The sequence below is a fragment of the Camelus dromedarius genome, chromosome 12 (assembly GCF_036321535.1).
Source record: "Camelus dromedarius isolate mCamDro1 chromosome 12, mCamDro1.pat, whole genome shotgun sequence".
Lineage (NCBI taxonomy): Eukaryota > Metazoa > Chordata > Mammalia > Artiodactyla > Camelidae > Camelus > Camelus dromedarius.
In genome coordinates, this window is record NC_087447.1 from 914633 (window position 1) to 972867 (window position 58235).

The 58235-nt window shown below is 61.0% G+C and overlaps 2 protein-coding genes across 2 annotated transcripts in view; one reads left to right on the plus strand and one right to left on the minus strand.

Moving 5' to 3' along the window:
• The first annotated feature begins 17466 nt into the window (after positions 1 to 17466).
• On the plus strand, positions 17467 to 48271 carry MUC5B (mucin 5B, oligomeric mucus/gel-forming). The gene is made up of 48 exons (XM_064491811.1): positions 17467 to 17579; positions 19396 to 19467; positions 19991 to 20041; positions 20328 to 20589; positions 20688 to 20802; positions 20924 to 21014; positions 21229 to 21335; positions 22014 to 22215; positions 22659 to 22784; positions 22923 to 23040; positions 23136 to 23274; positions 23547 to 23657; positions 23815 to 23884; positions 24247 to 24384; positions 24713 to 24877; positions 25220 to 25314; positions 26304 to 26430; positions 26685 to 26940; positions 27243 to 27295; positions 27384 to 27484; positions 27631 to 27782; positions 28264 to 28402; positions 28485 to 28598; positions 29494 to 29673; positions 30210 to 30449; positions 31324 to 31480; positions 31788 to 31916; positions 32117 to 32261; positions 32420 to 32463; positions 32538 to 40208; positions 40359 to 40540; positions 40837 to 41008; positions 41773 to 42020; positions 42407 to 42593; positions 42898 to 43099; positions 43186 to 43352; positions 43427 to 43496; positions 43721 to 43821; positions 44141 to 44172; positions 44440 to 44620; positions 44962 to 45066; positions 45150 to 45187; positions 45495 to 45611; positions 46022 to 46108; positions 46223 to 46345; positions 46479 to 46524; positions 46705 to 46813; positions 47511 to 48271. The coding sequence occupies exons 1-48, from the start codon at positions 17510 to 17512 to the stop codon at positions 47695 to 47697; spliced, it is 13794 nt and encodes a 4597-aa protein (XP_064347881.1). The 5' UTR covers positions 17467 to 17509; the 3' UTR covers positions 47698 to 48271.
• Positions 48272 to 57326: 9055 nt separating this feature from the next.
• Positions 57327 to 58235, minus strand: part of TOLLIP (toll interacting protein) — a 16164-nt gene continuing 15255 nt past the window's right edge. The window contains exon 6 of the mRNA XM_031448070.2: positions 57327 to 58235. This exon is cut by the window's right edge and continues 1175 nt beyond it. The gene's annotated coding sequence lies outside the window, so the exon portion shown is untranslated.

The window sequence follows — 58235 nt, forward strand, 5'->3', positions numbered from 1 at the left end:
GCCACCGGGGTCGTCCTGGGGCTCAGGGTCCTGCCAGTCCTCCCATCACCCCACACATCCCAGTGCCCTTCTCCTGGGCCAGAGGGGGCTTCGAGGATCTGTGGACACCGGGCAGGGGCTGGAGTGGCCGGGCAGGGGCAGATGCAGGGCCGGGGCGGATGCCTCACCTCCTGTCCTCCTTGACAACGAGAGGGAGACGGGCTGCCGGCCGTCCTCTTGCTGACCCCTCATCTCACAGAGGGAGGCCGGGGCCTGTGCGGGCAGCTTGCGGGCGCTCAGTGGTGGGGACAGCGGAAGCTGGACTTGCGTCCTTTGTCTCCTGCCCCAGCTCCTGGAACTAGGTGCCCTCTGAGTCCACCTCACGCTGCCTTGGTTACTCAGACCCAGGCTGAGCTGCGACTGGGGGCCGGTGGGTTTGGGGATGGTGGCACCAAATTTCCCTCCAGGCCCTGGCTGCAGTCCCTGTGGCCGTCACAAGGTGGCAGCACAGTGGTCCCGGCGCCTCCAGCTGGGACCAGGGGCTCAGGAAGAGGAGTCGGGGGCACAGGGGCCCCGGGAGGCAGCTGATGTCCTCCGAGGCTGGGCGGTCCCCCAAGGCCAGCGGGGCCGCGAGGACCCCGCACTGGGGTGAGGGCCACCCCTTACAGTCTGTGCAGCGCGCCCGCCTGGCCAGCACTGCCCCCCGCCCACTGTCTGCCCTGTCCTGCCGGGCGAGGCCTGAGCACGATGTCCAGTTGCCCGGCCGCCCGCCTGACCCCGCTGTCTGCTCTGGCCGCCTGGGGAGTGGCACTGACAGCGCGGCCGGTCAGAGACCAAGTGGGTGCCCAGGGGCCCCCGGCCGTGACACCACGACCCCTTGGGCCCAGGGGACCCCGAGTGAGAGGGGAGACATCCTTCTTGGGAGCAGGAAATTCTTAGCCCTTCGGCTCCGGAATCCCCTGCCCCAGTGACCAGCTGACCCCACAGCCACAGCCCGCACCTGACCAGCACCACTGTCCACACCCCCAGGGGAGCGGGTGTCGCAGCAGCCACCACTTCCTCTCCAGGGGAACGGACGGACGCCTCCCCCATGCTCCATGACTGATCCCTCACCCCCCGGGGAGCGCGCGCCCCGCCCCGCCCGGAGCCGAGGCCGGCCAGCAGGAGTAACCGGATAGCGGGCCCTTGCTGCCACCCCAGGCCCGCAGCCCTGGCTGGGTTACGCAAGTCATCGTTTCCCCGAAAGAGCGGCGAAGCTGGATGTGGCCCACCGAGGCCACCATGGCCCAGCCCGCAGGGTGGCTCCTCCAGGCTGCGCTCGGGCCCCCGCCCCTCCTGGATGCTGGGAGGGGAGGGGGAGTGGCTCGTCCCCCTGGGGCCTGTGAGCCAGGGCTGGCCTGGACAGGTTGCGACCCCCTCCTCAGCTCCCCGCGGAGTCTGGCCTTGGCAGGGCCATCCGTTCAGGGGCTGCATGATGTGTTCACGGTTCTGGGTCCTGCTCCGGTCAGATGGCGAAGGCATGTCCCACCCTCATGCTGGGGGTTCCTGGAGATGGGGGATAAGAGGGACAGGGACACAGACACAGGACACCAGGGAGCCTGTGACGTGGGGGTGGGTCGGGACACACCCACCTCCTGACCTTGGCCCCCAGCACGCCCAGCCCGCCCAGGGACACTTGGAACCCTGGCCCAGATCCACTGGAGAAGGCTGCTTGGTCTGAGGCCAGAGCCAGGTGTCAGCGGCTGGCCGGGTCCCGGGCACACGTAGGCCACAGCTCTGACCTCTTCCGCCACAGACCTGGCCCTTGGCAGGGGGTTGGCTTTTCACAACTGACCCAGCGGGGACACGTGGAACACGGAAAGGGGCAGGGCGCAGCGGGGAGGGTGTGGTACACAGGCACCTCCGTCCTCAGAGGATGCCGGCACGGTCATGGCCAAATCTGCATGGACGGGAGAGGTCCTCCGACGTCCGGACAAAGAAGATCAGAGGGCACTGCCTGGCCAGTGCAGGAGGGGCCAGGGCTGCACTGGATGTTGTGCCACATGGCAGCTCTTGGATCAGAGGAGCCGATGGCCCCGAGGAGAGCCCTGCTTAGGGGCCTGTCCTGTGGGGAGCCGCATGCAAGCCTGGTGCTGGGGAGGGGAGGGGACAGACCACTGGGAATAAGAACATGCGTGACCACCCCGGGGCAACAAAGCAGAGATTGGGGTTGGACAGCCACTCAGAGGCCAGCTTGGGAGGGAGGGCAGGATGGAGCCTGGCAGGCGCCTGGCAGGACCAGGGTCAGAGGTGGGGGACGCGAGAGTGCCCGAGGTGGGTGGAAGAGGGGCTGGAAGGTGGCTGGGCCGGGCCCACTGGGACCTCGGGTCAGTCAGAACCAAGCCTTGGCCGTGGGTGAGGGGCGCCAGGGGACCGGGCAGCAGTGGCCGAGGTCCACCTTGTCTGTCAGGTGCCCACTGCTGGGTGAGGGCGGGTAGAGGGGGTGAGGGAAGAGCAGGAGACCACTGGGGCTCGGCGGGGGGGGGGCTCCAAGGTACAGGGGACAGGCCGGTCGATGGACCAGGGGTGGGAGGCGGTGATGGGTGGAGAGACAGGACCCCTCCCTCAGGGGGAAGGTAGCTGAGGGAGGGGCTGGGCCACACTGCGTTTGACCGCTCGACGCCTGGCGGGGATGTTGGGGGGCCGGTGGACGGTGGACGTGTGGTTCAGGGGCTGGGCAGGAGGCTGGGAGGCGGGCAGGGGTGAGAATGCGAGGAGGCGGAGCTTCGGCTCCTCAGGTGAGGGGACTGTCAAGGCAGTGGGTGCAGATTGAAAAGAAAGGGGGGAAGGTGGGTCTCCTCCGCCCTGGGCTCCAGGAGACTCAGGCCCTCGGGAGGGAGGACCTCGCCGCCGTGGGGAAGACTTGGGAGGCTGGCTCTGTGGCGGGAGGCGGGGAGGCAGCCCTTCCTCGGGGCGCTGGCAACGGCCGGGCTCTGATGACACCGACTCTGGGCTGCTGTTCGCCGGCCTGAGGGCAGGACGGCCGACCTGGGCTCTCTCCCGCTCATAAAACCCACCTCGAAGGGCACACCCAGGTTTCCTTCTCCTTCCAGAACAGAATAAAAATAAAACGTCAGGCTGTTAGAGTGTAAAGCCCGTGTGTGTCCAGGGTTCAGGAGGAAAATGTGTTTATGACTGAGGTTCCAAAGAGCAAACGTGTTTATGACTCAGGTTCCCAGAGCCAGGCTGGGACGGGCAGTGGGACGTGGGTGGTGCCGGAAGCTGCAAACCAAAACCAAAGACCGAAAATCAGCCCAGAGCTCGGATGTGCAGGATGACGCGTGCTTCCAACGGGGAGCACGGGCTCTGTGTGACCAGTGATCAGCCTGTGACTCAAGACCCCCGCCTGGCCCAGCGCCCGCCCCAGGGGAACTGGGGCCAAGCAGGGAGCTGTCTGGGCAGGGCGGGCAGGAGGGGCCCCCGGGCAGATCCGAGGTGACTCTGCTGGACGCGAACCACCCCTCCTCCAAGACAAGTGGTCTGGGTGGCCCCCCATGGGGTCAGGGACTTGGTGCCCCCACTGCCCAGTGGACAGGCCCTGAGGGGTCCTCTTGCACCCACACCAAGGTCAGGGCCACCCTGTCCTGTGACTGCCACCACCCCCACCCCCATGCAGTGAAGGAGCAGGTGGGATGCACTCAGGGCACAGCCTGTCAGCAAGTGCCGTCCGTTTGAGGGGACCCAGCACACTGGAGGCCATGAAGGGCCGGAAATCCCCAGGGGCATGGGTGTCCCGCCCCTGCCTGGGGCTCCCCCCGGCCCTTCCTGCTCCCCGCAGAGAAGCCAGTCCCAGGAGCACCCCGTGTGCACACAGCAGACTGGGTGTCTGGACACTATCCCGCAGGTGAGAGCGGTGGCCTAGGCCTCACGGCCCCTAGACTCAGGCTCGCCTGCCCCAGGCTGAGCCCCCGGGGTGGAGGGGCGTCAGCCCCGTCTCAGATCCAGCCCCTTCCTGCACGCCCTCCACCCAGCCCTCAGCCTCCAGCCCCGACGGGGCCTCAGCAGAGAGTGGGGCTGGGGCTCCACCTCTGGGGTGGGGTCTCTGCTTCCTGCTGGCCGCATCCTGGACAAGTTTCCTCTCGCCCTTGGCTGATGGCCCCTGAGTGTCCACAGTCCCACAAGGGGACCGTTCAGTGTCTTGTGGGACCAAGAACCCAGGTCCTGCGAGAGCAGTGGGAGCAGGCCTGCTGCTCCAGGCCACGCCGAGCTCTCAGTGGGCCTGGGCCTCCCACCCGGGGCTCCCACCGCCCCGCCTCTCCTCCCGGGGCGGCCAGGCTACCTTGGCACCTGCCTCTCCGGAGAAGCGAGCGTACCCGCCCACACTGCACCTGGGGGCGTTCCTCACACAGTCCCCGGCCTGATGTGCAGACACGGACACGGTGGGGCCAGGGCACCGGGGACCTGGGAGCGGAGGGCGGGGGCTGCTCTGCTCAGCAGAATTCCCTCCTCCAGAGGCCAGGCAGCTTCCTCGGCAGGGGTCTGGGGCAGTGGGCAGCAGGAGAGAGAATGTGGTCACTGCTGCTCCCTGGCCGGTCCCACCATCCTGCTGGCCAGTAAGGTGGATCCTGAGTGGCCCCAAGTTCTGAGGGGTCCCTGCCCAGCTCGGCTGCTCTGCAGGGCAGATGTGGGCGTGGGGCGGGCGTGGGCAAGGCGGCCCCCGTGTTTCCTCCCGCGGGCTGACCCCCACACGAGTCCGACTCACTAGGCACGCCTCTCCAGGCCTTGCTTGGCCACCAGGACCCCCGCCATGCACAACCCTCTCCCGTTACAGTTCAGATTTCAAGTTCACCAATCGCTGGGGTGCCCCCCCTCTGCCAGCTCACCTCATCGTCCACACCCCAGACGTTGGGGTGAGGCGGGGGCCCTGGTAGGACAGAAACAAGATAGCCAGGTGTGAGGGCACCCTTGAGCCTCCCCAAGAAAATGCCGCAGGGTGAAGTCAGGGACCTCGGAGACGACAGAGCCCGCTGGAGCCCGTGACCCCCAAGAGGGACGGGCCCTGGGGGCGCACCGTGCCCTGCCGCTCTGCCTCCCCCGCCCCGGGGCCTGCGCTCAGACGGGGGCGGCGTGGCCCAGGACGGTGCTGGGTCACCGGTCACTGCCGGGCCCTGAGGCCGGTGGGGGAGGACAGCAGGGGGACCTGGGTTTGGATGCCCGGCCACCTCGGCCTCAGTAGCGGACGCCTGTCTCAGCACTGGCCAAGGTGAGAAGGTGGCCCCGGACCGTGCAGGGCTGCGTTGGGGCCCCTCTGCCAACCCTGCGGTGCTGGGTCAACACCGGGGTTCCTGGAGGAGAGGGAGGGCCCGTTTGCCCGTGGACACCTGGAAATCTCTGCTGGCGACCAGGACACGCCGCCTGCTACTGTTTATTCTCCCTCACGCTCTTCTAATCCTGAGCAAACGCTGGCCCCGGGGCCTGCCTCTGACCTTCGCTTCTGTCCACACCTTTTCTGCCCACCGTGGGGCTGCTCGGGGCCACGCCTGCCCCTCACCCAGGTTCTGCTCCCCTCAAGGGGGACCCCCATGACCCCCCAAGACCCTGGCCCTGTACTGGCGGGCTGGGGAGATGGAGGAGGGGGAGGGAGTGGAGAAGGTAGCAGGGAGAAGGGAGGGGAGGCATCTCCTGCACCTGCCTTGGGACCTGCCAAGTCATTGTGGGCCCCTGCTCGGGCGGCTCTGCCAGACCATAGGGTGGCTATCCCTCCCCACTCCCCCCACTGCTTCCCTCCTCCCCCCTCTGTCCCCGTTCCCCGTTGCCCTCCCCCGCCACCCACCACTGTGACCCTGCCATGCCAGCTGCACTGGCCCCTGTTGGTCTCCCTGCCCTCTGTTCCCCCGATCACAGCCAGCATGGAGCATTCTGGAGAGCTCTACTTGGATATGGTTTCTAGTCTATGGATAATTTGCAGAAATCGTATGAGGAGCTCCCATCCACCTGTAGCCACATTCACGCATGTTTGAGTTTTGCCCCCTTTGCTGTGCTGTTTGCTCTTGTGTGCTCGAGCCCTCTCTTCTCTCTGTATCGATGTGTTTTTTTTTTTCTACACTACTGGAGCCTAGGAAGCTTGCCCATTTACCCTGAGTACACGGGTGTTCTAGAAACAGTGTGGGGACTGATGATGGCGCAGACCTGGCCTCTGACCCTGTGCTGTCCTGCTGGTGTCCATCTCCCCCAGCCCGGACTTGACCCAGGACTGCTCATCAGTGGACTGCAGTCCTCTTGGTCACCTGCAACTTGGAGCCTGTGCCCAGCCTTTCTCTGCACCTCTCGACCATGGACTTTCTGAGGAGTAGGGGCCAGCTGTGGTGCATGGCACCCCCCAACCTGGGTCTGTCTGCAGCTTCCTTGTCCTGCGGTTGGGGCGCACACATTATCAGGAGTGAGCAGAGTGACGCTTTGTCCTTCTCGATGCCTCACACCCGGGGGCACAGGATGTCGAGAGGACCCACAACCAAGATGTTCATGTGGGCTCAGGGTGTGTCTGTCAGGTTCTTCCACTGAGAAATCACCATTTAGGGTAAAGGCACAAGCTTCTTAAACACAAGTGGCACAGAAAAAAATAGCGCCGATACAGGGAGAGGAGAGGGCAGGTGCCGGAACACGAGAGCAAGCAGCACGGCAACGGGGGCAGAATTCACACTAACAAGGGTCTCGTGGGGGACGCTCAGGGACCACGTAGGGTCCCCCACCCCCAGCCTGCCACACTAGTGTCAGCATCCACTGACCCATTTCTAGTCATTTCCACTCTTCCAATGTGCATTCTGCTGTGCAAAGAGCCTTCTCTTCTCTCCCGTGTATGTGCTTTTCATGTATTCATTTATGTGAGTTTGGCCTCACAGACTTACACTGTCAGAATGACTCTGTGGTGGGCCGGGAAGCTCTAAGATTTTGTTTTCCACAGAAACACTGAAAAACACAAGGAGAAAGTGTCTGGACTAACTTTACCAGAGCCCTAGAAGACAGTTAAAAGTTTGCAGCATCGAACACCTAGAATTGCCAAAGCATTACTGAAGAGAAAGAAAGAGGCTGGAGGAATAACTCTCCCAGACTTCAGACAATACTATAGAGCTACAGTCATCAAGACAGCATGGTATTGGAACCAAAACAGACATATGGACCAATGGAACAGAATAGAGAGCCCAGAAATGAACCCACAAACTTTTGGTCAACTCATCTTCAACCAAGGAGGCAAGAATATACAATGGAATAAAGACAGTCTCTTCAGCAAATGGTGCTGGGAAAACTGGGCAGCAGCATGTAAAGCAATGAAGCCAGAACACTCCCTTACACCATACACAAAAATCAACTCAAATGGATTAAAGACTTAAACATAAGACGAGATACAATAAACCTCCTAGAGGAAAACATAGGCAAAACATTATCTGACATACATCTCAAAAATTTTCTCCTAGAAGAAATAAAAGCAAGAATAAACAAATGGGACCTAATGAAACTTACAAGCTTCTGCACAGCAAAGGAAACCAGAGGTAAAACAAGAAGAAAACCTACGGAATGGGAGAAAATTTTTGCAAGTGAAACCAACAAAGGCTTGATCTCCAGAATATATAAGCAGCTCATATGACTCAATAAGAAAAAAATAAACAACCCAATCCAAAAATGGGCAGAAGACCTAAACAGGCAATTCTCCAAGGAAGACATACAAATGATCAAAAAGCACATGAAAAAATGCTCAATATCACTAATTATCAGAGAAATGCAAATCAAAACTACAGTGAGGTATCACCTCACACCAGTCAGAATGGCCGTCATTCAAAAATCCACAAATGACAAATGCTGGAGAGGCTGTGGAGAAAGAGGAACCCTCCTACACTGCTGGTGGGAATGCAGTTTGGTGCAGCCACTGTGGAAAACAGTGTGGAGATTCCTCAAAAGACTAGGAATAGACTTACCATATGACCCAGGAATCCCACTCCTGGGCTTGTATCCAGAAGGAAATCTACTTCAGGATGACACCTGCACCCCAATGTTCACAGCAGCACTATTTACAACAGCCAAAACATGGAAACAGCCTAAATGTCCATCAACAGGTGACTGGATAAAGAAGATGTGGTGTATTTATACAATGGAATACTACTCAGCCATAAAAACCGACAACATAATGCCATTTGCAGCAACATGGATGCTCCTGGAGAATGTCATTCTAAGTGAAGTAAGCCAGAAAGAGAAAGAAAAATACCATGTGAGATCGCTCATATGTGGAATCTAAAAAACAGAAACAAAAACAAACAAACAAAAACAAAGCGTAAATACAGGACAGAAATAGACTCACAGACAGAGAATACAGACTCGTGGTTACCAGGGGGATGGAGGGTGGGAAGGGATAGACTGGGATTTCAAAACTGTAGAATAGATAAACCAGATTACACTGTATAGCACAGGGAAATATACACAAAATGTTATGATAACTCACATAGAAAAAAATGTGACAATGAGTGTGTATATGTCCATGAATGACTGAAAAATTGTGCTGAACACTGGAATTTGACACAACATTGTAAAATGATTATAAATCAATAAAAAATGTTAAAAAAAAAAAGTTTGCAGCAACCAGGCTAAGGTCCAATCCAGAAAAAGCCACCTTCAGAAGGGTAGCAAAGTTTCATGGCATTTGTACTCACTCTTCTTGCCCATCCTCAGTGCAGTGGCAGTTTTGGTCTTGAACTGCCAGCCCAGTTCCATTCTCCTCTCCTACTGCAAACCAGAAGGAGCAGAGAATATCACATTTTCCAATTGCTGTGTACTCCTGCATATACACAAAGGGCTGGTGCAAGGCGCACGTCTCTGTTTTGTTCAATCTGGAACTTGAATGGTAAAAGGGGAAGTCACAGCTCATAAAAGCTGCAAGATAACTAACTACAGACCCACAGACTCCTGGGGCAAGAGATGACAGCTGGAGCCATATAATGGACCATTTAAGGTTTGTGGAAGCTGAAGGACTCTTTGGGAAATTAGGCTATCCAAAAGCAGTGGTGCCTATGCAAGAATTTAGACAGCCACACTCAGGTCCAGCAAGATTTCATCTTGGGTTGGTCCTCAGGCTCAGAGCAAGTCTACCTCAGTACTGAGGGAGGGACAGAGACAGGCTGTGAAGACTGGAAAACCCCCTGCTATTCAAGGAAACTCAGCCCAAACACTAGCTGAACACAAGCTAAAGGAGCAGAGTCAGTGATCACAAACAGCAAGGAACACTCTTTGGAAAAGTTGTTTGGTAAAGTCTCAAAACAAATGGACCACGACAGCCTTCAACAATAACAACAACAATAAAAGAGAGAGACAGAGAGAGAATAAAAAGAATAGCAAACACTAGGAAAGGGGAATCTGATTTCCAGGGCTGCCATATTATAATAGTCAACTCCCCAGTTTTCAACAACAACAACAACAACAACAACAAATCACAAGGCTTACAAAGAAACAAGAAAATATGGCCCATTCAAAGGAGCAAAATAAATTTACAGAAATCATCGATGAGGAAATCCAGGTATCAACCTTGTTAGACAAAGACCTTAAAACTACTGTCTTAAGTGTGCTCAAAGACCTAGGGTGAAACATGGACAAAAGCCAAAGGAAACCAGGGAAATGCTGCACATACAAAATGAGAATATTAACAAAAAGATATAAATTATTTTAAAAAACACTAGGAATTCCGGAGCTGAAAAGTACAGTGACTGAAGTGGAAAATTCACCAGAAGGGATCAATAGCAGACTTGATCAGGCAGAAGAAAGACTGAGTGAACCTGAAGACGGGACAATTGAATTTATCTAGTTTGAAGAGCAGGGAAATAAAAAAATGAAGAAAAGTGAATCGTCATCAAGCAGGTCAACACATGCATGATAAGAGTCTAAGCAGACGAACGCAAGGGGCAAAAGTATTGTGTGAAGACATAATGGCTGAACACCTCCAGGAGGCTCAACCAGCTCCAGGTAGGATAAACTCAGAGCTCCACCTCGACCTACATGGCAGCCCTTATTACACACATACAAACATTATTTCAATCATGTGGAAAGACAAAGAGAAATATCAAAAGCACCAAGAGAAAAGAGACTTGCCACAGCCAAGGCACCCTCGGTAAAGCCATCAGCTGCTTTATCATCGCAAACCTTGGAAGCCGTCAAGGTAGCGGGCAACAGGTTTGAAATGGTGAAAAGAAAAACAGCCGACCGAGAATTCTGTCTGGCAAAGCTGTCCTTCAAAACTGAGAGAAAGGCCCAGACATTTCCAGGTAAAGAAAAGCTGAGGGAGTTCATCACCACTAAACCTGCTCTATAAGCAACACTAGAAGAAGCCCTTCAGGTTGAAATGAAAAGACACTAGGCAGTAAGTCAGAGCTCTACAGGAAAAGACAGATCTCCGATAAAGCTGAATATGTGGGCAAATATAAAAGCCAGTATTATTGTAGTCTTTGTTTGTAACTACTTTTTATTTGCTGTGATTTAAAAGATAAAAGCATAAAAATAACTATGAGTCTATGTTATTAGCACATAAGACATAGAGATCTAATTTGTTACAACAATAACTTAAGGAGGGTGTGGAGCTATATAGGAGTAGAGTTTTGTATGCAATTGAAGCTAAGTGCGTATCAATTCAAATCAGACTGTTATAACTTTAGGGTGATATATGTAATCCCATGATAACCACAAAGAAAAGATCTACATAATATATGCAAAAGGACAAAAGAATCAAAATTTATTGCTACAAAAAAATCAATGCAACACAAAAGAAAGCAGTAATGGAGGAAATGAGGGACAAAAAAGGTAGAAGATATACAGAAAACAAATAGCAAGATGGCAGGTCTGAGTCCACCTTTATCAATAGTTACTTTAAATGTAAATGGATTTAAACTCTCCATTCAAGAGGCAGAGATGGGCAGAACTGATTAAAAAAACAAAACAAAACAAAACAGGAATCCAACTATATGCTGCCCTTAAGAGATTCACTTTAGAACTAAAGACACAAATAGGTTGAAACTGAAAGGACGGAAAAAGATATTCCACACAAATGGTAACCAAAAGACAGCTAGGGGTGGCTCCACTAATATTAGATAAAATAGACCTTAAGTTTTAAAAAGGTTATAAGAGACAAAGAAGGATCTTATTTCTTGCTTTAAAAAAATCAATAAAAATACAGCAATTGTAAAGATACGTGCACCAAGCAATATAGTCTCAAAATACACGAGGCAAACGCTGCAGACCTGAAGGAGGGGACGGGTAGTAAAACGTCTACTGGTGAGAGCTGGAGGCCTCAGGACCACGTTTCCAAGAGTGTACAGAAAAACAAGGTCAAAGGTCAATAATAGAATAGAGACCTTGAACAATACTATAAGCCAATCGGACCTAATAGACACACACAGAATACCCCACCACCGACAGCAGAACACACATTTCTCAAGTGCACATGGGATACGCTCCAGAACAAACTAATTGCTGTGCTCTAAAACAGGTTTTAGTACATTTTCAAAGATTAATATCATGCAAACTATCTTTTTCCATCCACAAAGGAATAAACCTACAAATCGATAATAGAAGGAAAATGGTAAAATTCACAAATACGTGAAAAGTAAACAACACACTCAAACAATCAGTAAGTCAAAGGAGAAATGGGGAAATCCTTAGAAATGAGTGAACACAAAAGCATGCCACACCAATACTTACGAGATCCAGCAAAGGCAGCACCAAGACAGCACAGCTGTAAGACCTGCATTAAGAAAGTAAAAGATCTCGAATCAGTGATCTCGCTTTACACCTCAAAGAACTAGGAAAAGAAGAGCAAACTGAGCTCAAAGCTAGCAGAAGGGAGGAAACATCGGTGGTTAGATCAGAGACAAATAAAATGGAGCACAGAACAACAAAGAGAACCAACAAAACCTAAGGCTGACTCTCTGGAGAGGTCAACAATATTGACAAACCGTTAGCTAGACGGACTAAGAAAAAAAGAAAGAAGAATCAAGTTTTAAAATCAAAATGAAAGGGACATTACTATTGATTTTATAGAAATAAGTGATTAAAGGTTTGCTGTAACATGGGTGGGCTTGGAGGGTCTTATGCTAAGTGAAATAAGCCAGACAAAGAAAGACACGTACTGTGTGATGTACACGGAACCCAAAATACGACAATCTAGTGAATATAACAACAACAAACACCAGGCTCACAGATACAGGACAGAGACTCGTGGTTGCCAGTGGGGAGAGGGAACTGGGGGAGCAAGACGGGGTAGGGGGTCCAGAGGCACAAACTATTGTGCATAAAATAAGCTACAAGGATACACTGTCCCGCACAGGGAATACAGCCAATGTTATAACACCTAAAAATGAAGTATAAATTAAAAAAATTGTGAATCGCTATGTGGTATACTTGTAACTCGTACGACATTGCTTATCAACTGTACTTCAATTTAAACAATGTAAAATACAGTGCTGTGTATGGTATCAAATTGTCATCATCATTACTGGCATTAGTCACGTCGTTTTATGACTATGAATGTCTAGCAAGGGCAACAGAGAACACTCAAAGCTGAAGTCACGAATGCTTAGACTCACAGAAAAATAAATAAATACAAATAATACTTTAAAAAATTATGATGAAAGGCAATAGTATGAACAGTCGCATGCCAAGAAATCTGATAAGTCAGAAGAAATGGACACAATCTTAGGAACACACAATCTAACAAAACTTACTCATGAAGAAATAGACCAACTAAATAGGCCTACAGCTCGTACGGAGATCAAATCGGGAACCAAAACTCCTCAACAGAGAAAAGCCCAGGACCAGAGGAGAATTCTTTTAAAACATTTAAAGAAGAATTAACCCAATCCTTCTCAAACTCCTCCAAAAAGAACTATAGAGGAAGGAATACTTACTAACTCATTCTATGAGGCCGTAACTGCCCTGACGTCAAAGCCAGACAAAGACACTACAAGAAAAGAAAGCTAGAGACCTTACGAATAGGGATGCAGAAATTCTCAACAAAATACTAGCAAAAACATCCAGAAGCGCGTTAAAAGGACTCCACACCATGACCAGGCGGGTTTTATTCCTGGGACGCAAGGATGTTTCACCTGCAAAAATCAACCAATCACCACACTAATAGACTGAAGAAAGAAAAAGAAAAACACATCTCAACTGATACACATACAGAATTTGCCGATACCCTTCCATGATAAAGAAGAAAAAAAAACTCAACAAACTAGGAATGGAAGGAAACTCTCTCAATACAGTCGAGGCCGTATGTGAAGGGCCCACAGCCGACAGCGCGCTCAAGGGCGAGAGGTGACAGCGTCTCCTGTGAGACCAGGAATGAGACGACGATGCTCACACGAGTTCACCACTCCTATTCACCACAGGGCTAGGTCCAACCAGGGCAATTAGGCAAGAAAAAGAAATAAAAAGGCACCCAGATTGGAAAATAAAGAAACTATCCATGGTCACAAACGACACGAGCTGATGTGCAGAAGTCGCCAAACGCGCCACCAAACACGATCCCGGCTTGCTGCGGTGTGACCGCTTCCCTCCAAAGTCCTCGCGCTGGTGCCCAAACCCCCAGGGGTGGTGGTACTAGGATGTGGGACCTTCTGGAGGTGCTTAAGGCGTGAGATTGGAGCCCTCGAGAATGGGATTAGCGCCTTGTAAAAGCGGTTCCAGAGAGATCCTTGGCCCCTGCTGACTTGGCAACGAGTTGGTCGTCTGAAACCTGGAAGCGGGATTGCACCAGGACCGACCGTGCTGGCTGAATTTCAGCCTCCAGACTGTGAGAAATAAATTTCTGTTGTGGTACGGGTTGCACAACACTGCGAATGTGCTTAATGCCACTTAAAACGGTAAATATTACATCATGCGCATTTTACTATACACACACACAAATCCCCAATGGCTCCCCTGCTTTAAATGCTCCGGGAACCCCCACCTGCCAAACTCAGAGTACACCCAGACCCCTCCCTCATCCGACCTTGCGCACCTCACGTCCAGCGCCCCGCCTTGCCCTGCCCTGGTACCAGCACACCAGGTGTCCTCAGACCCTCCAAGGGGCCACGTTCACCCTTGCCCCAGGGCCCTGGCATCTGCTACCCCCTCTGTGGGGGGGGGGGTCGTTCCCTAATTTGCAGAAGGCTGCCTCCCTCCTTCCTCCAGCTGGACGCTCACCCTGCCCCTCACCGAGCTGCCCTTCTCTCCATTCCTTCAGAGTTCTTATTGCTTCCCTAGATGACCAGGTGTGCTGGAAAGCCCAAAGGGGACCTATGTTCCCTTGTCCGTGTCAAGTCCCCAAGGCCCAGGGCAGCACCCCTTGGGGCTCAGCAGAATTTGCTAGAATGAAGAAAGGAAGGAGGGAAGGAGGGTGAGAGGGAGGGAGGAAACAGGCAAGGGGAGGGGTTTGCATGAAGATCAGGAGAAAGCAGAAGGCCTTGGGGCGGTCTGTCTTCACACAGGGCAGGGGGCTTTCTGGTGGAGGGTCTCTGCATCCTTTCAGCCCTGGGGCAGGGTTAGGGGAGTGGGCACAGCCCTTCTCACAGTGAGGACAGCTCTGGGGCCAGGACGGCCAGGTGGAGTGTGATCCGCCCACCCCCCCTCCACGTCTCCCGGGCATCAGCCAGGGCTGCCCAGACCCCGACCCCAGAAGTGGAGGGTCCCCCTCCCCGCAGATGCTGGTGCCCTGAGGAACAGGAGGCCCGTGTCCCTGGACAGCCTGGAGGTGGGCTCTGAGCCGGCCTAGAGTCAGCCATGCCTTGGATCCCCAGGGCCGCGCCCTGATCATCCTGGACCCTCCCTGGCGTGTGGTGCGGAGCTGGGCATACAGCCAGCACTCGATAAATGCCTGAGGCGTGATGCATCCTGGTGCTCGGGGCCCTGTTACGGTGGAAGGGGGGTGGTGGGGAGGGGTGCACTAGAAGGGGTGCCTTGGCCTCAGCGGACGACCCCGTGCAGCGCCAACCCCCCACGGACTCCCGTCAGGCCTGATGAATGGGCCTGCAGTGCCCCAGCTCCGGGCTCTGTGCAGTGGGCATCTCTATCCACCGGTGGGATCACGTCCACCTGTGGGCTGAGTGAGGGACAGGGCGTGCTCCAGGCCACGCCGCTTCCTGGCACGTCCGTGGGCCCCCCCGAGCCCCGGGAGGCCTGGCCGCGGCCCTCCTTCCCGGCAGCCCTCCGCCCGTGCTTCCTCCTCCTTCTGTTCTCAGCTCTCTCAACTGTGAAGGGGTAAACTCTCTGAGCAAACAGGCTGGGCTCCCCGGGCCACATCCGGGATGTCCCAATCCCGCGACCCTGTCAGGCCCTCACCGCCAGCTCTGCCCGGGGGACGGCACTCCAGGAAGGAGGGGCGGCGTTGGACCACAGCGGTGGCTGCCCTCTCCCTCACTCTTCCGTGCATTTGTTGAGTGCCTACTGTGTGCCAGCAGTGAACAGATGGCCCCGCCCCCCCCCCACCTGGAGAGCCCCTCTAGGTGGGCGGGCAGGATGGACAATACCCCCAAAGTGTGGAGGGATAACAGAGTCCAGGCCGGGGCGCCCAGGCTGCTCTCGTGGCAGGGGGCTCGGGGCTGCGCTGGGTGGGCACTGGGGCTGGCGGGGCCCCTCCGATGGCTGCGGGGTGAGGATGTGCCAGCCGGGAGGGCGACGGGACACAGACTGAGAGTCAGGCCTTCGGAGGAGGCGAGAGGAAGCCAGGCCACGAGGGCTCAGGCTGAGAGGCCGAGATTCCCTGCCTCCTTTCTTCCTTCGGGGGCAGCCTGGGGTCCAAGCCGTGTGTACTCCCCACCCCCGGGAGGGACTAGGTGCCATCACATTACAGAGCACCTGCTGTTTGCTTGGAGCGAGGGCAGGGAGGCCAGGTCCAGCTGTAGCCCGAGTACACAGGAGGGCGGGGGCCCCAGGCCCCTAGTGCACCCCCTGGGCCTGTCCTGAGAGGCCCCCCAGCCCTCACCCAGCGTCCCCTCCAGCGGCGCCCTCTGCATCAGGGACAACTGGGCTGGCTACGAAAGGGAACTCTGGAGACGCCCAACACCCCAGCTTCAGGAGCCATCAGCCTTGGAAGTGACAGGGAGGCTGGGGGAGGAGGAGCCGAGGGCAGCCTGCGCGCCGGCCCTGGGGTCCCAGAAGCGGGCAGGTAGTGGGGTCTGGGCCTGAGCTGTGACGCAGGGCCCAGGCCTGCAGGGACCCGGGCCGGGAGGCGCGGGCCAGCACGGTGCAGGCACACCTGCTGTGAGGACACCAGGAGCCAGAGGGGAGAGCAGAGCCGCGGGCCCTCAGCCGGGCTGGGCGCGACGCCGGCAAAACACAGCTAAAGCTTTCACCACAGGTTTCCCTTTGCCCCAGAAATTTCACTTTTGTGGACTTTTCTTCAGGGAGACCAAGGCTGGTGGGGGCGGGGCTCTCAGCTGTTAATCACACAGCCCTGGAACCCACTCTCCTCTGCGGGCCGGTCAGAGCCCGGCAGCCCGCGCGTCCCCGCCCGGGTCACGCCGCCGACAGCGCTCAGGCACACCAGGTGTGGGGGGAGGACGCCCAGGAGCTGGCAGAGCCGGAGGAGGAGCGTGCTCGCACGGGGAGAGGGGCGTGCAGCTGCGGTGCTGCAGGAAGGGCGCTGGGGGACGAGCCACCGACGAGGGGAACGGTCACCATGTGACCCCGAAACCCTACCACCCCAGCTGTGGGGCTGGGCCTCCATGACCCGACCTGGGGCAGGCCCTGGGGTTCAGAGACCCCGGCCCCGCAGGCGCCCCCCGTCAGCACACCTGGGAGCCCGGGGGGACATCGCTGTGCACACACAGTCCCCACACAATCTGTGTGGCCAGGGTGTCCGTCCCCAGAGCCTTGGTTTCCCCTTGAGCTTGAAGTTGGTGACACAGGCGCCCAGAGACCTGCAAGGGCACTGCTGGCATGGCCAGAGCTCCGGGACCCCCGCAAGCCTGTGGACTGGCACCTGCCCTCCACAGAAGGCAGCCACACCCCTAGCTGAGCCGGCGCCCCCACTAGCCAGACACAGCAGGGACCTGCAGCCCCTCCCGACCCCTCAGGGACCGAGGCTGCCTCCCCTCCAATCCCTCCTCACAGCCTCAGCCAGGCTCCCTGCAGGGGCTGACGCGGGGGCTGAGTGTGAGCCACGGGGCCACGGCGAGGGGCACCCCGGCGGCCCGAGGCGGCCCCGCTTGGCGGTGGCTTTGCCTGCGCCACCCTCCCGGCCCCGGGACACCAGCCTACCCACCCTCTCCCTCTGCTTCTCAGAGGCTGCTGGGGGCGGGGGTCCGGGTTTCTGGAGCTCAGAGCCACAAACCCTTCCTCCTCTGGGCGCTTTCATGCCACGGCCCCTCCCCAAGAGCAAACACACGTGGCTGACGTGGGGAGAGGACTGCGCCCTGCGTGGCCCAGGAGCCAGGCGCAGGGCCAAGGCTTCCTGCTACATAAGCCCCAGCGCCCTCAGGGGAGCGAGCGCCGGGCCCCACTCCCGCCTCGCCGCCCGCCCACCGCCGTGCCAGCCCCTAGGATGGGCGCCCCGAGTGGGTGCCAAGCACCAGTGTGGGCCCTCGTGGCCCTGCTCTTGGTGCAGAAGGCAGGTAAGGTGCAAGCCCCTCACTCCACCTCTGCAGTGGGGGTGGCCTCCACAGACCACCCACCTAGGTTTCTCCTGCCCATGATGGACGCGGGCCCCCCTTGGGGACATCCCGGACACCCAGCCCCTGGGTGCTCAGCCTGTGCTGAGTTCCCCTGGGGCAACCAAGGGTCTTGGCCTCGGTTGGGACGGGGCAGGCACTGGGTGAGGAGCCTGGGCTGGGGGTCTCTCTGGTCCCCGAGAGGAAGCCACAGCAGAGTGGGCAGGGACAGCACAGTCGCCTGACCAGCCGGGGGCTGCACCTTCTGCTCTCGGCCCTCTGAGGCCGGCCTGGGGTAACAGCCATCAGGGCGGCTCTGAAATGCCTCCTTGGAGTAAGGCTGGAATGGGGCAGACAGCGACGGGCCCCGCCCAGGAGCAGGGACCATCTGAAAACACTCTGTTCCTGGGGCCACACCTGGCCCGCGGCCTTTCTCACCCGCCTACCTCGCCTGCCGTCCCGCTGGCCCGCGGCACCCCGCGGCCCGGGGAAGCACCTTGAGCCCTAACGCTTACTGTCAACACGCAAGGTGCTGTCCCTGGGCTGCCGCCCACACCCGGGGAGCTGGCCTGGAGCCCGGGCCTTCAGAGGCCACCCTCCCATCCTGGCCCCACAGTCCGCTCCTGCAGGCCCTCCAGGCGCCTCACCCGAGCTGAGTTCTGGGCAGGTGGGCGCCAGCCTGAGGCTCCCTTTACCTGTGAAAGTGAGGGGGTGAAGGGGGAGAGCTGTCTCCCAAAACCCCTGCCCCAGGCCCCCTTTCCCGGGGGAGTGAGCAGGGCTGGTGGGGGCTTTCCCCAGCAGCTCTGGCTGGGGGTCCCTGCACTGAGGCAGTCCCCGTGGAAGCAGGGCCCTTCGGGAGAGGAGACCCTGCCCGCCTGAAACCCCGTGGTTTCTCGACCGTGGGGTGGGGCCAGCAGCTGCGGGGCAGCTGTGCTTCTGGGAGCTGCAGGCGAGCAGGGCCCTGGGGAGGGGAGACAAACGCGGTTGGCCCCGTGGTTTCCAAGTGTCGGCGTCCCGGCTGGAAAAGTTGAAGAGAGCAGAGCCCGGTGTGACCGCTACAGAGATGGGCGCAGCGCCCATCTCCTGCCCCACCAGGGACACAGGCACCTCTGGGGCTTCACCTCCCGCTCCCCACTAAGCACGGGCTTGGGCTGAGCGCGGAGATAAGCCCCCACTGCAGACGTGAGGAAAGAATTCTGAGACCATGTGAACGGGGGCACCCCAGGCTTAGCCTGGTGGAGAGGGGCCTGGAGAGGGGCTCAGGCCTGTCCACTGAGGCAGCGGGACACTGGAGAGGTGCGCCTGGTGGATGAGGCCCTGCCAGGAGGTGGGGGGGCACACAGGTGGCCTCTGGGGACCGTGCCAGCATGAGGGCCTCCAGGCCTCCCGCGTGCCTTGGGGTGGTTCTAGGCGGAGCTGCTTTGTCTTGGGTTTCTGCTAAGTCACTCTGGGGATCCTCCCCAACTGTGTGTGTCTTTGTCCCCAACAAAGTGAGCCTTTGTCCTTTTCCGAGGGCTGTGTGGGAAGGGGCCGAACATTCTCCCTGGGGTGGCCTGGGTCAACGAGACCAACAGCGTTTCCCAATTTCAGTCCCCTGCTCTGAGCCACAGTGAGATGGGGTGTAGATGGGGAGGGTGGGGTCAGCTCCCCACGGGACCTGACATCCCGACAGCAGGGTCCACGTGGCTGCCATCCTGCGGGCCACGGACACCCCTCAGCCACTGAGGGAGGGGTGGCCAACGTCTGGCTGCTCACGGCCTCCCACTCCCTGTTCCCGCAGAGACCCAGCGCAGCCCAGAGCAGAGCGCAGACAGAGCCGAGCCTGCCGCGTACAGCCCTCGGGTGCACGGGGGTATGGCCCAGGCTGGGGGAGGAAGGGCCCTGGGAGCCGAGCAGGGGCGGGGGGCAGACCCCTTCGCATGTCAGCTACACAGGGACCCCCCCTGGATCCCACGGGAGGGGACAGTGGACGGGGCCAAAGAACACAAAGGCACAGAGCGAAGAGGCTCAAATGCTCACACGCGCTCACGCACGTGAACACACACACACTTGTGCTTGTGTTCGTCCATCACTCTCTCTCGCATGTGCGCACTCACACATTCAGGAACACACTCACACAGGGCCCCAGTCACACGTATGCACACACACACACACAATCAGGGTAACACGGACCTGGGAAGGGCTGTGTCAAGGGGGGACAGGAAGGGCCCCGGAGGGGACAGTGTTAGCCCTGGGGCTCCTGGGCAGGGCCAGGGCTGGCCTGCAGCTCCCTGCGGCACCAGGGTGGCCAGTGAGGACAGGGGTCCGGGGAAGGGGTGTCCCGGCTGGTCCCTGCCTGGCCACGTCCCTGGTGTGACCGGGCCCTCACTCCGCAGCCCAGCGCGTGACCTTCCTCGTACCCATCTCCGTCTTCCCCACCATGAGCTGTAAGTGGACTCCAGGGCAGGGGTGCTCACAGCCCGGGGGGGTAAAGCTGGCATGGGGGTGGGGCAGCCAGCAGCTGGACGGCTCTGAGCATGGCTGGGAGCCTTCTCGGTGGGTAGCTCTCCTGGTGGCCGACCCCAGGTGCTGTGGCAGGGGGCAGGGCTGTTGGGGTCTCGGGAAGAATTAGGAACAGGGGGAGCGAGGAGGGGCGCAGGGGCTCCCCGCTCCCAACCCGGGGGGCCTCGTCCCAGGGAAGGCTGCCCTCTCCTGACCCTGCGCTCCCCGCAGCCCTGAATGCGGCGCACAGTGGGCGGGTGTGCAGCACCTGGGGCGACTCCCACTACAAGACCTTCGACGGCCACCTCTTCCGCTTCCCCGGCCTGTGCAACTACGTCTTCTCCGCGCACTGCGGGGCCGCCTACGAGGACTTCAACATCCAGCTCCGCCGCGGCCTCGTGGACTCCAGGCCCATCATCACTCACATCGTCCTCAGGATGCAGGGGCTGGTGCTGGAGATAGCCAACGGCTCTGTCCTCATCGACGGGCGGCGGTGAGCCCAGCCCCGGGGCGCAGAGGGGCCTGGGCTCCAGGTGGCTCGGGGCGGGGCGGGCGCTAGACCTGAGGGAGGACCGGAACTCTCTGCCCCAGGGAGGAGCTGCCCTACAGCCGCCCAGGCCTCCTGGTGGAGGGGAGTCACGCAGATGTGAAGATCAGCGTCCGGCTGGGGCTGACCTTCCTGTGGAACGGAGAAGACAGCGCCCTGGTGAGGGTGCCGCCCATGCCTTCCCCTCCCGGTTGGGGGAGCTCCGCAGGGGCGGGGTCGGAGGGGGCTGGGGGCCCTGCCAGGCCGTCAGAGGCTGGAGCTGCCCCTCCCCTGCCCCCAGCTGGAGCTGGACCCCAAGTATGCCAACAAGACATGTGGCCTGTGCGGGGACTTCAACGGGCTCCCAACCGTCGGCGAGTTCCACACCCACAGTGAGTGCGCCGCACACAGCAGTCTGCCCTGGGCCAGAGTGGCCCAGGAGGCCGGGGGGTGCAGGCTGGGGGCCTCGTGCTGGGCAGTGGACAGGGGACAAGTAGGGGGGTGGCAATACTCAATCCAGCGATGCCCTGGGGGATGTTTCGGGGGCCCTGTGCACGGGCAGGGAGCCCCTCGGTGCCCCCTGCATGGAGTGCCTCCTCTCTGCAGACACTAGGCTGACCCCGCTACAGTTTGGGAACCTGCAGAAGCTGGATGGGCCCACGGAGCAGTGCCAGGACCCCCTGCCCTCCCCGGCGGACAACTGCACTGATGAAGTGAGTGCCTCTTCAGGGGCCCTGCCTGCCTGAAGCCCCTGCAAGCTCAGGCCAACCCCCACACAGTCCCACCAAGAGTGGGGCACTCAGCAAGCCTGGGGCAGAAGCCTTCCCGATGAGCGGGGAGGATCCCACCTTTAGAAGTGGACTTGAACTCCAGGATCCCCGAAACCACCAGAACCCACAAGCTTAAACGAGGACGTGGAGCCGGTCGGGGCGGGGGCTAAAGGGCACTGGCTGAGCCCGGAGGACACCTCTGCCTCCCCCTCCTCCGAGCTGCCTCCAAGGGCGAGGTCTGCTCCTTTTCTGGGTGCTCACACAATGGGCAGGTGTGTCCTGGAGCCCTGGCGGGGTGTGGGGAGTCCAGGGCTGTGGTCACTCCTCAGAGCCAAGCAGAGCTCTGAACCCAGCAGTGGTGAGTTCACGGTGGTTGAGGAGAAGGATGGGTGGACGGCTGGCTGGCTGGCTGGCTGGAGGGACGGGTGGATGGATATATGGATGGACAGAGGGATGGAAGGGTAGGTGGTGGATAGATGGATGGATGAGTCGGTGGATGGATGGAAGGACGGAACCTCAAGGAGACGAGGGGGCTTCCTGGCCTGGGTAAAGCCTGCAGGGCTGGGGTCCCCACAACATCCTGCACGGAGGGCAGAGGGTGCCCAGCCTCTGTCTCCCCAGGAGGGCCTCTGCCGCAGGACCCTGCTGGGCCCGGCTTTCGCTCAGTGCAACAGGCTGCTGGATGTCGAGCTGTACGTGGCCGCCTGCACCCAGGACCTGTGCCGCTGCCCTGCCTGCCCCTGCGCCACCTTCGCCGAGTACTCCCGCCAGTGCGCCCATGCCGGGGGGCAGCCGCAGAACTGGCGGGGCCCCGACCTCTGCCGTGAGTGTCCCCCCGCACTGGGGGCCAGCCCCGGGCCCTGCACCCACACTGGGTCTCTGGGGAGAGCGTGAGGGAGGTGACCCTGTGCAGGACACCTGGCTTCTGGCTGCGGGTCCAGGACAGGTGGAGCCACCCTGGGAGCGAGAGGATGGGCAGTGGGGCAGAGGGGAGTGTGCGAGGCTGCCGCCTTGGAGGGCCCAGAGAGGCATCTGGCCTGGGCACCGCCAGCTTGCCCACCCCAGGACCCAGGTGGGTGCAGGGGGGCTGTCCCTGCAAACACTGGGCCCCGTGCTCTCCTCACCGCCCGCCTCACCCAGAAGACTGCTAGATGGGACGAGAGGCGCTCTTTCTGGGGACCCCCGGCGACACGTGGAATGCAGCAGCAGAGGTGGGCCCGCCACCCACGTGGCTTCCTGGGGCTAAGCACTGCCTCCTCCCTGCAGCCCAGACGTGCCCCCGGAACATGCAGCACCACGAATGCGGCTCGCCCTGCGTGGACACCTGCTCCAACCCGGGGCACTCCCAGCATTGCGAGGACCACTGCGTCGATGGCTGCTTCTGCCCCCCAGGCAGGTCCTCCGGGCTCTCGGGGACTGTCCACAACCCGGGCTCTTGCCCTCATCCCTGAGGCTGCCTCTGTCACTGTCTTTCCACCTCCCCACCCCAACCTCAGCTGACTGGCTCGCGTCCCTTCCACCGCTCCCCAGGCACCGTGCTGGATGATGTCACCCACACAGGCTGCCTGCCCCTGCAGCAGTGCCCCTGCACCCACAGCGGCCACACCTATGCCCCGGGGGACTCCTACACCACCAGCTGCAGCTCCTGGTAGCTCCCCTGCCGGCCCTGCCTGAAGGGTGGGGATGCCCGGGGTGGGGTTTGCCCCCTCACCATGACCCTCTGTCCCGGCCTCCCCTACCCAGCACCTGCTCCGGGGGACTATGGAAGTGCCAGGCCCTCCCGTGCCCGGGCACCTGCTCCGTCCAGGGCGGGTCGCACATCTCCACCTACGACGAGAAACTCTACGACATGCACGGGGACTGCAGCTACGTCCTGACCAAGGTGAGCCCCTCCAGGGACCCTGCGTCCTTGGCCCAGGGAGGGCCCCAGCATGGCCATCAGAGCCGTGAAGCCCCTGGGGTCCATTCCGAGAGGGAGGAGGCCCCAGGGCTCACATTCACGGGGGACCGAGGGACTCTCAGGCCCCGAGACGGCTGCCCAGAGGCGACCGCAGGTACCAGCGCCAGCCCACCCTGCCTGCCCACATACGGCCCTCCCTGCCTGGGTTGGGGGCTGGCCGACCCCAGCACATAGGAGGGCTCTGCCTTGTTCAGAAATGTGCGGACAACACCCTCACGGTGCTGGCTGAGCTGCGGAAATGTGGCCTGACCGACAATGAGAACTGCCTCAAAACGGTGACACTGAGCATGCACGGAGGGGACACGGTGAGCGTCCCAGGCTGGGAGGGCGGAGGGGGAGGAGACAGGCCCCAGGGGCAGCAGCCATCCCTGGGGTGGGGGAGGCTGGCCCCTGCCCAGTGCTCCCTCAGTGGGCCGACAGGCTCTTCCCCACGCTGACCGCAGCCCCACCTCCTCCCACTAGGCCATCCGGATCCAGGCCAACGGTGCTGTGTTCATGAACTCCATCTACACCCAGCTGCCTGTGTCAGCGGGTACGTGGCTCCTGCCGCTTGGGGCCAGCCGGGTCCCTCGCTAGTTCCTTGCTAGCTCAGAAGGTGCCAGAACATCCATTCCCAGGGCGGGTTTCTCACCTGCAAGGTGGGGGTGTCAGGGGCCTCCCCTGGGGCTCTGTGGGGACCCTGTATGGAGCATGCTCGGTGCCCAGCCTCTCGGGGGCGTCAGGGGTCGTGGCCCCAGGTGCACATGCGAGCTTCCACATGGCTCCCAGGCCCTGGAGGGGTGGCAGGGGTCCACCGGGCGCCCTTCAGCAGTGGCCATCCCAGGAGCCCGCGGCTCAGGCCAGGTGGTCAGCATGGCCGGGCTCTGACTGCGCCCTCCCCCACCCCACCCGCAGCCAACGTTACCATCTTCAGACCCTCGTCCTTCTTCATCCTGGTGCAGACGGGCCTCGGGCTGCAGGCGCAGGTGCAGCTGGTGCCCCTCATGCAGGTGTTCCTCAGGCTGGACCCCTCCTACCATGGCCAGATGTGCGGTGAGGCTCAGTGGAGGGTGTGGGAGGGGCAGTGGGGGTGGGGCAGGGGGATGGGCAATCGGGCAGGAGAAGGGGACCCCCTGCCCCACACCAGTCGCCACGGAGGGGGCAGTGGGCTGGGAGGATGGAGAGCAGGCTGCCCTCGCTCAGCGGGCTTCGCAGGGCGGTCCCTCCTCATGCCCCAAGGCTCAGCTGCCGGCACTTCAGCAATCGGTCCTGAGACGGGGCTCGTCCACCTCGCGGTGGTGCCTGCAGGACCTGCGGGGCCGGGGCACTCAGGCTGGGCTGGGTGGGCCACTGATGCCCACCCCCCACCTCCTGCCCCCAGGCCTGTGTGGGAACTTCAACCAGAACCAGGCGGACGACTTCCGGACCATCAGCGGTGTGGTGGAGGGCACGGCCGCCGCCTTCGCCAATGCCTGGAAGACCCAGGCCACCTGCCCGAACGTCAAGAACAGCTTTGAGGACCCCTGCTCCCTCAGCGTGGAGAACGGTACCCTGCCCTGGGGGCCCTTGGGTCTCCCTGGGGCCAGGCCTGGGGGTTGCCCTTCTGTGCAGGAAGACACACATCTCACCCAGGCTCTGCGCAGCTGGGGCCGGGGCTGAGCAGGAAGGGTGCAGGGGGCCCAAAAGGCTGTGAGCCCGTCTCGAGGAAGGCGTCCTGCTGCCGGCCAGCCCCAAGCTCCAGTTCAGTTTCCCGGGCGGAGGGACCCCCGCAGACCTGTGTGGGCCAAGCAGAGGCTGGGTGGGTGGGCAGGCGCAGAGGTGGACGTGTGGGAAGGAAGCCAGTGGCCCTGAGCTGTGCCCGGTGACAGTCGCCCCCCACCCCCCGCAGAGAACTATGCCCAGCACTGGTGCTCCCTGCTGACCAGCCCTGCCGGGGCCTTCTCACCCTGCCACGCCATCGTCAACCCTGCGCCCTTCCATTCGGTGAGAGCCCTGGCCCGCCCCCAGAGTGGGGTGGGGTGCCGGGGGCAGCACCTGCCCCTGGAGCTGCCCCCAGGCCCCCCTTAGGCTCCTGCTCTCAGGCACCGCCCACACCTCCGTGGCCAGTGGGTCCCACTCTAGGCCTGCTCTGGGGTCTTCACATGGTCCCTGCTGCTGTGTTCCTTGTCTGGATGACCTGTAACGAAGGACCACAGACTGGGGCTGAAAGCTGGAGCCATCTACCCTGCCCCCCACCCCAGTCCTGGAGACGAGATTTAAAATCAAGGTCCTGGCAGGATGTCCTAGAGGATCCTTCCTGTCTCTCCAGCTTCTGGGGCCGCGAGGCTGCCTCTCGCCAGCCTCTGCTGTGTCTTCACGTGGCCTCCTGGTTTGCCTGGGTCCCAATTCTTTCTCACAGGGACACCAGGCCCACCCTAGTGACCCCCTCTTGACTTTGTCACCCCTGCAAATGCCCCATTTCCAGCAGGGCCACCGCCACAGGCCCCAGGGTCACGATGCGGACACATCTTTTGGGGCAACGGAACGTCACCCGCTGCAGTTGCCTCACAGGTCACTTTTCTGGAGCCAGAGCCCTAAAGTGCACCCGACCCCAGCCCCCAGGGGCTGGGTCCACAGGTGGAGACGCAGGCCCACCTCAGCCCATTTTGAGGGTGACACACCCTCCTGTCGGCCCCTCCCCACCCTGGCCACGCCCCACATGCAGCACAGCTCGTGACGGGCCTAGGATTCAAGCTGGACCCTGTCCTGGTCCTGCGGAGACCCCTCTCCTTGGCCCCATCCTCAGCCCCTCCCGACCCCTCAGAGCAGTGTGTCCCTCCTGTGGCCTCATGCCAAGCTCGGGGCTGCCCTACGGGAGGCCCCGCCCGCCTGTTTGCTGGCCCAGGCCAGGGCACCCAGAAGGATGGACGGGGAGAGAAAGGCCGCTGGGAGGCTGGGCTCCCTGACGTCCCGACCCCCTGACATCCTCCCAGAACTGCATGTTCGACACGTGCAACTGTGAGAAGAGTGAGGACTGCATGTGCGCCGCCCTGTCCTCCTACGTGCGGGCCTGCGCCGCCAAGGGCGTGCTGCTGAGCGGATGGCGGGACGGCGTGTGCAGTGAGTGTGCCCTGAGTGTGCCCAGGTGGGGGCGGGGGTTCTGGAGACCCCGGGGCAGCACCTCACCTCTGTGTCTGTCCTCAGTGAGAAACTTGTGCGTCCCCTTCTTGTCCAAACAAGAACCATGTGCTCTTATGACCTGGGTTCCAGAGGGGAATCGAGTCCTGGGCCACTCCAGCCCCAGCTCGGACGTGGTAAGGCGAGGCCGATGGGCTGCCCGGCCACTGACTTGCGTGTTGCCCGCCTGCCCCTAGCCAGGTACGCGAGCAACTGCCCCAAGTCCCAGAATTACTCCTACGTGGTGGAGAGCTGCCAGCCCACCTGCCGCTCCCTGAGCCAGGTCGACGTCACCTGCGATGTGGCCTTCGTGCCTGTGGACGGCTGCACCTGCCCCTCGGGCACCTTCCTGGACGACGCTGGTGCCTGTGTGCCTGCCAAGGACTGTCCCTGCTACTCCCGCGGCTCCGTGGTGGCTCCCGGGGAGGTCCTCCATGACAACGGTGTGGCGTGGTAAGGGCCCCTCCCCATGCCACCTCCTCCCCGACATCATGTCCCCCACCCCGCCGGCTCCACACTCAAACATCTCCGTCTGGGGCCCATGGGTGGGGCATAGTGTGTGCCCACGGGGTGAGCCGCACTCACTCTGGGCCTGGGCTGGGCGCACCCCTGCCCTGGCCTCCCCCATCTCCTCCCACTCCCCATCCCCGCCCTCCCCTGTGACAAGGCCCAGGGACCAAGCATGGCGGAGATTGGAGTGGGGTCTGTGGGGCAGTGGGCAGCTGCCCAGCCCTGTCATCTCTCTCCCCTCATAGCTTGTGCACCGGTGGCAAGCTGAGCTGCCTGGGATATGAGGAGCAGAGCACAGGTACGCCTCCCCCTTGGCCTCCCCGAGCGACAGAAGGGCGGGGCTTCCGCGGGTGGCCGGCGCCTCCCACCGAGCCCTCCCTCCGCAGGGTGTGCAGCCCCCATGGTGTTCCTGGACTGCCGCAACGCCTCTGCCGGCTCGCCTGGGGCCGAGTGTCTCCACAGCTGTCACTCACTGGACGTGGACTGTGTGAGTCGGAGGGGAGGGCATTGGTGCCGTGCTGCTCCCAAGCCTAGGCGTCCGCCAGCCCAGAGTGGGCAGCGGCCCCTCCCCTCGGGGTCCCTGAGCAGCAGCGGGAGGGACCGAGCCACTGACGGGCGCCCACCTGTCCACAGTTCAGCTCTCACTGCGTGTCTGGCTGCGTCTGCCCCCCGGGGCTGGTGTCGGACGGGAGTGGGGGCTGCGTGGCCCAGGAGGACTGCCCCTGCCTGCACAACGAGGTCGTCTACAAGCCTGGGGAGACCATCCGCGTCGACTGCAACACCTGGTGGGTGGGGGCTGCAGAAGGGAGGGCGTGGGCAGAGGCCACTGGGCGGCAGCCCCAGCTGGTCTGGGCAGCGCGCCGTGCCTGCGGCTGGGGCTGGGCAGGAGCTGGGACCTTGACCGCCCCAGGCGGTCGGTTCGTCCTTGGGAAGGTGCTCCCAGAGGGGCTTCAAGATGCCAGGGCCGGTCAAAGTGGCCGCCAGGACCAGACTCTGCCCGCCAGGACCAGCGGGCGCCAAGGGCTGGGGCAGCCTGGAGCCAGGACCACAAGTAGGGAGTGGCGTGCCAGACCCCGAGCGCTGAGCTTGCAGCCTCATTTACGCCCTTGAGAAGGGGGAGGGGCATCGCCTATGACCCCACTTTATAGAAGAGGGGCTGGGTTCCCGTCCTTGTCATGGGCATGACAGGGTTCAGCCGTAGCTGCCCGGTGGGTGGGTTCCCTTCCCGGCCCGCTGAGCGGGGCATCGCCTCCCCTCGCCTCACAGCACGTGCAGAAGCCGCAGGTGGGAGTGCACCCGCCAGCCCTGCCTGGGTACCTGCGTGGCCTACGGGGACGGCCACTTTATCACCTTCGACGGCGAGCGCTACAGCTTCCAAGGCAGCTGCGAGTACTCGCTGGCCCAGGTATGGCCCCTCGCCCACCCCGCCGCTGGGCGCATGCTCTTTGGGGCCGCGACCCACGCCCCCACCTCCTCTCCCGTCCCAGGACTACTGTGGGGGCAATGGCACGGCCAACGGGACCTTCCGCATCATCACCGAGAACGTCCCCTGTGGGACCACAGGTGTCACCTGCTCCAAGGCCATCAAGCTGTTCCTGGAGGTGAGGGGGCCTGGGAGCCTCTCCCTCCCTCTGCAGCCGAGGGCCCCACCCTATTGGACCCCCAGCGCAGGGTCCTCCAGCTGCATCCGTGTCTTGGGGCCACTGTAACAGAGGACCACAGCTTGGGACTTAAAACTGGAGAAATTCATTCTCTTCCAGCCCTGGAGACCAGAGGTCTGAAATCAGTGTCACTGGACTGAAGGCAAAATGTCACAGGGCCAGGTTCCTTCCAGAGGCTCCGGGGGGGGAGGGGTCCTTCCTGCCTCGTCCAGCCTCTGGGGGCTCCAGGCGGGAGCTCCAGGGCTGTGGCCGCGTCACCCCCGTCTCTGCTCCGTCTTCACACGACCCCCTCCTCGGTGAACTCTCTTCTCTGACAGGGACACCTGTCATGGGATCTGGGCCCTAAATTCAGGGTGCTCTCTCCTCGAGATCCTTCACTTAATCACATGGGCAAAGACCCTTTTTCCAAATCAGGGCACATTCAGGGATTCCGGGGTTAGAGCGTGGACATGTCTTTTGGGGAGAACACCGCTCAGCCCACCACACCTGGGGATGCCCACTTCAGCGTTCACAGCACAGAGAGCAGAGCTGCTGGCTGGGGGCTGTTGCCCCCTCCCCGAAGGCAGCATGGGGTGGGGGCGGGCTGCGGCAGGGCCGCGGGGCCGACGTCCCCCTCTGCTTGCCTGTGGCCCCCGACCTCCCGCACTGCCTCTGCGGCTCCCAGCCCCTCACCTCAAGTCTGTGGGCGCTGTCAGGAGCCCAGCTCGTTCCTAACTCTAGCCCGTGCCTTTGGCCCCTGAGCACCCTGGGGCCCCCATCCTGGGCATGGGGTGGGGGAAGGGGCGCTGGCCACTCAGCTCCCTGCAGCTGCTGCCTCCCCTGCGCCCCTCTGCAGAACTATGAGCTGATCCTCCACGAGGGCACCTACAAGGTGCTGCAGCGGGCGCCAGGTGGGCACCAGCCCTTCAAGATCCGTTACATGGGCCTCTACCTGGCCATCGAGACCCGCAGCGGCATGATCCTGTCCTGGGACCGGAAGACCAGCGTGTTCATCAGGCTGAACCAGGATTACAAGGTGGGGGGCGGACAGAGCTCTCACCCCTAGACCTGGCCTTCGGGGACCCCCTGGCAGCTGAGTGTCTGCTGAGGGCTGGGGGAGGCCATGCACAGGGCAGGTCCCCAAAGGGGTGTGTGAAGACCAGACCTACCCGTGGGCGCGAAGCACTCTTGGCTCCCTGGTCTCTGCACTCAGCCGCTCCACGCCAGCTGGGCTGAGGTCTCCAGGGGAGCAGGTGCCTGTGCCTCTGGCGGCCACCCACCTGCCAGCATACCTTCCTGTCCACCTGCCCCCTGCCTGTCCCCCCGCTGACCTGTCTCCCTTCCCGTGCACCTGCCCCCTGCCTGTCCCCCCGCTGACCTGTCTCCCTTCCTGTCCACCTGCCCACCTGCCTTCCTGCCCATTGCAGGACTGCCTGTGCACCTCATCTTCCTGAAAGTTCACTGGGGGAACCAGGTACCCTGCAGTCACCCCTTCTGGGCCAGGCTCTGTGCTGCTCCCTCAGGCCACCTGTATAGCCCCAGCCCCCCATGCCCCCATCTCTGCGTCCACAGGGGAGGGTCTGCGGGCTGTGCGGGAACTTTGATGACAACGCCCTCAACGACCTCACCACGCGGAGCCAGTCCGTGGTGGGCGACGTGCTGGAGTTTGGCAACAGCTGGAAATTCTCCCCGTCCTGCCCGGATGCCCAGGACCCCGAGGACCCCTGCACGGCCAACCCGCACCGCAAGTCCTGGGCCCAGAAGCAGTGCAGCATCATCAGTGGGGATGCCTTCAGCGCCTGCCGTTCTCAGGTGAAGCAGGAGGGGGAGGGGCCTGGCTGGGGAATGGTGGGGGCTGCCCCCTCCTCTCCTGGCAGGACCTGGGTTTGGCCCTGTCTTGACCCTAACCATTGCACATGATCAGCACCTCCCTCTAGGCGGGCGCCCATATCCCCAGTCCTGCAGAGAGCCCCCCCACTGCTTTCCCTGACCACACTCAGCTTTATCCCCCAGAAACGGGCTGTGAGCCACACAGTGTCACCAGTGTCACCTCCTTGCCTCCCCTCTTCCCACCTCCCCGATCTACCAGCCCCCAGCACTAATGGAAACCTCAGGGGGCCCTCCAGCCCAGCCGGGCCTCATGGGAGCAGAAGACGGTGATGTCCTTGGACACTCTTCCCCAAAGCCCTTCCTGTTACCTAACAAGGGCTGCAGTGCCCACCTGTGAGCAGGGTCTCGTGACCTGGGACCCGCATAGGGATGAGGCGGGCGGCTTGGCAGGAAGTCTGCAGCTGACGCTGGTGGGTCGTGTGAGGCCCCAGGTGTCCTGCCCTTTGGCTCAGAAAGTCCTTTGTGAACCTGACATAGTGGTCCCCTCCCCAGATGGTGTCATCCACGGTGGCAAACTCAAGACATGGGTGCCCTGGGCTCTGTCGCCTGGGAGGGACGGGGCGTCCCCTCACCCTGAGGAGACAGCACCTCATTTGTCAGGACAGAGTCACAACAGGGTCACGGGGAGGGCTGGCTTGCAGTTGCATGAGGTGTCAAACGGGTGAGGGACCAGTGGCAGGTGCCCAGGTGGGCACGTCTCCAGTGGCAGGTGAGGTCGAAGTGCAAACAGGGAGCTGGCTGCCCCTGACACGGGGGGTGGCCCTTCTCACTGAGCCCCCACACCTGCCACCCCCAGGTCGACTCCACCAGGTACTACGAGGCCTGCGTGAGCGACGCCTGCGCCTGTGACTCTGGGGGCGACTGCGAGTGCTTCTGCACGGCCGTGGCCGCCTACGCCCGGGCCTGCCACGAAGCGGGCGTGTGCGTGTCCTGGCGGACCCCGGACATCTGCCGTGAGTCAGGCTCTGTCTGTGGTGGCGGAAGGAGGTGCAGCCACACCTGCTCTGGGGCCTGATGGGCACGTATGCACACACACGGACATCAGACACACATGTGATACACACGTGTGCACGTGTCCCCGTGCGTAGAAACCAGACAGGTCACCCCCAGATGGGATGGCTAAGTTGGGGACAGTTCTGAGTGCAGAGCTGAGAAATGAAACTGGAATTCGGGGGGTGGGCTCTGGAGCCCACTCGACTCTGGGATGAACCCAGGGATGAGACCTGGGCAGGCGCCCACGAGCCTCTCCTCCCCACCCAGCCTTGTTCTGTGACTACTACAACCCGCACGGGGAGTGTGAGTGGCACTACGAGCCTTGTGGGGCCCCCTGCCTGAGGACCTGCCGGAACCCCAGTGGGCAGTGCTCCATGGACCTGCCGGGCCTGGAAGGTGAGGGGCAGGCTGTTCCGGGGAAGCCACACCTGGCCACCCCAGGAGAGTACAGGCAAGGGGGAGAGGGGCTCCTGCCTCCCGCATGCCCACCTGGAGACCCGGAGGCAGAGGCGGGGCTGCCGGCGGGGCTGCCCTCGGGGCAGCACTGGCCACCTGGCCTGAGAGGGCGTCTTCTCCTCGCCCTGTGCCCGCACCAGGCTGCTACCCGAAGTGCCCGCCCAGCAAGCCATTCTTCAACGAGGATGAGATGAAGTGCGTGGCCCAGTGCGCCTGCTACGACGAGGATGGAAACCACTACGATGTGGGCATGAGGGTCCCCACTGCGGAGAACTGCCAGAGCTGGTGAGGAAGCCGGGGTGGGGGCGTGGTCTGGGTGGGGTGGGGTCTGGGTGGTGTGGGGCGGGGTCTGGGTGTGTGGGTGGGGTCTGGGCGGGGTGGGGCGGGGCCGGGAAGGCAGGGCTACTGGCCTGGGCCCCAATGGCCTTTTCTTCTCCTCCCAGTGTCTGCACTTTCCGAGGCCTCCAGTGCGCAAACAGCCTGACGGGTAAGGAGGGCCCTGTTTGTTTGGGTGTTGGGAGCTGGGGGCTCCGAGTGAGCCCTGAACCTGTCCGTCTCCAGACTGCAAGTGCACCTACCAGAACAGAATCTACAACTACGGGGACGTCATCTACAACACGACTGACGGGCTGGGCGCCTGCTTGATTGCTGTCTGTGGAGACAATGGGACGATCACCCGGGAAGCCGTGAGGTGTCCTGGAACCCCGTCCATGACACCCTTCACCTTCACCAGCATCACCTCCACCCCTACCCCCATCACCACCTCCAGCATCACCTCTACATTCACCCCTGCCTCCACCCCCTCCACCCCCACCAGCATCACCTCCACCCCCACCCCCATCACAACCTCCAGCATCACATCCACATTCACCCCCGCCTCCACCCCCTCCACCCCCACCAGCATCACTTCCCCCCCCACCCCCACCACCAGCATCACATCCACATTCACCCCCGCCTCCACCCCCTCCACCCCCACCAGCATCACCTCCACCCCCACTCCCACCACCAGCATCACCACCACACCCACTCCCAACCCCACCCCCATCACCACCACCAGCATCACCTCCACATTCACCCCCGCCTCCATCCCCTCCACCACTACCCCCACCCCCACCAGCATCTCCTCCACCCCCACCTTCATCACGACCTCCAGCATCACATCCACATTCACCCCCGCCTCCACCCCCTCCACCCCCACCAGCATCACCTCCACCCCCACCCCCACCACCAGCATCACCTCCAACCCCACCCCCATCACGACCTCCAGCATCACATCCACATTCACCCCCGCCTCCACCCCCTCCACCCCCACCAGCATCACCTCCACCCCCACCCCCATCACGACCTCCAGCATCACATCCACATTCACCCCCGCCTCCACCCCCTCCACCCCCACCAGCATCACCTCCACCCCCACCCCCATCACGACCTCCAGCATCACATCCACATTCACCCCCGCCTCCACCCCCTCCACCCCCACCAGCATCACCTCCACCCCCACTCCCACCACCAGCATCACCACCACACCCACTCCCAACCCCACCCCCTCCACCCCCACCAGCATCACCTCCACCCCCACCCCCATCACGACCTCCAGCATCACATCCACATTCACCCCCGCCTCCACCCCCTCCACCTCCACCAGCATCACCTCCACCCCCACCCCCACCACCAGCATCACCTCCAACCCCACCCCCATCACGACCTCCAGCATCACATCCACATTCACCCCCGCCTCCACCCCCTCCACCCCTACCAGCATCACCTCCACCCCCACTCCCACCACCAGCATCACCACCACACCCACTCCCAACCCCACCCCCATCACCACCACCAGCATCACCTCCACATTCACCCCCGCCTCCATCCCCTCCACCACTACCCCCACCCCCACCAGCATCTCCTCCACCCCCACCTTCATCACGACCTCCAGCATCACATCCACATTCACCCCCGCCTCCACCCCCTCCACCCCTACCAGCATCACCTCCACCCCCACTCCCACCACCAGCATCACCACCACACCCACTCCCAACCCCACCCCCACCACCAGCATCACCTCCAACCCCACCCCCATCACCACCACCAGCATCACCACCAGCATCACCTCCACATTCACCCCCGCCTCCACCCCCTCCACCCCCACCAGCATCACCTCCACCGCCACCCCCACCACCAGCATCACCCCCAGCATCTCCATCACCCCCAGCCCCACCTCCACCACTGGTATCATCACCACACCCAACCTCACCTCCACACCTACCTCTACCTCCATTCCCTCCACCACCCACACTCCCACCATCAGCATCTCCACCACCCCCACCCCCATCAACACCATCAGCATCACCACCACTCCAACCCCCAACCCCACCTCCACTCCCACCAGCTTCACCTCCACACCCACCCCCAACACTACCACCACCACCACCATCACAGCCACCCCTACCCCTAGCCACAGCCAGAGCACAACCAGCTGTCAACCCAAGTGTCAGTGGACAGAATGGTTCGATGTGGACTTCCCCACCTCGGGGATCCCGGGTGGAGACATGGAGACCTATGACAACATTAGGGCTGCAGGCGGCAAGATGTGTAGGGAGCCGAAGAAGATCGAGTGCCGGGCAGAGAGATTCCCCGAGGTGAGCCTGGACCAGCTCGGGCAGGTGGTCACCTGCAGCCTGCAGGCCGGGCTGGTCTGCTGGAATGACGACCAGACAGCACCGTTCACCACTTGCTTCAACTACAATGTCCGCCTGCTCTGCTGTGACGACATCCGGCACTGCCCCAGCACAGCCACCCCTGGCGTCAGCTCAACCCCCAGCCCCACCCACAGCAGCACCGCCACCTGGGGCTCCACACTGACACTGTCAACACCCTCGACCTCGGCCACCACACAGACCCAACCCACCTCCCTCAGGACCTCACTCACGACCACCTGGCCGACTTCATCCCATGCGCCCTCCACAGCCCAAATTCACACCAGCTCGGGCTCCTCCATGGCCACTTCCACGGCCACAGTGACCGAGACCTCCTCCCTCCTCACCCCCAGCCCCACGCCGACCCCCGGGTCCACAGCCTGTCAGCCAGAATGCACCTGGACGGAGTGGCTGGACCACAGCTACCCGATGCCAGGAGCCTCCGGGGGGGACTTCGAGACCTATGCTAACATCCGGGCGGCCGGCGGGGCCGTCTGCGAGCAGCCTGTGGCCATCGAGTGTCGGGCCGAGATGCAGCCGGACGTCAGCCTGGAGCAGCTGGGCCAGGTGGTGCAGTGCACACTGCAAGAGGGCCTGGTGTGCTGGAACCAGGACCAGAGCGGCCAGTTCAAGATGTGCTTCAACTACCAGATCCGTGTGCGGTGTTGTGACTACAGCCACTGTACCAGCCCTACTGTCACCAAGGCCACCACGCTGGCCTCCACAGCCTCCGCCCCCAGCAGCAGCATGAGCAAGGGGTCATCGACGGCGACTCCACCCTGGACCACGGCCACCTCCCAGACGCACGTCTCCTCTCCTGTGACCACCGAGAGGGTCTCCACCACCACCACTGAGTCAAGACCTTCCTCCACGGGCACCACCGAGAGGGTCTCCACCGCCACCACTGAGACAAGTCCCTCCTCCACAGGGACCACCCAGGGGGTCTTCACTCCCACCACTGAGACCCGTCCCTCCTCCACAGTGACCACCGAGAGGATCTCCACCCCCATCACTGAGACAAGACTCTCCTCCACAGGGACCACCAAGAGGGTCTCCACCCCCATCACTGAGACAAGTCCCTCCTCCACGGGGACCACCCAGGGGGTCTCCACTCCCACCACTGAGACCCGTCCCTCCTCCACGGTGACCACTGAGAGGGTCTCCACCCCCACCACTGAGACCCGTCCCTCCTCCATGGTGACCACTGAGAGGGTCTCCACCACCACCACTGAGTCAAGACTCTCCTCCACAGGGACCACCAAGAGGGTCTCCACCCCCATCACTGAGACAAGTCCCTCCTCCACAGGGACCACCCAGGGGGTCTCCACTCCCACCACTGAGACCCGTCCCTCCTCCATGGTGACCACTGAGAGGGTCTCCACCACCACCACTGAGTCAAGACTCTCCTCCACAGGGACCACCGAGAGGGTCTCCACCGCCACCACTGAGACAAGTCCCTCCTCCACAGGGACCACCAAGAGGGTCTCCACTCCCACCACTGAGACCCGTCCCTCCTCCACGGGGACCACCGAGAGGGTCTCCACCCCCACCACTGAGACCCGTCCCTCCTCCACGGGGACCACCGAGAGGGTCTCCACCCTTACCACTGTGACTTCCAAAATTTACATGACCTCTGGCCCCCTGACAACCAAGACCCCCTCCACACTGACACTGTCATCTCCCCAACCCTCGGCCACCACACAGACCCAACCCACCTCCCTCAGGACCTCACTCACGACCACCTGGCCGACTTCATCCCATGCGCCCTCCACAGCCCAAATTCACACCAGCTCGGGCTCCTCCATGGCCACTTCCACGGCCACAGTGACCGAGACCTCCTCCCTCCTCACCCCCAGCCCCACGCCGACCCCCGGGTCCACAGCCTGTCAGCCAGAATGCACCTGGACGGAGTGGCTGGACCACAGCTATCCGATGCCAGGAGCCTCCGGGGGGGACTTCGAGACCTATGCTAACATCCGGGCGGCCGGCGGGGCCGTCTGCGAGCAGCCTGTGGCCATCAAGTGTCGGGCCGAGATGCAGCCGGACGTCAGCCTGGAGCAGCTGGGCCAGGTGGTGCAGTGCACACTGCAAGAGGGCCTGGTGTGCCGGAACCAGGACCAGAGCGGCCAGTTCAAGGTGTGCTTCAACTACCAGATCCGTGTGCAGTGTTGTGACTACAGCCACTGTACCAGCCCTACTGTCACCAAGGCCACCACGCTGGCCTCCACAGCCTCTGCCCCCAGCAGCAGCATGAGCAAGGGGTCATCGACGGCGACTCCACCCTGGAACACGGCCACCTCCCAGACGCACATCTCCTCTCCTGCGACCACTGAGATGGTCTCTACCACCACCACTGAGTCAAGACCTTCCTCCACGGGCACCACGAAGAGGGTCTCCACCCCCATGACTGAGACAAGTCCCTCCTCCACAGGGACCACCCAGGGGGTCTCCACTCCCACCACTGAGACCCGTCCCTCCTCCACGGTGACCACCGAGAGGATCTCCACCCCCACCACTGAGACAAGACTCTCCTCCACAGGGACCACCAAGAGGGTCTCCACCCCCATCACTGAGACAAGTCCTTCCTCCACAGGGACCACCCAGGGGGTCTCCACTCCCACCACTGAGACCCGTCCCTTCTCCACGGTGACCACCGAGAGGGTCTCCACCCCCACCACTGAGACCCGTCCCTCCTCCACGGGGACCACCGAGAGGGTCTCCACCCCCACCACTGAGACCCGTCCCTCCTCCACGGGGACCACCGAGAGGGTCTCCACCCTTACCACTGTGACTTCCAAAATTTACATGACCTCTGGCCCCCTGACAACCAAGACCCCCTCCACACTGACACTGTCATCTCCCCAACCCTCGGCCACCACACAGACCCAACCCACCTCCCTCAGGACCTCACTCACGACCACATGGCCGACTTCATCCCATGCGCCCTTCACAGCCCAAATTCACACCAGCTCGGGCTCCTCCATGGCCACTTCCACGGCCACAGTGACCGAGACCTCCTCCCTCCTCACCCCCAGCCCCACGCCGACCCCCGGGTCCACAGCCTGTCAGCCAGAATGCACCTGGACGGAGTGGCTGGACCACAGCTATCCGATGCCAGGAGCCTCCGGGGGGGACTTCGAGACCTATGCTAACATCCGGGCGGCCGGCGGGGCCGTCTGCGAGCAGCCTGTGGCCATCAAGTGTCGGGCCGAGATGCAGCCGGACGTCAGCCTGGAGCAGCTGGGCCAGGTGGTGCAGTGCACACTGCAAGAGGGCCTGGTGTGCCGGAACCAGGACCAGAGCGGCCAGTTCAAGATGTGCTTCAACTACCAGATCCGTGTGCGGTGTTGTGACTACAGCCACTGTACCAGCCCTACTGTCACCAAGGCCACCACGCTGGCCTCCACAGCCTCTGCCCCCAGCAGCAGCATGAGCAAGGGGTCATCGACGGCGACTCCACCCTGGAACACGGCCACCTCCCAGACGCACATCTCCTCTCCTGCGACCACTGAGATGGTCTCTACCACCACCACTGAGTCAAGACCTTCCTCCACGGGCACCACGAAGAGGGTCTCCACCCCCATGACTGAGACAAGTCCCTCCTCCACAGGGACCACCCAGGGGGTCTCCACTCCCACCACTGAGACCCGTCCCTCCTCCACGGTGACCACCGAGAGGATCTCCACCCCCACCACTGAGACAAGACTCTCCTCCACAGGGACCACCAAGAGGGTCTCCACCCCCATCACTGAGACAAGTCCTTCCTCCACAGGGACCACCCAGGGGGTCTCCACTCCCACCACTGAGACCCATCCCTTCTCCACGGTGACCACCGAGAGGGTCTCCACCCCCACCACTGAGACCCGTCCCTCCTCCACGGGGACCACCGAGAGGGTCTCCACCCCCACCACTGAGACAAGACTCTCCTCCACAGGGACCACCAAGAGGGTCTCCACCCCCATCACTGAGACAAGTCCTTCCTCCACAGGGACCACCCAGGGGGTCTCCACTCCCACCACTGAGACCCGTCCCTTCTCCACGGTGACCACCGAGAGGGTCTCCACCCCCACCACTGAGACCCGTCCCTCCTCCACGGGGACCACCGAGAGGGTCTCCACCCCCACCACTGAGACCCGTCCCTCCTCCACGGGGACCACCGAGAGGGTCTCCACCCTTACCACTGTGACTTCCAAAATTTACATGACCTCTGGCCCCCTGACAACCAAGACCCCCTCCACACTGACACTGTCATCTCCCCAACCCTCGGCCACCACACAGACCCAACCCACCTCCCTCAGGACCTCACTCACGACCACATGGCCGACTTCATCCCATGCGCCCTCCACAGCCCAAATTCACACCAGCTCGGGCTCCTCCATGGCCACTTCCACGGCCACAGTGACCGAGACCTCCTCCCTCCTCACCCCCAGCCCCACGCCGACCCCCGGGTCCACAGCCTGTCAGCCAGAATGCACCTGGACGGAGTGGCTGGACCACAGCTATCCGATGCCAGGAGCCTCCGGGGGGGACTTCGAGACCTATGCTAACATCCGGGCGGCCGGCGGGGCCGTCTGCGAGCAGCCTGTGGCCATCAAGTGTCGGGCCGAGATGCAGCCGGACGTCAGCCTGGAGCAGCTGGGCCAGGTGGTGCAGTGCACACTGCAAGAGGGCCTGGTGTGCCGGAACCAGGACCAGAGCGGCCAGTTCAAGGTGTGCTTCAACTACCAGATCCGTGTGCGGTGTTGTGACTACAGCCACTGTACCAGCCCTACTGTCACCAAGGCCACCACGCTGGCCTCCACAGCCTCCGCCCCCAGCAGCAGCATGAGCAAGGGGTCATCGACGGCGACTCCACCCTGGACCACGGCCACCTCCCAGACGCACGTCTCCTCTCCTGCGACCACCGAGAGCGTTTCTACCACCACCACTGAGTCAAGACCTTCCTCCACGGGCACCACCGAGAGGGTCTCCACCGCCACCACTGAGACAAGTCCCTCCTCCACAGGGACCACCCAGGGGGTCTCCACTCCCACCACTGAGACCCGTCCCTCCTCCACGGGCACCACCGAGAGGGTCTCCACCGCCACCACTGAGACAAGTCCCTCCTCCACAGGGACCACCCAGGGGGTCTCCACTCCCACCCCTGAGACCCGTCCCTCCTCCATGGTGACCACCGAGAGGGTCTCCACCCCCACCACTGAGACAAGACTCTCCTCCACAGGGACCACCCAGGGGGTCTCCACCTCCACCACTGAGACCCGTCTCTCCTCCACGGGCACCACTGTGAGGGTCTCTGCCCCTAGTCCCACTGCCTCTTTGAGGTCCTCCCCCATGACTACCAGGGTAGTCTTGCCCATCATCTCTCCCACAGGCCCCTTACTGTCCTCTCCGTATGTGACCACCCCCCAGTCCCCACCTAGTGCACCCTCCTTGTCCCCATGGACCCCTGGCAGCCTGCCGTCCTCCACAGCGCCCTCTTCCCATCCTGGCTCCACCACGCCCTGCCGCTGTAGCGCCTATGGACAGCTGTTTCTACCAGGTGAGGGGGGAGCCTGCTCCCTCTCTGCAGACCTCCAGCCTTTCGCTGGCCTCCCAAAGGCGGGTGGTGCCAGCACGTCCGGGCCCTGTGCCCATGCCGGGCGTCCTCCTGCCCCTCCCCCCGCTGACCGGAGCGTCTGCATCTTCGCAGGGGATGTCATCTACAACAAGACGGACGCAGCGGGTTGCCACTTCTCAGCCATTTGCAACCAGCGCTGTGACGTCGACCGCATCCCGGGCGCTTGCCCCACCTCCTCACTCCCAGAGACCGCAGCCTCTGCTCCCCCATCCTCCTCGCCTCCTGGCTGCGATCTGGCTGTCCCTCCCCGACAGGTATTGCCTCTCACCTCCTCCCTGGGCTGCCTGGACCTTTTGTGTGCATGGTGCTGGGTGCGCATCAGAGGCACAGCCCTGCCCAGGGCTGCTGGTGGCTCCATCAGGGCACAGCCCCCAGCCACTCCACCCAATAACCACTCCACGGGTAGCTCTGGCTGGAGGAAGTCACACAGGGCCTGGGCCGGGTCAGCACCGGGGCGGCCAGGATGCTGTGGGGGACCTGAGGCTGGGGCAGGGGCAGCAAGGGACGGTCTCACCAGCCCACTGGTGAGCGCTGTACCGTTTCCTCCCAGGTGAACGAGTCCTGGATCCTCGAGAACTGCACGGTGGCCTGGTGCTTGGGCCACAACCGCATCGTTCTGCTGGGGCCAAAGCCTGTGGCCCCCATCACCTGCGTGAACGGGCACCTGCCGGTGGAAGTGCAGAGCCCGGAGGAGCCCTGTGACTACCACTACGAGTGCGAGTGTGAGAGCCACGTGCTGCTGGGGGGCGGGGAAGGCCCCGATTCCCAGATGCGCACCCCACCCCCCTCTCCCCCATCAGGCTTTCCTGTTTGAAGAGGACCTGGGGAGAGTAAGGAGTGGAGACAGGGAGCTTGGAGGCAGCCCTATAGTGAGAGGTCCTCAGCAACCTCCACTGCAGAGTTGCAATCAGGACTCTGGGCGGGGCAGTGCCACAGGGGCCCCTGGAGGGCCGTGTTTGTACGGCCCCTGGGTGTCAGTGTCCTGGGGTGGCTCAAGCCAAGGGCCACAAACTTCGTGGTTCAAGACAGCAGAAGGCGATTGTCTCCCAGTGCCAGAGCCCAGAAGTCTGAGGTCAAGGTGTCAGCAGGGCCAAGCTCCCTCCAGAGGCTTAAAGGAGGGTCCTGCCTGCCCTTCCGGCTTCCAGGGCCCCAGGAAGCTATGGCTTGTGGCCACGTCCCTCGGGTCTCCGTCCCCTTCTTCTCTCTGTCTCTCTGTCTCTCATCAGGATCCCTGTCATTGGATTTAGGGCCCCCTCGTAATCCAGAGTGACCTCATCTTGAGATCCTTAACTTAATTACAGCCGCAAAGACCTTTTTCCCCAAAAAGGTCATGTTCGCAGGCTCCGGGTAGAGCCGTCTTCGGGGCTCCCATCCAACCTGCTGCCCCTGTTTCATAGAGGACGTGACTGAAGCCCAGAGGCTCGAGGGACTCCCCAGTGTGACAGCTGTGGGTGGCACTGGCTGAGGGCCCTTCCGTGCCCCGCAGGCTCCTGCAGCGGCTGGGGGAACACCCACTATGAGACCTTCGACGGCACCTCCTACTCTTTCTGGGACAAGTGCACCTACGTCCTGGTGCGGGAGATCAGCCCACGCCACGGGAACCTCAGCATCCATCTGCACAACCGCTACTGTGGGGTTGCCGCCAGCTGCCCCCGCGCCCTCAGCGTCCACTACGCGTCCATGGAGGTCATCCTCACCACCGCCACAGGCGCTGACGGGCAGCAGGAAAGCCTGGTGGGTGCTGGCAGCCGAGCGGGCGCAGGCTGGTCCTGACTGGGTAAGGGAAGGCGGGCCGGCAGGCAGAGGCCCGGGGGCCCTGGTGTGTGCAGCGCCTTTCCCTGCCCAGATGGCAGCTCCGAGGGGCCGCTGGGAGGGCAAAGGGCACTCTGAGACCTGGGGCCTGAGTTCAGTGACTCTGGGGCAGGGAAGGCCCTGGGGGTGCTGTGGCCAAGAGCACCCAGGACCCAAACACACCAACTAGGACCCCAGGCCCCAAGGGGGACATCTGTGATTTGGGGCCTGGATGCCAAGGAGGGAGCTCCAGTGCCCTAGAGGCAAAGCCCCAAAGGCAGGCCTGCTGCCCTTCAGCCCCAGTTACGGGTCCCCGGTTATGTCCCTAGATCCTGTTCGACCAAACACGGGTGAGCCAGGGCTTCAGCAAGAACGGCGTGGCCGTGACCAAGTCGGGGGCCACCGAGATGGGCGTTGCCATTCCCACCATTGGCGTGAGCGTCACCTTCAACGGGCGGGTCTTCCAGGTCCGGCTGTCCTACAGCCGCTTCAGCCACAACACTGAGGGCCAGTGCGGTGAGCAGGGGCGCGCCAGACAGCTGCTGGGCAAGCGAGGGGTGGGCACCACTGCTGCGGGGCACACGCCCACTCCTCCCTGGGCGTCCTGGCCACCCCTGGCCTTCCCGCCCCCAAGAGGCCCTCCCTCCCCCCCGCCGCCCTCCCTCCCCCCCGCCGCCCGCCCCAGGCCAGAGCTGCCACAAGAAACTTTCATAACGGAGTGGCCGCCAGGGAGGATGGGGGAACAAGGAGGGGACAGCAGGCTCGTCTGCGCCCCGCCCTCCTGCGCCCTGGCAGTGAGCCGCCTGCCCCGCACCCCCAGGGACCTGCACCAACAGCCGTGAGGATGACTGCCGCCGGCCGGACGGCACCACGGCCCCCAGCTGCCAGGACACGGCCTGGACCTGGCTGGTCCCCGAGAGCGGCGAGGAGGGCTGCCTGGCGCCCACCAGCCAGCCCCTGCCCACCACACCCACCTCCATCCCATGCCCCGAGGCCCCCACCTGCGATCTGATTCTTGGCCAGTGAGTCCTCTGCATGGGCTTGGTGGTCCTGGGGCAGCCCCCTCGCTGAGGCCTCTGCTCCGGCCGCTGACCAGCCCCGCCCGCAGGATCTTCGCCGAGTGCCACCGCCTCATCCCACCCGGCCTGTTCTTCAGCACCTGCATCAGCGACAGCTGCGGCGGTGACACCTGCCAGAGCCTGGAGGCCTACGCAGCGCTCTGCCGCGCCCGGGGCGTGTGTCCCGACTGGCGCAATGCCACCCGCGGGCTGTGCGGTGAGTGGAGCGCTGCTTGCAGCCGGGGGCTCTGGCCTCCTCGGCCCACCTGACACCCATCTGTGTGCCCCCAGACCTCGCCTGCCCGCCCACCAAGGTGTATAAACCGTGTGGCCCAGTGTACCCCCAGTCCTGTGACTTCAGGTGAGCATGGCAGAAGGCGGGGATGGTGGGGACAGCGGGCCTCCCAGGCCTGCCTGGAGGGTCTCAGGGAGCCAGGAGAGGACCCACAACAGATCTGGGACCCCCAGCCTGAATCTCGAGGCACCATTCCCCAACGCTGACTTCCGGCCCCTAACCCCAGGGGCGACCCAGCACTCCACCTTGCTCACTGCCCTCCTCCTCAGACTGCCCTCCTGACCTTGTAGGAGCCAGGGCCCAGCCAGCAGAGGGCTGGTGGAGGGCTGCTTCTGTCCTGACGGCCAGATCCTGTTCAGCCCACACAAGGACATCTGTGTGCCTGAGTGCCGTAAGCACCGCCCCGCAGAGGGACAGCGGGGGGACCCCGGGGCGGGCAGATCCTGGCCTGGGTGCCGGGACGTCCTGGCCGTGCTCCCACCCAGTCCGACTTGTGGCACCATGTGGCCGTGAGTCCTGCTGAGCCGCCTTGTCGGTTACACCCCTCGAGACCTCCGGGGGGGTTCTGTCCCCAGCAGCAAGAAAAGGCCTCGGTTAGGGGCAGGCGTGGCCAGGTCTGCGAGGACATGTCCTTGTGGCCTGTGACCTCTGCCGGCTGGGCCCCAACCTCAGCACTCCCAGTGACCTCCCGTTCTCTCATTCTCTCCCAGCCTGCGTGGGACCAGACAGGTCTCCCAAATTCGTGAGTGTTCTGCCCCCAGCTGCCTGACTCCTGGCTTGAGCAGAAGGAGGGAGGGAGGGAGGGTCCCGTCTCAGAGAGGCCAGCTCTGCCCGGGGTGGGGGGCATCCCAGTGTGAGCCGCTTCCCTGTCACATGGCCACTCCAGAGGTGGGGAGGCCGAGAGGTGACCCAACGTACTGAGTGCTGGGGCCCGACCTGCTACTGGATGCGGCCCGAGAGGCCGGGGCTGCAGCCGGGAGCCCCAGGGGACCTGACTGATCTGTTCCAGCCTGGAGAGCGATGGGTCAGCAACTGCCAGGACTGCGTGTGTGACGAGGGCTCCGTATCAGTGCAGTGTGTCCCGGTGCAGTGCAAGACCTGGGGCCAGGCCCTGGAATGCGGCCGAGCTGGCTTCGTGGCCATCACCAGGCCCCAGGCTGACAACCCGTGCTGCCCAGAGACTCTCTGCGGTGAGCCCTGCACCTCGGGGGCCAGGGAGACAGTAGAGGAGGGTCTGCAGGGCAGAGGAGGGACACGGGTCCAAGCCAGACCGCAGCTGGACTGCTAGGTATAGAGGCCTCTTAGTCCTTCATTTTTCCACCTAAAAATGAGGCTGGCAACTTCTGGTCTGCTCCAGTACCACCCAGGGACCTGGGGAGGACCAGGGAGGTGACAAAGTGTGGGGACCCAGAAGGGCCACAGAGAGCTGTCAGCCCCTGTGGGGACTGCCTCTTTCATTCAACTTGGGAACCAGAACAGCCAGAGGAGGGCGGGCAGGGGCACCCCAGGCAGCCCTGCAACTCTCCCGCAGTCTGCAACGCGAGCAGATGCCCCCAGAGCCCGCCCCAGTGCGGGCCGGGAGAGGAGCTGGTCCGCACACAGGAGGACGACGACTGCTGCCCCACGTTCACCTGCTGTGAGTCTCTGGGGCGGGGCTGGGGGGTCGGAGCTCTTCTTCCCGCTGCCCGGGCAGGACCTCAGCCCTCCCTTCCCTTCCAGGGCCTCAGCTGTGTGACTACAACGGCACCGTCTACGGGGTGAGGCTCAGCCGCCAGGCGGCCGGGGCGCGGCAGGGGGCGGGCCGGGCGGGCACAGCCAGGGCACGCCGCCGGCCCGGCCTCGTCTCCACGCGCTTCGGGCTCTCCCCGAGAGAGCGCCTGGCGGGACCGCGCCCTCCCACCGCCCGCTGCCGGCCCTGGCCTGTGCTCCACCAGGGGGGCGCGTCCCTAAGTCCATGTGAAGAAGAAAGGAACGGCTCTGCGGGCCTCACCAGGCACAGGGACGGGTCCCGGTTCTGGTGCCCCGCCAGTGCCCTCAATGCCCCCCCAACCCTGTCCACTGTAGGTCGGAGCAGCTGTCCCGTCGCCCACTTCCTGCCAGAAATGCACCTGCCTGCTCAGGGACACCCAGGGTCCGACTGTGCAGTGTGAAGATGTCACCTGCAACAGCACCTGCCCGCAGGTGAGGCCGCCCCCCGGGGCAGACCCAGGGTCCCCGGGGCAGCCCCCAGTCGCCAGCACCTGGGCTCCAGGAGAGCTCTCCAGCTCAGCCTTCACCGGGGTCTGGTTTTTTCCCAAAGGGAGAGAGTGAAGCAGGAGGATGGTGGAGGGGTCCCGGGTGCCGGGCAGCACCTGTAGGCTGCTGCAGGCAGGCTCCAGGAGGGCAGGGACAGAGGTGCTCGAGGCAGGGGTGAGGCTGGGCGGGGACAGTAGGCGGGGCAGCTTCTGCTCCTGTAGCATTTGGCAAGGACACGGCCTCACCGAGGAAAGGGGCTTTGAGGGAGGCTCGGGGCCCCTGGGGTGTAGGCGGGAGCAGGAGGGCGGAGGAGCTAGGCTGGGGGTGTGGGATGTGACCACCCCTCTGTCCCCCAGGGCTTCAAGCACTCGAGGGTAGATGGGCAGTGCTGCGGGGAGTGCGTGCAGACGGCTTGCTTCACACCCGATGGCCAGCTGGTCCAGGTAAGGGGGGCTCAGTCTCAGGCTCCCCCTCTCCCTCCAGAGACCCTCTTCTCCAGCTCCTCTCTGCCCACCAGATAATCTTCAACCTGGCCCCTCCTCTCCCCCTGATTTCAGCCCAACGAGACCTGGGTCAACAGCCTCGTGGACAACTGCACGGAGTACCACTGCCAGGCCGAGAACAGGCCCCCTTTGCTGACCCCGACACCTGTCGCTTGCCCGGACATGTCTACCTGCAGGGTGTGTCGGCCTGGCCCGCTCCCCGCCCTGGAGACCCCGCCCTGGAGACCCTGCCCACCATCAGAAGGCCCCGCCCACTATCCGAGGCCCCGCCCACCCAGCCCGCCCTCTGACCCCCTCCCTCTGTCCGCAGGGCGTCCTCAAGAAAACCGGTTGCTGCTACTCCTGTGAGGAAGTGGGTAAGTTGAGGCCCGCCCTCCTGGCCCCCAGCGCCACCCAGTCTCCGTCCACCCACCCCTCCAGGAGCTGCCCAGCCCCCAGAGCCCCGCTCTAAGCGGGGGGGGGGGGGGGTAAGGTGGGGGTGGGGCCGCAGGTCGGGGTCCTCAGAGACCCGCCTCCACCACCTTTCCTCTGCCCAGACTCCTGCCAGGTCCAAGTCGGCGTGATGGTCCTGCAGCACGGGGGCTGCATCACCCCGGCCGCCGTCACGGTCTCCTTCTGCGAGGGTTTCTGCCCCGGAGGGTCCAGGTGAGTGGCCGGCGCTCTCTCCGCGTCCCTGCTGCCCCAGGTCCCCACCCTGGGCAACAAAGCGTCACCAGCCAGTGCCCCACAGGGCCCTGTCCCTGGCCAGACGCCGTGGGCTGGGGCTGGAGGGCCCAGCGTGCTGCAGGAAGGAGGAAGGGCCACAGCTCCTCAGAGCACCTCCACCTGCACAAAGCCTGGGCCTCCCCTGACCCCCCAGAGCCAGGCCCAGGAGAGCTGGGCTGGGCCACGTGGGCCAGGGCACCACGGCTATGGACCAGAGGGTCAGTGACCACACACGGGACGGCTGGAATCAGGGCCTTCTAGGGACCAGACTGCCAGTGCAGAGCTGCAGGCAGAGCCCCACCACCGCACGCCCAGGCTGCAGCCAGATGTCAACGGGCAGGCCAGAGAGCTGAGCGCTCTTGGCCAGAAGAGGCAGGCGGGAGGGCCCAGGGCAGGCTCCCAGAGGAGGGGTCTGCCAGGGCAGCAAGTGTTGAGGACCTTGTTTGGGGAAGAGAAGGGTCCTGGCTCAGGGGGGCCGGGGCTCAAAGTGACCCAGAGTGCCACCCAGGCCAGCACAGAGAAGCCTTGTGTGCTCAGACAGCCACAGTCCGCCCTCTCCAGACCCCAGGGAGACCCGGAGCCGGGTGGTCCGGGCGCCCGGGCTGGCCGGGCCAGGTTCTGAGGGCCACGTCTGCAGGTACTCCATGAGGGCCCCGGCCTCACAGTGCCAGTGCACCTGCTGCCAGGAGACCAGGACTCACCAGGAGGTGGTGACCATGCAGTGTCCCAACGGGACGGCCATCCAGCACACCTACACCCACGTGGACGAGTGCAGCTGCGTCCCATCCTGTGGGACACAGGACAGCACCCACACCACTGTCTGACGCATTCTGCCCCCGCCCCACACGCCCTCCCCACCTGGAGGCAGAGCGTGCACCTCCCAACCACCGAGACCTCGGGAGCCCTGCCCACCTTACACCTGCCCCAGGTGAAACCTGGGCCCTGGAGGGTGACGGCGCAGTGAGGCTGTGCTTGAGAAGGGCCCCAGGCGGCGGCCTTGCCCTCAGAGCCTCCCCCGCCTGTTTTGGCCCCCCACCTGGCCACGAGGGCCCGCCTCTGATCCGAAACACAAGCACCCACTCCGCCCAGGCTCCCCCACTTCCTGGTGTCAGATGGCTGCCCTGGAGAACGTCGCACACCCGCCATTCCCACCGCGGGCCTGTGTGCGCCGCTGCCCCTCCAAGCCGGTGGAGCAGACTCCCTCTGGCTGCCTCCTGCAGCTGACCACAGACAGGCCTGTCCCCTCAAGGCTGGCCGCCCCCAGGGAGCTGCGCCTGGCTGGCTGGCTGCCTGGCCTGTGTCTGCCCAAGGGGCGGGCCGGGGAGGGGTTGGCACCCCACAGCACCCCCACCCCCACTCACCCCGCTCATCTTCCAAATAAATGCTGAGCATCTCGTGCACGTCCTCGTCTTGGTGTCTCTCCCTCTGCTGTGGGCCAGGCTGTCCAGAGCCCCACAGGCCGTACCGCGCCCAGGGTTCTCGCTGGACCTGCCGGGAGGGCAGGTGTGGCAGGGGGCAGGGAGGCCCCCAGGATCACTCTTGCACTGTGGGAGTACTGACCGGAGTCAGGGGTCTTCCAGGGGCTCGAAAACACCCTATTATTTCAAACAAGTGAGGTTTATAAGGAAGCTGGACAAGCCATGGGGGGTGGGGCACGGGAAGGCGACGCAGTGGGCGTCAGTGCAGGAAGCAGCTGCCCCGCTGGTGCTCGGACCCCGAGGGAGGAGCCTGGTGTGGGGTGGGGGGAGGGCAGATGGTAAACATGCCAACCAGGACCACCTCTGGCCTGACTGTGCGGTTAGGACCGGAAGGGACCTCCAGGTGGGCAGAAGTAGCTGTGATCAGGGCGGGGCGGCCACCTGGGGAAGCTGAGGCAGCGCTGGCCCCTGCTGGGGGCAAGTGGAGGGCCTCCTCACGCCACTGGCACCACACGACCTGCCTCTGCCTGCTGTGTGGTCCTGCCCACCCAAGGGAATGGCAGCCACAGTATCTACGTTTACGGAGCTCCTGCCCCACCAAGAGGAGGGCCTGGGGTCTCTTTAGGGTCATTCCTATGCACCTCACTGAGGTCTGGTCAGGCCAGGCTGGCCTGGGCCGAAGATGGTCCAGGAGGGCCGACAAGGTTGCAGGTACACTGCAAGTGAGGCTGGCCGCCCGCCTTGGTCACCATGAGGGTCAGCTTCCGTAAGCTGACCCTGTGTGTCACAGTCTGGTCCCGGGGGGGGGGGGGCTGTGGCCAGGTCACACCCAGCCTTAGTCTTTGTTAATGAACAGCACTTCCTAACCCTCACTCCCTCTCAGGGCACGGCTGTTTCGCTAATGATCCACATGCCTCTTACCAACTAGGCGTGTTTCCACGGCACCTGGAATGTGAGTGCTCGTGTCTCAAGTATGTGACGTGCCTTCCACGTGCCAGGGCATCATCTCATTTAGTCCTGAGAGCCACCCCATGGCACGTGTGCCGCTATTTCTCCCACTGTACCGGCGGGGAAGCTGAGGCACGGAGCGACGCAAAGACTCGCGTCCATAACGAGTGGGCGGGGCTCAAGTCCAGGCAGCCTGGCTCCAGAGCCCACACGGCCAGCCGCAAGCCTCTACTGCTGCCTTATGGGGCCCGCAGCAAAAACCAGTACGATGAACAAAGACAAAGCAATGTCACTTAAACTTCAAATATTTTTTAGAAAGGATTTCTGGTTTCCAGGCGGAAAAGTGGGCGTGTCTTCTCCCACAGAGACAAAAACTATGACAAATAAAGAAACTGTAACATGATGGCCCCTGAAAACAAGGCAGTGGACAACCTGCAAAGCTGACGGGCATCCCGCAGAGGAGACGGCGGGGTAGCCCTGGGGCGGCGTCTGGTCAGCGATCGCAGTGATCTTCAGAACAAAGACACGAGCTCTCGGCTGAAAGTTCTCCGGGATCTCTGAGTGAGAGTAGGAGTGAACCTGCTCCTGGACCCTCGCGGGGGAGGTTTCAGGGTCTCAAGGCAAAGAGAGGCCTCGCAGCGACCAGGAAGGCCAGGCAGGGACCCACACGGGACCAAGAGTCAGGCTGGGGCGGGCTTCTCGCCGGTACCCTGGCCGCGAGGAGACTGTGGCGCAGCATTTTCAAAGTACGAGGGAAGACGACTTTGAACAGCGAATTCCACGCCCGGGTAAACGACCGTCTAAGAGTGCCGACGAGAAAGGGGCACTTCCGACATGGAGGTCCTGCTGGACTCAGAAAGCTGAGGTCCCACTGACCCTGTGCCACAGAGCTGCCGAGGGGGTCGGGGCCCACCGAGGAGAGACGGCGAGCCCTGGCTGGCGCGGCCGGATGACCACAGCTGCAGTGAGCACGGGGTCAGCCACCCGGACACCCCGGGACACGTCGAGAAGACGCCAGCAGATCTGATGCCGAGGTTCAAGATGTCGATGAGTGCGAGTCCGTGCTTTCCCTCACGGTCAGTGCTCCCTGGTCTTCTTTCAGGAGCCTTCCCTGCCCTGGGATCAGAGACAGGGTCTTCGGGATTCTTTCCTCCGCAGCTCTACGGTTTTGTCTTCTGCCCAGTTCTTTTTTTCTTTTTGCGGTAAAGCACACATAGAATTTGCCGTCTTAACAGTACAAGTCAGTAACATGTGTGTCCTCCCACTGTTGTGCAACCATCTCTGTAATTCGCCCCATCTCCTCAAGCTGAAGCTCTGGCCCCACTGAACACTCTCTCCCCAGGCTCCCCTCTCCCCAGCCCCAGCACTACTTCCTGTCTCTGTGATTTGGACCTCATGCAAGTTAAATCAACAGCAGTTCTCCTTTTGTGTCTGGTTTATTTCACTGACCATAAGGTTCATCTCAAGGTTCATCCAGGTGGCAGCCTGTATCCTTTCTAAAGGCCCAATAATACTGTGTTTATACACCATTTTGTTTATCCATTCATCCTTCGACGGACACTCGGGTTGCTTGCCTCTTTTGGCTGTGGTGAATAACGCTGCTATGAATGTGGGTGTGCAAGCACCTCTTTGAGAGCCTGCTTTAATTTCTCTTGGATATACACCCAGGAACTGCTGGGTCATACGGTAGATCTATTTTTAATTTTTTGAGGAACTGCCTTACTGAGTTCCACAGTGACTGCATCACTTCACATTCCCACCAACAGTGTACTTGTACAAGCGGTTTAACTTCTCCACATCCCTGCAAACACTTGCGATCTCCTGGTTTTTGAGAGCAGCCACCCTGGTGGGTGAGAGGTGGCACCTCATGGCGGCTGCGGTTCGCGTATCCCTAGTGGTTAGTGATACTGGGCAACTTGCCATGTGCTATGGGTCATTTGCATGTTTTCTTTGGAGAAACGTCTAGTCAAGACCTTTGCCCACTGGTCTTCGTTAATCAGTTGTAGGAGTTCTTTACATAATCTAGATATTGATCCTTCATCAGATATACGATTTGCAAATGTATCTTCCCCTTCTGTGGGCTGCCTTTTTCGCTCTATGGGTAGTACTTTTTGATGCACAAAAGTTTAAAATTTTCATTAAGTCCAATTTGTCTACTTTTTCTTTTGTTACCTGTGCCTCTGGTACGCTGTCCAAGAAATCACTGACAAATCCAATGTTGTGAAGATCTTGCCCTATGTTTTCCTCCAAGAATTTTATTGTTTCAGCTCTTACGTTTAGGTCCTTGGTCCGTTTTGCACTGATTTTGTATGTGGAGTGAGGCCAGGGTCCAGCTTCCTTCTTTCACCTGTGGATACCCGGTGCTCCATTTGTTGAAAAGACTGTCCCCTCCCCATGAAGTGGTGGTGGCACCCTTATTAAACATCACTTGACCGCACATGTGAGGGTGCCTTTCTGGGCCCTCTATTCTGTTGCATTGGTCTATATTTGTCTCTACGCCAAGACCACACTGTTTTGATTACTTATTTTTGTAGTAAGTTTTGAAATCTTGAGGTTTGTTTTTCTTTTTCAAGATTGTGTTGACTATTCAGGGTGCCTTGAGGCTCCGTATGAATTTTATAATGGGTTTTTCTATTTCTGCAAAAAAAAAAAAAAAAGTCATTGGGATTTTGATAGGGATTGCCCTAAACCTGTAGTTCACTTTGGGTAATATTGCATTTTAACAACATTGTCTTTCAATCAATGGACGTAAGATGTATTTCCATTTCCTTATGTCTAATTTCTTTCAGCAATGTTTCATAGTTTTCATTGTACAAGTATTTCATCTCCTTAATTCCTAAGTATTTTATTCTTTTTGATGCTGTTGCAAATGGGGTTGTTTTTATAATTTCCTTTTCAGATAGTTCATTGTTCATTTGTAGAAACGCAACTGATTTTTATGTGTTGCCTTTGTATCCTGCTACTTAGCTGAGTATGTTTATTAGTTCTAACAGCTGAGTTTTCTACATATAAGGTCATATTATCTGCGAACAAAGATAATTTTACTTCTTCCTTCCCAGTGTGGACACTTTCACTCCCTTTTCTTGCCTAATTCCTCTGGCTAGAACTTGCAGTACTGTGTTGAATAGAAGTGGTGAGAGCGGGCATCTTTGCCTTGTTCCTGATTTTAAGAAAAAAAGCTTTCAGTCTTTCTCCACTGAGTATGTTTCTTGCAGGTTTTATCTTCATATATGGGTTGTAATATGTGGAGTAGTTTCCTTCTATTTTGTTGAGTTTTTTTTATCACGAAAGGGTGTTGAGTTTTGTCAAATGCTTTTTCTGTATCCATTGCAATGACCAGGGGGCTTTTCCTCCGTTCTGTTAACGTGCTGTACTATGCTGGTGTTTTCATAATGCTGAGCCATGCCTGCAATCCAGGAATAAATCTCACTTGGTCATGCTTCTCAACTGGGCTTGCTAATACTTTGCTGAGGATTTCCACATCAGCGTTCACAAGGGACACTGGTCTGCAGTTCTCCTGTGGGGTATGTGTCTGGTTTCACTGTCAGGTACTGCTGGCTTCATGCAATGAGTTAGGAAGTGTTCCCTCGTATTCAGTTTTGGGGAAAATTTACAAAGGATTGGTATTGGTTCTTCTGTAAAAGTCTGGCAGAATTCACGAGTGACGCCCACAGGTCCAGGGCTTCCTGTGTCAGGAATTTTTGATTACTGATTCAGTCTCCTTACTGGTCACACATCTGTTCAGACTTCCTGTTTCCTCACGGTTTAGTCTTGATGTGTCTTGGAACTTGTCCCCTCCACCCAGCTTATCCAGTCTGTCGGTGTTCACTGTTCACAGCGCTCTTATCATCTTTTCTGTTTCTGCACAGTCAGTAGTAATGTCCCTCTTTTGTCTCTGGTTTTCGTAACGTGGGTCCTTCCTCTCTGCCCCTTAGCCCATCTGGCTGAAGGTTTGTCAACTTTACCGATCTTTTTGAAGAACCAACTCTTGGTTTCATTGGGGTGTTTTCCTATATTTTCCGATTCTGTTTTGTCTCTGCTTCAATCGTTAGAATTTCCCTCCTTCCACTGCCTTTGGGTTTAGCTTGCTTTTCTTTCTCTAGACCTTTAAGACGCAAAGGTAGATGGCTGACGTATGACCTTCCTGCGTTTCAGTGTAAGCATCTGTAGCTGTCACCTTCCCCTCCCCACCGCTTTCACTCCGCCCCGTGAATTTTGGTACGTTGTGTTTTCATTTTCATCTCTATGTATTTGCTGATTTCCCTTGTGATTTTTGTCTTTGACTCACTGGCTGTTTAAAAGTGTGTCGCTTAATTTCCAATCTTGTGAATCTTCCAGTTTTCCTTCGGTTACTATTGATTTTTAACTTCATCCTGTTGTGGTCAGAGAACATACTTTCTACAATACCTGTCTTTTAAATTCATTGAGACAATTTATGGCCCAACATAGGTCCTATCCAGAAGAACGCCCTGGGTGCACCTGAGAATGTGTAACTGTTGTTGGGTAGTGTCGTCTATGCTAAACCTAGTTGGGTTATAGTGTTTTAAGTCCTCTGTTTACTTGTCTTCCGTCTGGTTGTTGTAACCACTGTCAGGAGTTGGGGACTGAGGGCTCCAACCATTTTGTAGGACTGTCTGTTTCGCCTCTCAATTTTGTTATTTTTGCTTCATGTATTTTGATAGTCTGTCAATAGGTGCATAAACGTTTATACTTGTATCTTCTTGCTGTATTGATACTTATTAATAACATCCTTCTTTGTCTCTTGTAAACTTCAAAAACTTAAAGTCTGTTTTATCTGATATTGGCAGAGCCACCCCATTCTCTTTTGGTTACTATCTGAATGGAATCATTTGCTTTGCATTAGTTTCCTAAATTATGCAGGCCCAGCGTCCAGGGTCTGTGTGGTCCCCCAAGCACCTAGCAGGCGTGGGGGAGCCAAGGCAGCAGGGCCAGAACCAGCTGCCAGGGGCCCTCCAGCCCATCTTGGTGAGGAGTCAGGGCTTCCTGGGCAGGCTGAAGACGAACGGCCATCCGGCCACTGGAGGGCAGAGGCACTGAGTGCTGGGCCAGGACCTCCATGTACGGACAGCAGCACCTGCCACTGAGGCGGGAAGCCCCATAAAAAAACCAGCAGGGCCTCCAAGCAGGGCCACTATTCTCCTGCCGGCACCACCGGGTTCCCTGGCCCAGAGGCTCTATCTCACTTTTTGCTTCTGAAACAGCTTGCTTACTCCTAAAATTCTATTGGTTCCCTGAGCTCACTCCTGATTGGTTATTTCCTTCATTCCTGATTGGTTATTACTCTCACTTCTGTTTGGTCCATTTGTAGTACTTTATTTGCATGGAGCTCACTCCTGATTGGTTATTTCTCTCACTCCTGATTGGCCTATTTCTACAAAGCTTGTTCCTGGTTGGTCAACTTCTGTTATACTTTATTCGCGTATGATGTTGCAAAGTGTAAAACTAGCAGCCTATAAACGCCTGTGTAAACCTACAGACCGGGTCCAGAGCTTGGAGTGTTAACTCCTCTGGGCCCGCCGGCGTAATAAACCTGAGTTCTCCAGCTCTCTGAGTGCTGCTTGGTCTCTCGCCCAGATCCAGGTTGCTGTCACAACTGAGCTGTAACACATTTTTCTACAACACCACCTCAGAAGCCCCTCTGCTGGTGCCAGGGGGGAGTCTAGATCTGTGATGGGGACCCTCGGAGCCCCCCATCTGCAGAGCCAGCCTACTCCTCGCTGACCCCCGCAAGCTGGGGAGTCCCATGACTGAGGAGGGTCAGCATGGAGGCCGGGGTGGGGCGGTCTCTGTTGTGGAGGAGGGGGTGACTCCCAGCTGCGGGAGCTGGGAAAGCACCTCAGGGTCTGACAAATTCTGAATCTGCTGTGGGGGCGGGTGACTGGAGAGTCTATGACATGGGAGTGAATGCCCTTGCAGCTGCTGGGCCGACTCTGGGGAATTCGGACCCTCAGCAGGACCCAGGGGACGCCGCACAGCTGAGGACCTGCACCGCCGAGAACCGAGAGCTGCAGAGTGGCTGCGCTCTGAGATGTGGTTGAAGGTGGCAGGGGTCGTTGAAGTCTGGTCCCCAAGCAGCAGGGGCAAGGGAGTGGGGGCTGAGGTTCCCCCAGGAGCAAAAGGCCAGAAGCACTCACATGCCCTAAGCCGTGGCTCCCTGTGGTGACTGGGGCAAGCTGGACGGGCAGCCGACAAGATGTACTTGTCGTACTCAGAGCAGAATCCAATGACCACGCAGACAGCTGTCACCCTCCTTGTGGGGGCCTCGGCCAACCCCCAGAGCCCAGACCCAGGCAGTCCTCAGACCAGAACCACTGGCCAGAGGACACCAGGCAGGTGTCTGGAGCGGCAAGCCCCCAACCCCTCCTGGGGGACCCATGGCATTCATTCCCAGGATAAAGGGGCCACCACTGACACCACGGACCCAAAGCACTACCAAGGCCCCTCTAAAATTGGGGCTTAAGGGGCCAGCTATGCACTGGTCACTTCCCTGACCAGGATGGACAGGCTGAGCTGCTGGCACAAGCTGCCCACTGACTCCCCCGCCGTCAGTGACTACTGCTGTGGCAGGAGGGGCCGATGGGAGCCCCGATCCCATGCCCCCTCAACCCCCAGAACCCCACCTGGGGCAGAGTGGCCCAGAGCACCTAAAGAAAGGGAGCGTCTCCACCACCGTGGCCCGGTTAACCCGCCTGCCAGCGCCCGCACAGCCAGCCCGACCCCGGCCGCATAGGGCCCAGAGTCCTTGTGTCCCGTTGTCTGGGCCCCAGAGCACCACCGCTTCATGCTGGGTCCACACTCAATGCAGACTCACCTCGTGTTCCCCGGGGCTCACCTGAGTCCCGACCAGAGGTGCCAGCTGTGCCCTGGCCTCCCCTGGGCCCTGCGTCCAGCGCGTGACTTCGGCCCCGCTGGGTCACTCCCCCCAGCAACGTCCACCCTGCTAACAAGGTACCTGTCAAGGGACTGCCTCCGGCGGCTCCATTTTCACTCCTAACAGCTCTACTGCTGGTTCTGCGCTTTTGTGCTTTGAAGTCTCCATCCTTGCTTGCACTTTTGTGTTTATCGTTTTCATGACACTAAGTTGTCACGTGGTTCAAAGGAAAACTGGCTGCTGTGATCCCGGGGGGCCTGGCTCTGTGGCCGTGTCCTCCTGTGCTGGCTGAGCCCATGAGTGGCCACTCCGTATCTCAGCTGGAGCCCTGAGGCCACCTCGGGCTCCTCCAGGACAAGGTGCCTTTCCTTCTACCAACCAGGTTTCCCCCTTTAATTTCCGGGGCTACGGGCAGTGTAGACTGAGGTCCACAATGGGGAAGGCTGTGACCCCACCCCTTGTTCTAGGCTGAGCGCCTGCCGTGGGCTGGCCTGGGACACAGTGTCAGCAGACGAGCCCGTCCCCGACGCGGTGGACACCTAGGAAGCTCGCTCGGCCTGGGCCAGGGCTGCTGGGGAGAAGGGCCCCTTGTATCTCAGTGTTGTGTACAGCACTCACACTCCCACAACGTGGGAGCCTGACCGAGGGCGGCCGGGGTGGGCTCCACGCAACCCTCCACCTGGGCTGTGCAATGTCTTCGGTGAGGACAGCGTTTCTGCTGGAGAAACAGCTGCTGATTCAGGGCTGGGCCGGGGACAGGACACACCTGACTGCGTCCACCCACTTCCACATGCGTGCCCCCTGCCAGGCCACCCCCAATGCACCCCTGGGGCACGAGCCTGAGCCAAGTCCCGCTTGGGGTCCGGCTCCAAGAGGTGGGGTCGTGGGGCCCTCTCAGACGGGAGACGCCTTGTGGCCCGTGCTCTGTCCCTGCTCCCACATCCAACGGCCTGGAGAGAACCACAGACAGGCCCGCGAGAAGCAGCACAGCGCCGCCCTCCGCGCTCCATGCTCGGCGTGAACCTCTCAGGCTCACGTTTGGAACCCAGCCTTGCTCCCTGCCCGCACTCACAAGGCCGGCGTCCAGTGTGCTGGCAGGCTTACGCCCACCGCCACACCCCAGCTTGTCGTGACTCAGGCTGAGAACACTCAGAACAGAACCGGCGGACTCTCCCTGGAGGACTTGACGTCTCTGTTTTCACACAGACCGTTTATTAAAGTAGAAGACTGAAAGTAAAAATACATTTTACGATTCAAGAGGAATCTGGACATTGGACCCCAACAGAATGATCAGGACCATTTCGGCAGACATCGCACAGCAGACGCCCCAGGGCCTGTGACAGGGCGGGAGCGGGGACGGGGGAGGGGCTGCTGGAAATGCTTCTCTCCTCACCAACACGGCCGGACTGGACCCAGAGCGATCATCAGAGCAGCAACAACCTGCAAGGCACTGTGGCCCCCGGACCCGGCAGCTGCGGGCGCCCGAGCCTGGGCAGGCCTCCCTGACGGGCTGCACCGCCCACGACACAGGGCCCGACTGTGACCACAGCAGATGGGAGTCTGATTTAACTAACGAAGGCTTCACACCACGTGCGCCCTGTGATGTGCGACGGAAGCAGCGTCCACAGGAAGGGAGGTGCAGTGGCAGGTTTGGGGCCTGTCCTGAAGCCACGCCCCCCTCCCCCCCACAAACAGAGGCCCCGGGGGCCGCATGTCTGCGAGCAGGCGGGGCGCGCCTGTGCCCTGCAGTCACCACCTAACACCAGGGCCACCGCCGCCCACCCAGTGCTCTTGAGCATCAGAGAGCAAGTCTGCAGCAAGGCACACGTGGTCCAAACCCAACCCCCGACGCAGGTCCCCACCCAGGGCCACCGCCTGGACAGCAGGTCTGATGCACCCCTCGGGGGCAGAAAGCAGCCTTTCTGGCCGACATCACACCTAACCTGTGTGTGTAGGTGCAAGGACCAAGTTCAGGTCCTGACTCCCTCTGCTGACCTTGCACAGAAGTCCACGCTGCTGAATCCACCTCCGTGTCCAAAGGCTGGGCGCCTCCAAGGACGGAGCAGGGACTGCAGCCGCCAGGTGCGTCTCCCAAGCACCCATG

What these genes read in the sequence shown, in the direction of transcription:
- MUC5B (XM_064491811.1), top strand. Translation starts at nt 17,510, where the DNA reads ATGGGCGCCCCGAGTGGGTGCCAAGCACCAGTGTGGGCCCTCGTGGCC. An exon ending in TCAGCGCCTGCCGTTCTCAG is followed by an intron (nt 30,450 to 31,323) that starts GTGAAGCAGGAG and finishes TGCCACCCCCAG; the next exon opens with GTCGACTCCACCAGGTACTA. An exon ending in CTGCCCAGAGACTCTCTGCG is followed by an intron (nt 44,621 to 44,961) that starts GTGAGCCCTGCA and finishes ACTCTCCCGCAG; the next exon opens with TCTGCAACGCGAGCAGATGC.